Source organism: Ovis aries, chromosome 6, assembly GCF_016772045.2.
Source record: "Ovis aries strain OAR_USU_Benz2616 breed Rambouillet chromosome 6, ARS-UI_Ramb_v3.0, whole genome shotgun sequence".
Classification (NCBI taxonomy): Eukaryota; Metazoa; Chordata; class Mammalia; order Artiodactyla; family Bovidae; genus Ovis; species Ovis aries.
This window is the reverse complement of record NC_056059.1, coordinates 15877456-15938403: the sequence shown is the minus strand read 5'-3', so window position 1 is coordinate 15938403 and position 60948 is coordinate 15877456. Positions and strand designations below refer to the sequence as shown.

At 38.6% G+C, this 60948-nt stretch overlaps 2 protein-coding genes across 2 annotated transcripts; both read left to right on the top strand.

The window, feature by feature from the left end:
* Window positions 1-262: 262 nt before the first annotated feature.
* RRH (retinal pigment epithelium-derived rhodopsin homolog) lies at window positions 263-17031 on the top strand. The gene is made up of 7 exons (XM_004009620.5): window positions 263-476; window positions 5681-5871; window positions 7584-7683; window positions 8223-8376; window positions 9274-9442; window positions 11490-11668; window positions 13101-17031. Exons 1-7 carry the CDS (start codon window positions 347-349, stop codon window positions 13213-13215), a joined length of 1038 nt encoding a protein of 345 aa, XP_004009669.3. The 5' UTR covers window positions 263-346; the 3' UTR covers window positions 13216-17031.
* A 3554-nt stretch (window positions 17032-20585) lies between these two features.
* Window positions 20586-38227, top strand: LRIT3 (leucine rich repeat, Ig-like and transmembrane domains 3). Its single transcript, XM_015096376.4, has 4 exons — window positions 20586-20762; window positions 23424-23896; window positions 33827-34132; window positions 35049-38227. The coding sequence occupies exons 1-4, from the start codon at window positions 20647-20649 to the stop codon at window positions 36149-36151; spliced, it is 1998 nt and encodes a 665-aa protein (XP_014951862.2). The 5' UTR covers window positions 20586-20646; the 3' UTR covers window positions 36152-38227.
* The last annotated feature ends 22721 nt before the right edge of the window (window positions 38228-60948 follow it).

The following is a 60948-nucleotide window of genomic DNA, read 5'->3' as shown; positions in this document are numbered from 1 at the left end:
CCAGCAGAAATCAGTTAATTCAGGTCCTGATCTGATTTTCTGAGTTTGTTTATTGTTTAAATGGGACGTGTACACTTGATAATCTCCTTGGATACAAAGCTGATGCCCAAATTGGTTAAAATGTGTGTTGTTTGGTATTTCTCTTTATTTTGCTGGTAAGCTTTCCCCTTCTTCTGGGGATTAAAATCCTTTCTTCTTTAGCCCAATTAGATTTGTTAAAGGAGGGCCTCTATGAAAAGGCCCTTCTTTGAGGTCTTTAAGTGGAGATGGAAATGATTGGTTCTGAAAATTTTTCTCTCACTGGCTTCTGAAACATTTCGTAGATATTGAAAGCTCATTATGAAGGATGTCTCAATATCTTCACTGCAAAATGCTAAGGAATAATTTAGGCAACAGTTCAGACTGTAAAAATGAAAATGGCTCTGTCTTTTCACAGACTGAACACAACATTGTTGCAGCTTACTTGATTACTGCAGGTATGGATGTTTACTCCATTAACAGTTATTTTGCTTTTGAATGAGTGAAGAAAAGCTGCGGTTTTTAGCATAAGATAGTAGAAGAAGCATGGCTTCAGAGATAGTGTTTCAAGTTCTGTACTGTTGGCCAACCTCAACAAGTCACTTATCCTTTCTCAGTTGTTGTGCTCATGTGATAAATAAGGATAATACTTGCTCTTCTTCCTGGCTGGTGAAAAGGATAAATGGAAACATTGTTAATGGTGGTTAATCTAACAGATTATTTTGAATTTTGATAGGCAGTGAGATGGGGCTGAGAAAAGTTTTCGAGAAAACAAATAATCATCTGTATGTTTGGTTATTTTATTGTCAAATGAATTTTTATTGGGGGAGAATGTGCACTGTAGCAAAAATGTATTTTTATGGCATTTACTGTTCTCATACATACTTTCTGTAGTTTTGTCATCACTGGTGGAATCTAGTTCAGATTGAAAGATCCTGGAAAAAAATTTAGTTGTAAAAAGAGAGAGCAGATTGTATTGAAGACAGAGTTTGATGATTGAGCTCGTTTTTTAATGCTGTCTTGGAAAACTGAAGTTTGGTTTTCATTTTTTAGTCTCTTTGCAGCAGTGAGCAAGTTCCTTTATCTTTTTGTTCTTCCATTTTCATATCTATAAAATGGGGATAAGAATAAGCTACCAGTTGGGATTGTTACGAAAAATAAAAAAAAATAATGCACAAATATACCTAAATGATATATACAGTGTATGTTGGAGCAAATACTAATGAATTTTAGAGGTAACTTATTATTTTTTGGATTGACTTGTGAAAAATTGTAAGTATATTCAAAAGTAGAGTAAAAACATAGCAAATCCTTCTATACTCAGTTTATTCTTTATAATTGCTTAATTTCCCCATTACTCACAATTAGAGTATCACTTCTCTGCTAGAAACTATGGTTCCTCAGTTAATTTTCATAAATTTTAGTGACATGCTAATAACTCTTTCATTTGAATACCTCTGCATGATAGCCCTGGGTGAGTTCTGTTTTCTTTTTGTGTGTGTGTTGCAACAAAAAGGAGAAAACAATATGCTATTTAATGAGATAATCCCCTTATCACAACTACACAGGAGTACTTTGTATACCAACTTTTGGTTGGTTAGTTTTGGTAAATGACCAAGAAAAGCTGTCTTTTTTGATCTGGTTACAAAGGAAGCATGCAAAGAAGATTTCCTGTTAAGAAAATGTTCTCTCTTGTTCTTATTCCTGTAACAACAATAACAGTAATAGTGGTCTTACTGTGACAGTGGGACTCTGCTACTACTGTTGCCACTACTACATCCACCACCATCACCACCACCACTACTAATGTTATTACTTGAACACTTGGTATATACCAAGCACTGCTATAAGCACTTGCCTGTATGGAATAATTCATCCTCAAACTAATTCAGTAAGTAAATTTGTTTTATTTTCTCCATTTATACTGATAAGAGTTTAAGTAACTTTACCAACACACACACATCTACTAAGTAGCTACACCAGTATTGAACTCAGGTTCTTTGGCTCTAGAACCCTCATGTATAATCACAAGGATTAGTTTTAATGTGTATGTGTTGTATTTTTAGCAAGTGAACTGAAGGGAGCTTGTCTCACCTCATTATGCTTTTGTTTAAATGTTTATTGTTCTTTGGGCCCCCAAACCCCCACCTTTAACAAAACTCACTTAAGCCAAAACTATGAGGAAAAAAGTTTAGTCAAAGCACTTATTTCATTTGCTACTGTTACAAAAAGCCTACTTTACATTTTAAATTTCATTTTTAATTTAATAGTTCTCTTTGGATTTTAGCTCTTACAAACTTTTACCAACTTAAGCTCTCCCTTTTTCCAGTTTATTCTGGGGGTAAGAAGGCATGGTGAATTAAGGATCTGAAATAGATTCATTATGGGTGCATTATAGGCTAAAAGATAAGAGATATTAGGCTGAAAGGATGACTGCATACCAGCTAATGAAGGACCTAAGCTGTGCGGGCAGTAGGGGGCCACTAAATGACATGATCCAATTTGCATTTTAGATATATGCTATAGTGGTAGCTAACAGACCAGGTAGGAGGCACCCTAGGTAGGAGGTATGGTAAAGGTTAAGAAGGCTTCTGAGGAGGAAGTAGTGGCAATGGAGATAGAAAGAGCTAGAATTTAGAATCCATGGTGGTTGGATGTGGAGACTTGGGGAGAAGGTGAGGGAGCATCAGAGATGACAAGTAGGTTTCTTTTTTGGGGCCACTGGATAAATGGTGAAGCTGTTGACACCTGGAGAAGAACATGTTTGGGGCAGGAATGAAAATCTGGGTTCAGTTTGAGAGAAGTCTGATAAAAAGCTGGACACATGGTTTTGAATTTTATGAGACTGATCTGGAAAGTATCAGCATATAGCCTTGACTCTGAAATCACTGAGTGTATGTTAAATGTGAAAAGAAGGAGGTCTAGGACGGAAACTTGGACAATGCGTATGTTTAATAAGGTAGAGAAGAAGAAAGAAAGACCAGGAAGTAGATTGAGAAGGATCTCCCAAAGAGATTGGAGAAGAGCCACAGAAGCCAAAGGGAAATTAAGTGAAAGTGTGTTAATTGCTCAGTCGTGTCCGACTGCAACCCCGTGGACTGTAGCCCACCAGGGTGCTCTGTCAATGGAGTTCTCCAGGCAAGAATACTGGTGTGGGTTGCCATGCCCTTCTCCAGGGGATCTTCCCAACCCAGGGATCAAACCCATGTCTCCTGTATTGCAGGCAGATTCTTTACCTCTGAGCCACCAGGGAAGTCCCTAAGTTAAGTGAACTTAGACCTAACTACTAAATAATCTGTCTACTCATTAGAAAACGGGTTTCCATGGTTAATCAGTCAGTAAAGAATCAGCCCGCGGTGCAGGAGATGTGGGTTCGATCCCTGAGTCAGGAAGATTCCCCTGGGGAAGGGAATGTCTACCCACTTCAGTATTCCTGCCTGGAGAATCCCATGGAGAGAGCAGCCTGGTGGGCTATAGTCCATGAGGTCTCAAAGAGTCAGACACAACTGACTAACACTTTCACAGCTAGAAAATAGAGCAGAGTGCTTGAGACAGCTGCAGAGAAAATAAAGAAAAGGACTAAACTGTTTACCTCATTCCCCACATTATATCTAAATCTACCCCATAAGTACAGTTACTCTATTCTAGTTGCATACTTGGTAGGCAACAAATTTACTACACTGTGTTTTTATCTGACTTTTAAAAAATCAACAAATCTGTAACTAACCAGAAAGATTCTTCAGTTCACTAAACTTTGGAGCTACAATACTGGATGCAAAAGAATCATCAAATCTGATATCATTGTGTCTTAATTATGCTTGCAGGAATAATAGATATTAAGCAATATGAGTTTTAATTGTCTATTAAATAAATCTGCTATATGTCACATACTCAACATAGAAGCCATTAGAAGCCTGTAATTTACACAGGAAGATTAGGAATATATGAGTTAAATAATATAGCATCACATAAGATGAAGTATAGTATAGACAAGAACTTAGAAAATTTATTAGTGATGAGAGGATACTATGAGGAAGACAAGCCTTTGAGGGCAGAATCAGGCTTGAACAGAATTTTGAAGGGTGGATAGCATTTGGATAGGTAAAGGAGTAGGGTGTTCCAAGTGGGAGAAATGAGAGCTGAAATTTACCACATGCCTGGTATATCTGATAGATAACTAGATGGAGGGCTTATTTGGTAAGTGTGAACCATCGCTTCAGTCCAGTTCAGTCCCTCAGCCGTGTCCGACTCTTTGTGACTCCAGAACATTTGCTTAGAGAAGGTAAAACATCTCGAAGCAGAGACTGGGGTACCAGGCTGGACATGTGAACTTTTACCCCACAGACATTGGGGAGTATACTGAGAAGGGTCGTGGTTAATTCTATGTTGTGGCATGCTTATTCTGCCAGCAGCATGCAGGAGGGAAAGAACAGGAGCCTGGAAGATTAATATAACGGAATGTTGAACAGAAGTTTTGACCAAGGCGCCAAACATAATAGAAGATCTTCCTTAGTTGATACCTTTGTGTGTTGGTACTTGGAAACCTTCGCTCTCTCTGGCAATAGCTGGGTCTGCTCACCAGAGTTCTCTTCATGATGGCGAACACCTCTATTCCTTCTGTCCTTTACCCCTCCTTTAGCCCCTAGGAGTCTGGTAATGGCTCTACCCTCTCTCAGTTGTTAGGACCTCGTATGGCTTACATCTGGCTGATGGGAAATTTATTCAGCAGATGGGGGTGTTAAGCAGGCTAACATTCACATCCAGTCTACTCAACAGTATTTCTCATTGTAAATTAATACATTGGCATTCAGATTAAGAATTTCAGTCATCAGTCTCCCTGAATCCAGCCAATTCTGGGGCACTGACAGCACTGAGTCTCTGGATCTGTAGCAAGGGCTAAGAGTCAGATCCCAGACTGTGGAAACTTCACTAGGGTGATGTGGCCTGTGAGGTTTCTCAGTGGATCTGAGAGCCAGCTTGACTTCCTGTCTAGCTAGCCAAACCTTGTTGTGTGCATTCTTATTTAGGGATGTACGTGTATGTGTATGTGTAATCAGATTTGAACATGCTAAGTTTTAAGTAATATTGAAATAGTCATATGATGCTTAATACATGTCTAATGGCAATGAGTTGTATGAAAAAGGATGAGGGACTGGAGCGTATTTCAGGAATAGAAAGTGTTAGTGTCCTAACAGAAGTGCTGTTAGGACAGAATGATAGCTGAGGCCTGAGAAACGGAGAAAGAAGAGCCTCCATCTTCAGGAAGGAGGAGAGGAAATTAAGCTGCCAAAGGAGACTATATGGTCACACACACACACACACACACATATAAACATATGTATCCTAAAAATCAGCATTGGTGGTATCATGGGAGTCACTTCAAGGATGGAGTGATCAATAGTGATGTCGTTAAATGCCATCCTTTGGTGCTGGTTTATACAGGTGGTGGATTCTTTGTGTTTTGATTTTTATATTTCTGTTTTCACAAGAGGGCTGTGACAATAGCACAACTAGTTTGAAGAATAGCTGGAGCTCTTGCAGTAAATGAACCAAAACCGATTTGTGAATTTGCTTTGTTTCTGAAGGAATTTAAATATTTAATTTTTATTTTAGTTTTGCACATTCAAATTAAGTGAAATGTCTGATTTGTTTATGTTCTCAGGTGTGATAAGTATCCTCAGCAACATAATTGTTCTAGGCATCTTCATTAAGTTCAAGGAACTTCGGACACCCACAAATGCAATTATCATCAACCTGGCTGTTACTGATATAGGGGTCAGTAGCATTGGCTACCCCATGTCTGCTGCTTCAGATCTGCATGGAAGCTGGAAATTTGGATATGCAGGATGTCAGGTATCAGAGATCCTTAGAATCAAAGCAAAATGAACTAGATTAAGAGCTTGTAAGTTTAAGTGTCTTTACAAAATCAAATAGTTTTATGTAGCATAATAGACATGGTGCTGTTATTGAAAACAGCTTCAGGAGTGACTAGGAAATATATTCTTTAATAAGAGAAATGAAAGCAGTAGCCATCATTATATTTTCAAAATTTCCCCAACCTAAAGGAAAAAATTAAACTAGCAAAAAATTAGAAGAAAAGTGAACATTTGCATATTCAAATAAAAACTTGCGTATTGCAAATTCAAAAAGAAATACTCTGCTTTCCTTTGAAACAATAAAATACTTAATGACTATATCATAATGTCTGAGTAATATAGTTAAACTACATGTTGATTTTTTTTCTGTGGTAAGTTCTTTGTGAGAATTGCTGGTAAACATATCTGCTATAATTTTTACTGACAAGAAAATAAATTAATATAGTTTGCAGTAATGACTTTTGGCCCAATTTTTTAGAACTGTTTGCTGTTTTGAGCTATATAGCTGTAGAGAATAAAATGAAAACAGTAGAGAACAGTGAGTACCCATTTATGCATCAGCAGGTTTTGGCAAATCTTGATGATTTGCAATATGACCTTCAGGTTGTTTGGGGCTTCTTGCTTTTTGTTTTTGGTTGTGCTTCAGGGCTTATGGGATCTTAGTTCCCCAACCAGAGATGGAACCCAGGGCCCTGGCAATGAGAGTGCAGAGTCCTAACCACTGGACTGCCAGGGAATTCTCTGTTCCCAATTTTTAAAAAACACAAATGTTCTCATACATGTCTCTTTCTGCACTGAGAGTTTCTTTAGATACATTGCTAGCAGGGGAATGGTTTGGTGGTAGATAACACAACGTCAGCTTTATCAGGTGTGGCCAAATCATTCTTCAAAATGGTGGTGCCAACTGTGAGAACTTCTGTTGCTCCACATGTTCGCCAGTGCTTGGGACTGTCGGACTTGTAAATTCGTAGTGTTGTGATGGATGTAAAATAGTGTCTTATGATTTGCATTCCTTTCAATATTTAGTGTGATGGTACATCTTATGTCATAGACACCCTGGTTTCCTCTTGTGTGAATAGCCCATTTTTCTGTTTGTCTTTTCCCCTTAGTGAATTGTCTGTTTTCTGAATCCCAGTCTTTTGTTGGTTATATGCACTGCACTTGATTTATGGTTTGTTTTTGCCCTCTTTAGAGTATGTATAGAAGTTTTACTTTAAATCTTAGCTTTTTTTAAAAAGCTTATTTTAATTAATGAAGTCCCAGAATGTTTTCTGTAAGTACCTTTATTAAGCCACTTACAATTTGACAATAGATGATGTATTTTAACATTATTAAAATAGAAAATGGGGCTTCCCTGGTGGCTCAGTGGTAAAGAATCTGCCTACAGTGCAGGAAACGCAGGTGCGACCCCTGGGTTGTGAAGATTCCCTGGAGGAGGAAATGGAACCCACTCTAGTACTCTTGCCTATGAAATCCCAGGACAGAGGAGTCAGGATGCAAAGAGTTGGACACGACTGAGTGACTGAACACACGCACAAAATAGAAGACACTCAATGTATTTATTTACTGTTCAATGTATTTAAAATATATTAAAAAATATATATATATATTTTAGCAATGGGATAAAAGTGTAAATGTCTCTTGGGAAGGTGTGTAGAATGGTGGAATCGTTCCAATTTTGATTTTCAGATTTATGCTGGGTTGAATATATTTTTTGGAATGGCAAGTATTGGATTGCTTACGGTCGTGGCCGTGGATCGATACCTGACCATCTGCCATCCGGATGCAGGTACAGCACCTTTCTCAGCTTTTGCAATAAACCCATTTGCCTAACTTCTGCTTGTCACACTTTCGCTTCAAAATGTATTCATAAATGTAATGACTTGCGACATGGTCAGCCTTCTTTCTCTGATAATCCTTAATTGGAAGTTTCAGTGGTTTTCTATTATACCTAGAATAAAATTCAAATTTCATAACATGGCCCCCAAGACCCTACGTGTTCTGACCCCTGACTACCTTTGCAGCATAGCCTGGGATCTTGTCACTTTGGGGTACTGGTGAAACTCTTTCCCAATTTGGGGTCTTTATAGATGCTATTTCCCTAGTGTTTCTCCCTGCCTATCCTCTGATTCATCATTTTATCATTCAAGTTTCAGCTTAAATGTTATTTTTTTTCCAGAATATGAATTCATAGGTTTTGTGTGAACTAAAGTGCTCTGTAAAGAATCTACTTGGTAATAATTTTGAATAATCAGTTAAAATAAGATGAAGATGTGAAATGATCACATCATTGGGAAATGATTTAATATTCCATCTATTTGTTAATAGGAAGAAGAATGACCACCAACACTTACATCAGCATGATTCTGGGGGCTTGGACCAATGGCCTGTTTTGGGCTTTGATGCCTATCATTGGGTGGGCTAGTTATGCCCCAGATCCTACTGGGGCCACCTGTACCATAAACTGGCGGAAAAATGATGTGTAAGAAATGTATATGCAGTCTATAATTAAATGCTTCTAATGCAGACACGTTTTCACCATTTTAAATTTAACCTCAGATCTAATGTTTCTCATATAGAGTGTGGCAAAGGGTTTCCTTGGTTTAGATGATGTGATTCCAACTAGGGACGAATTGAGAACCGTGAATTATGTTAATTTGCGAGGACAGGGCATCCCTTTGTCTCCCTGCTGTGTTCCCTCCTTCCTGTCCTTTGGCAGCAAAGAGGATACAGAGCCTCCTTTAGCTACACCTTAGAGGTAGGACCTATGGGGGAAAGGACTATTGGTGGAGCTAGACAGTGTGCAGTTCTGGAGAAAGCCCAGGCTTTCTTTTCTGGTGATAAAGCATCTTCTGAGAATTACACAGCAAAAGTACAGTCCCTGCAAGGATTGCTTACTCATCAGTGATGCTCTTCTATGTTTACTAAGGAAAAGAAGGTAATTTAGTTCATTAAAGGAAGTGAAAGATTACTCAGAAAAGTAAACAGAAAATTTCTCTCAAACTAAGTCTAAGTCTAAACATTTTTCTGTACAGGGTCAAAAAATAAATATTTTAGATTTTACAGGCAAGGTTGTCTCCATTGCAACTGTTCATCTCTGCCTGTGGAAGCAGCCATAGACAGTAAGGAAATGACTGTGGTTCCAATAAAATTTTATTTACAAAAACAGGCGACAAGCCGGATTTGCCCACAGGTCATCGTTTGCCAACCTCTAGTCTGAATGAACTAAAAGTCGAATGTACCTCCTAAGCTGTTTACTAACACTAGACAATGCCAGTATTACTTCTGGTAATTATTCTGTTTCCCTTCCCCTATTTAATACATTAGATGAATAGTGATTTAATGTCATGATTTAATTATTTCCTTTTCTTACTTTCAGGTCTTTTGTTTCTTACACGATGATGGTAGTTGCGATAAATTTTATCGTGCCCTTAACAGTGATGTTTTACTGTTATTACCATGTCACTCAATCCATTAAACATCATGGTACTAATAACTGCACTGAGTACCTCAACAGAGATTGGTCAGATCAGGTAGATGTAACAAAGGTAAGGCATTAAAATCCTTAAGAAAGTTCTTTAATCAAGCTTCTACATGGACATGGTTCCTTGGCCCTGTAGTCATCTCTCCCCAACTCCCGATTCTTATTTTATGCCTTTTTTTCTGGTGTTGGCCTCCATATTTCTAAACAATGTACTTATCTACTGTTTCAGGTATTTTTGCTTGCTGCTACTTCTTGATTTCCTACTGTGAATGAAGAGAACTTCTCTTATACCACCATCTTTTCCTTCTCCCCACCAACATCTCTCATCTTGTCAATAAAATGTTAATATTTGGCTAGATGAAGAGTCAATTTTACATTATTGTGATTATCTAAATTTCATTTATTGCAGATCTCTGTAGGGCTGTATGACTTATATTTCTTTTTTTTTTTTTTTTATACAACTATTCCCCCTTTGGAGTTAACAGTTCATTCCTTTTCTTTTTCTTTCTTGTCTTCTGTCCATCTGTCTCCCCTTCTCTTCTTCTCTCCCTCTCTCCTCCCCTTCCACCCCCCATCTCTCTATAGCTTTGTTTCCTGACTGTTCTGTGTGAAAATGAAGTGATTTTGGAAAGTAGAAGCATTAGTCACTCAGTCGTGTCCAACTCTTTGTGACCCCATGGACTGTAGCCTACCAGGCCTCTCTGTCCATGGCATTCTCCAGGCAAGAACACTGGAGTCAGTAACCATTTCCTTCTCCAGGGTGATCTTCTCAACTCAGGGATTGAACCCAGGTCTCCTGCATTGCAGGCAGATTCTTTACTCTATCAGCCACCAGGGGAGCCTGACTGTCCTATGTACCTGTCCCTAATTCATCTCTAAATAATCTATCAGAAGCTTCAGTTTCCTCTTAGTATTTTCATATGCATCAGAGACTAAATTGACTTCATCTTTTTCTTAGTTATCCTCCTGACACCCCCAGATCTCCTGCCCCAGATTACATTGGCTCTTCTTTAAGATGACTACCTAGAAAGTCAGTATCCCCACACCGCCTTTATCACAAACTGAGAATGCCTTTGGCCTGTCTCCTGGATCAGATCACCTGTTTTCTGGATTGCATGTCTTCCTTTTTTTTTTTTTTTTTTGGTTGATTTTCTCACAGTTGGTGGAACACATCCCCTAACAGAGTCCTGAGAACGTTATAGGGAAGTAAAATTTTTAAGATTTGGCATGCCTGAAAATGTCTTAATGCTCCTATTATATTTGATTGATTGTTCATTTGGCATAGAATTCAAAGTAGAAAAATGATTTTCAGAGATGTTTGAAAGCATTACTATATAGTCTCTCAGTTTTAGGTGTTGCTGTTGAGAAGACTGACAGTTTACTTGTGGTCTGTGTTCTCTCTGGAAGCTTGTCATTTTCTCTTTGTCTCCAGTTTTCTCTCTGAAATGTGATGCTGACGTGCCTTGATATAGCTCTTTATTCACCCATGTACGGATACTGGGTGAGTGCTTTCAATGTCAAGACTCAGATCTCCCCTTCTGGGAGCTTCCTTGTATTATTTCTCTCTGGAATTTCACTTCCCTTTTTGTTTTCTCTATTCTCTTTTCCTGGAACTCTTTTTATTTGGGTATTTAATATCCTGGATTTATCTTTTAACTTTCTTAAATATTATTTCCTACACTGTCTCTCTTCGGGGTGTTGTTTGTTTGTCTTGGTTTCTACTTTCTGAGAGATTTCCTCAACCATATCCAGGACTGAGATTGGGTGAGGAGATGCTCAAGCCTGGGTTGTAAAATTTAAGCAAGCACTGAAAAGCTCAGTAACCCCAAAAAGATAAATCCAGCTGTATTCTCCTCAGCTCACCAGCAGAAAGAGGGCATTCTTTACATTCATGAACCAGTTCATCCGTTTCACAAGCTCCAGTTATCATAGCTGACTTTAGGTGTATTAGCGGAGTACAATGAGGGGAAAATTTCAGTGTTTCCTCTATGTCTTCACCATCATAAACTTATTCAAGTTCCAATCCGGATAATTTTTCATGCAGTTTTAGATGTGCTAGCTATTTTGATATTTTAGTTCTTGGGCTTGGTGAATACTGATTTCTTTTACAGATGTCTGTGATAATGATCCTCATGTTTCTGGCGGCGTGGTCCCCTTATTCCATTGTGTGCTTATGGGCATCTCTTGGTGACCCAAAGGAGATTCCTCCCTCAGTGGCCATCATAGCTCCCCTGTTCGCAAAATCTTCTACATTCTACAATCCTTGTATTTATGTGATTGCTAATAAAAAGTAAGTCGTGTCTAAAATGCTTCTCAACTTAAAAAAAAAAAAAGAGTGTATACAGAAAGAATGTTAGAAAGGCAATGGATAATGTTCTAAATTTTGGGGGAGGTAAATGACAGAAACTCGCTTCAGGTGAAATTAGGAGTGATTTGGTTCATGCAACTGCACTGTAGAAGCATTCAGGACCTGAAATGTCTAGGACATTTCTGTGACAGACTCTTTGGGTAATTCAAGACCAAGTTCCACCAGCTAAGCATCCCCAGATGCAAGTTTCATCTTTGATGGCCCTCTGGCAGCAATGACCCTGGAAGGTTTTGCAAAGAAAACCTGTAATCAGTTTTGCAAAGAAAAGAGTGATTCTGTTATTGGAAAGTGGACAAAGCAAGGCCAGTTGGGTTCCCTATGTGGGTAGCATAACTGTATATTTACTAGAAGGAAGACATATCATTCAGATGCAAGAGAAAAATTCATTGTTAACATAACAGGCTTCAGGATTGTGTAGTCACTGAGGATAATGGAGACTCTTCCTTTCCCCCTTTTGTTGAGCCTCTGAGCAAGGATTTCTTTCCTGCCTCCTCAGTGCAGCTTTTGTCCTTTAGTCGCTAAGTCGTGTCTGACCCTTTTGCGACTCCACGAGCTGTTCATGGGATTTCCGGGCAAGAATACTGGAATGGGTTGCCATTTCCTTCTCCAGGGGATCTTCCTGACCCAGGGATCAAACCTGAGGCTCCTGCTGAGCCTCCTGCATTGCAGACAGTTTCTTTACCCTTGAGCCTCCAGGTAGGGCAGCTTAGACTACTTCATTTACTGTTACTGCTTAAAGGTGGATTGAACCAATTTATTGTGCTTAAATATTTGACCAGAAAATCTCAGTAGATGTGAAGTACTGATAATTTGATCCTGGATTGCCAGTGCTGCTTCTATTAAGCTTATATATTTATGCACATGTTTGGGAAAGCGACTTTAGCCATAGGTATATGAAGAAACATAAAAACTTTTAAGATCAAATAGACCACATAAGAAGAATAAAGAACACATCTTAAATTTAGAGTCTATTAGTAGTTCTTTTGGAAAGGTCAGGCATTAAACTGGCCTTTGCTCATTAGAATAAATGTCTGAAATACCCATCCTTAGTTCAAGTAAATGATTCCTTGCAACTGACATTGTCATCTTAGACATGGTGTCATCTTAAACCTAGTTATTTATTTTTATTAAATGTCTTCGATGTTTACAATCAGTGGGGCAAAATTGATCTTTAATTGTACTGTATACTTTATAATACATTTATAAAGGTCTCAATAGGATATATTAAAGTTGAAAGCAGAAATTTATGTGGAGATGCTAATTGGCAGTAGTGGCATCTTAGTCATATTTGAAAGTTCTTTAAACATTCCAAGTCATCATGGGATAATGCCAGATTTTCCCTTTTTTGTTATAGGTTTCGAAGGGCGATGGTGGCCATGTTCAAATGTCAGACTACCCAAGCAATGCCTGTGACGAGTATTTTACCAATGGATGTACCTCAAAACCCTCTGACTTCTGGAAAAGTCTGAAATAAGAGGAACTCACACATTTATCAAAACATTTTCTTTACTTTTTTTTTTTGTAGTGGTTTAATTTCATTTTAAATGTGAGCTCATTTCAATCAAATAGAGACAAAGAATATTGTCTTAATAGACTATAAATTTCTCAAGTGTAGTTTATAGTTCTGTTTGTGGACTGGCGAACATTGGGAATGTTTCACTATTTCCTTACATGTAAACATACTGCTCATCTAGTTTGATGAATAGAGGCACATGAGATTAAGGCCTCTTCTCTTTCTCCCTATCATGGTGTGTATTACAGTGTATCAATGACCTGGTGTCTTGCCTGGTTCCTCCACTAGATTAGAAGCAACTGCTATTTTAATGTTCAGTTCTGTTGCTCAGTTGTATCTGACTCTTTGTGACCCCATGAACTGCAGCACGCCAGGCCTCCCTGTAATTTTAATGTTAGAATAAATTAATAGTAATAATAGTTATTATCATCAAAAAAGCAAGAGAGTTCCAGAAAAACATCTATTTCTGCTTTATTTTACTATGCCAAAGCTTTTGACTAGGTAGATCACAATAAACTGTGGAAAACTCTGAAAGAGATGGGAATACCAGACCACCTGACCTTCCTCTTGAGAAACCTGTATGTAGGTCAGGAAGCAACAGTTAGAACTGGACATGGAACAACGGACTGGTTACAAATAGGAAAAGGAGTATGCCAAGGCTGTATATTGTCACCCTGCTTATTTAACTTCTATGCAGAGTACATCATGAGAAACACTGGGCTGGAAGAAGCACAAGCTGGAATCAAGATTGCTGGGAGAAATATTAATAACCTCAGATATGCAGATGACACCACCCTTATGGCAGAAAGTGAAGAGGAACTCAAAAGTCTCTTGATGAAAGTGAAAGAGGAGAGTGAAAAATTTGGCTTAAAGCTCAACATTCAGAAAACGAAGATCATGGCATCCAGTCCCATCACTTCATGGCAAATAGATGGGCAAACAGTGGAAACAGTGGCTGACTTTATTTTTGGGGGCTCCAAAATCACTACAGATGGTGACTGCAGCCATGAAATTAAAAGACGCTTACTCCTTGGAAGAAAAGTTATGACCAACCTAGATAGCATATTGAAAAGCAGAGACATTACTTTGTCAACAAAGGTCCGTCTAGTCAAGGCTATGGTTTTTCCAGTAGTCATGTATGGATGTGAGAGTTGGACTATAAAGAAAGATGTGCACCAAAGAATTGATGCTTTTGAACTGTGGTGTTGGAGTAGACTCTTGAGAGTCCCTTGGACTGCAAGGAGATCCAACCAATCCATCCTAAAGGAGACCAGTCCTGGGTGTTCATTGGAAGGATTGATGTTGAAGCTGAAACTCCAATACTTTGGCCGCCTCATGTGAAGAGCTGACTCATTGGAAAAGACCCTGATGCTGGGAAAGATTGAGGGCAGGAGGAGAAGGGGATGACAGAGGATGAGGTGGTTGGATGGCATCACCGACTCAATGGAGATGAGTTTGAGTAAACGTTGGGAGTTGGTGATGGACAGGGAGGCTGGCGTGCTGCAGTTCATGGGGTTGCAAGGAGTTGGACATGACTGAGCAACTGAACTGAACTGAACTGAGTAATAGTTAATGGGCTTCACTAGTGGCTAAATGGTAAAGAATCTGCTTGCCAATGCAGGAGTTATGGGTTCAATCCCTGGGTCAGGAAGATCCCCTGGAAAAGGAAATGTCAACTCACTCCAGTATTCTAGGGAATTCCACTAACAGAGGAGCCTCGGGGTATAGTCCATGGGATCACCAAAGAGTTGGACATGACTTAGCAACTAAAAAGCACAACAACAAATAATGGTTAATAGTCTTTAATAAATAATTACTGAAATAAGTTGTTGGAATTTATTTCTAGCTAGAATGGGAAACTGTCAGCATTTCATAATTTTCAAATTTTTTTTTTTTTTTTGCATTTTTAATATTCTCTTAAAGAGTTTATTATAAACTAGTGTCACAGGCCACAAGGAAGTAAAAGGACTATGTACAGCCTTACAGGTAACAGGCAGGGAGCTGAGGAGGGCCAAGATGAGCCTAGGGCCTTGGTATGTAAGGGAAACCAGACAATCCGGTGAGACTCCGCGAACAACGGCTTAACAAACAAACTCTGTGGCATAATTTTCAAATTTTAATGCAATTTTTCACTTACTATTTAACAAAAATAATCAAATGAATATTAAGCACTATTGTTTTTAAATACATGGCAGTCAATGCCATATATATTTTATGCAACACTATAACCTGTGCATATTAATATGTGTTACACTTTTTTAATTACTATTTTTATATGTATGTATTTCCATATATTTGACATTAGAATTAAGTTTAATCAGAGTGGGGGTTTCTGTATCTTTGTTCTCTTTTTCCTATCTTGTTTTGTTGATGAAAAAATTAATCAATAGTCAGTGTAAGAAAGGAATAGGAAGTTTTATTTGAGCTAGCCTCAAGATTATAACCCAAGAGACAGTCTTTCAGAAAGCTCTGAGGACTGTTCCAGAAAGGTGAATGGGAAGGCTGGTATATATGTGCAATGAAGAACATATCTTGGTAAAAAGTTACTGCTTTTTCAAGGAACAGGTATCTTAGCTAATATTTTTAGTGCTCTTTTATGTATGGAAAGATGCAAGAAACTGGGTTCATAAAATTTTCTCCTTAAAATCCATAACCATCTGACGGGTCAGTTCTGCTGGTTTCCCCAGAGCAATAGTGCCTCATCCTGACCTTCACGCTGAATTCCTTTCAGGATGTACTGTAGGTCAGTGACTACTGTGGCTAATGACTTGATTCTTGTAGAACTGGATAGTGGGCACCATTGTTTATTTTATAACGCTCTAATTTGGATAATAATTTCGACCAAGGTTAGAGAAGGATTTTGTGACTCATTTGTCCCTCAGTGCTAGGAATGCTCATTCCCAGGTCAGGTGGGGATTTTGTTGATAGGCCACTCCATTTGCTGTTCCTGGACTAGGCCCAGTTAACAGCAACCAAAAGCCTCTGGACTGCCTGTCTTACCAGTCTGTTATGGTCCAGGAACTGTTCCCTCTTGTTGATTATCCCCGTATATAGACTTCCACTGTTAGAATCCTTGATCTTATTATAGAACTATATATTTGGTCAATTGTTTTAAGTTCTCTAGTCATTATTACTTTTATCTGAGGCTCAGTCATGCATCTGGTAATGCAGACTGAATACAAATAATATAGCTGCTGCTGCTAGTAATATTAATAAGGTCATAAGCAAGTATTTAAGATAAGAATTTCCATCACGTGTGGCCCAGTATATCCCCAGCTCATCTCTCCCAGTCTGTTCTGTACTAATTGTGGACCAATAATGGATATTTAAATTGCTAAAATATTCCCGGTGGTTCATCAACGCAATTCTTAGAGTTGTGGATGAACCACTGGGAATATTTTAGTACAAATACTTTTTGTGTGGGGAAGGCAAGGAGAAATTACTCTATCTGAGTGTTTCCTCAGATTAGAATTACTGGATAAAAATATAGAAACAGTATTATTGTTGTGAGCTTGTGCTCTTGAAAGACTGAACTAATTTACGTGGCCACTGGCAGTGAAGAATTCACTTTCCCATTATAGTCCTGCTAATAGTGCTGTATTTCTTTAAAACTAAAAGCTATATACTTTAACAAATTCATTTCATTTCACGTTTCTTTAACTGCTAGTGAGGCTGTGTATCTTTGGATATTGTGTTTTCTTATGTATTTATTTTTGTAGGCTGTTTCTTTAGCACCTTTGACTGCAAATAAAGGAAAGTTCAGTTCAGTTCAGTTCAGTCGCTCAGTTGTGTCCGACTCTTTGCGACCCCATGAATCGCAGCACGCCAGGCCTCCCTGTCTATCACCAACTCCCGGAGTTCACTCAGACTCACGTCTATCGAGTCAGTGATGCCATCCAGCCATCTCATCCTCTGTCGTCCCCTTCTTCTCCTGCCCTCAATCCCTCCCAGCATCAGAGTCTTTTCCAATGAGTCAACACTTCGCATGAGGTGGCCAAAGTACTGGAGTTTCAGCTTTAGCATCATTCCTTCCAAAGAACACCCAGGGCTGATCTCCTTCAGAATAGACTGGTTGGATCTCCTTGCAGTCCAAGGGACTCTCAAGAGTCTTCTCCAACACCACACTTCAAAAGCATCAATTCTTTGGCGCTCAGCCTTCTTCACAGTCCAACTCTCACATCCATACATGACCACAGGAAAAACCATAGCCTTGACTAGACGGACCTTAGTCGGCAAAGTAAGGTCTCTGCTTTTGAATATGCTATCTAGGTTGGTCATAACTTTTCTCCCAAGGAGTAAGTGTCTTTTAATTTCATGGCTGCAGTCACCATCTGCAGTGATTTTGGAGCCCCCCAAAATAAAGTCTGACACTGTTTCCACTGTTTCCTCATCTATTTCCCATGAAGTGATGGGACCGGATGCCATGATCTTCGTTTTCTGAATGTTGAGCTTTAAGCCAACATTTTCACTCTCCTCTTTCACTTTCATCAAGAGGCTTTTGAGTTCCTCTTCACTTTCTGCCATAAGGGTGGTGTCATCTGCATATCTGAGGTGATTGATATTTCTCCCAGCAATCTTGATTTCAGCTTGTGTTTCTTCCAGTCCAGTGTTTCTCATGATGTACTCTGCATATAAGTTAAATAAGCAGGGTGACAATATACAGCCTTGACGTACTCCTTTTCCTATTTGGAAACAGTCTGTTGTTCCATGTCCAGTTCTAACTGTTGCTTCCTGGCCTGCATATAGATTTCTCAAGAGGAAGGTCAGGTGGTCTGGTATTCCCATCTCTTTCAGAATTGTCCACAGTTTATTGTGATTTACACAGTCAAAGGCTTTGGCATAGTCAATAAAGCAGAAATAGATGTTTTTTCTGGAACTCTCTTGCTTTTTCCATGATCCAGTGGATGTTGGCAATTTGATCTCTGGTTCCTCTGTCTTTTCTAAAACCAGGACACTAATCCAAATATATACAACTATCCATATGTTTGTACTGGTAAACTGCTATAATAATCTGCTAATTTATTTCTCCATCCTCTGCCTTTTCCCCACTGTAATCAATATATCAGCTTTATAACTGGAATACTCTTCTTTTAAAAATAAAATTCCCTTCCCCAAAATCTTCAGCTCAGAAAACCTTCAGTCAGTACTTCCCTGGTAGTCCAATGTCTAAGACTCTGAGCCCCCAGGACAGGAGGCCTGGGTTTAGCCCCTAGTCAGGGAACTAGATCCCACATGCCATAACCAGGAGTTCTCGTGCTGCAGCTAAAAAGATCCACATGCCACAACTAAAGATCCTGCGTGGACAACAAAGACTGACGATCCCAAGTGCTACAGCTAAGACCCAGCACTACCAAAAAAATAAATATCTTAAATAAAAGTAATTTCTCCTTTTTTTTAAAAAAATGCACACATCTTAACCAAAAAAATCAATCATCTGCCAGGTAACTATAAGTCTGTCAGTTGGACCCTCATGACCCTTTTCAACATGGTCCCACGGGAACTTTTCAGCTTTTTGTCTTGTTTTCTCCTGCTCCTGTGTGTGTGTATCGTACATACAACCTGAAATGCTTATATTTTTCTAAGAACTACACTCTTTCTTGTTTCCTCCTTTGGTTCCTGCTGTTCTGCTTGCCTTTTTCAGATTTTCCACTTAATACATTGGTGTGCCTCATAGGGGCATTTCAGGTACCACTTGCTCTAGGAAGCCTTTCCCCACCAATACTGTTGGGTCTGCTGATCTCTTGTGCTTCTTCCAAGTGTATTCTGTGCCTCTCTTTATCATGTGATTCCTTTTGTGTAGTGATCATGTCTTATCCATCTTTCTACCCCTCAGTTCAATTCAATCACTCAGTTGTGTCTGACTGTTTGCAACCACATGGACTGCAGCATACCAGGCTTCCCTGTCCATCACCAACTCCTGGAGTTTATTCAAACTCATGTCCATTGAGTTGGTGATGCCATCCAACCATCTCATCCTCTGTCGTCCCTTTCTCCTCTCACTTTCAATCTTTCCCAGCCTCAGGGTCTTTTCAGATAAGTTGGTTCTTTGCATCAGGTGGCCAAAGTATTGGAGTTTCAGCTTCAGCATCAGTCCTTCCAATGAATATTCAGGACTGATTTACTTTAGGATGGACTGGTTGGATCTCCTTACAGTCCAAGGGACTCTCAAGAATCTTCTCCAACACCACAGTTCAAAAGCATCAGTTCTACCCTTAGGACTTAGTTTAGTGCTTGTACATAGTACAAAGCACTGAATTCTTTAAATGCTCAGTAAATACTGAATGAGCAAATGAATTGTGCAGATTCTGAATCTTTGCAGTATTTTATTTTGAGAAAATTCATTTGATGCTGCTGTTTCTGTATGTATATTATTAGTTTTAAATAGTGTTTTCCATAATCTTATTTTTATGAAATTAATTTTCTTAAAAAAATTTTTTTTTGATTTAAAGATGATGAATAGAACCATGTCAAAAGAAAATTAAGTGCCTTATATATTTATTACCTAAATCCTTGACTGACCATTCCATTCCATGTTATGGGTATGGAATTAGTTTTTTAAATATTTAATTTTTTTTAGACAGAGCCTAACATATGCTAGCAGACAGGAGAATTGAGCTTCAGATAATGTTTGATTGCTCATAACTTGGGAAGTTAGCTTGGAGCAAAATATGTTCTAGAATAAAGATAATAACCTTCACTGAAAAATGTGTTGATCATGAGCCTGCACTGCATAGTGAGGACCTGGGAGCATCGCAGGATGCTCTCTTACCAGAGTCTCAGTGCTGCTGTGACAGTGGTGAATTCAAGCATTTTGCCTAAAATACTCTAGGTACTGGACTTTGTTTAGTTTGCTTTTGGGGGCTAAGCAGAATGTGGCAATATTGATTAAATCAATTTTATGTCATGCATTTCTATCTTTAAAGCTAAATTTTATAAAACTGAATATTATGCATGCTGGTAGAAAGCAAAAAGTAAAATTTATAATGTTTAACATGCAAGTAATCTACAGTGTTTTCTAACATCTGATAAGACACTGAAGTATTTTGAACATTATGTTTTTCTTCAAGGTATAGTAGCAATACATCTAAGGAAAAGGGATTTTATAGGCATTTCCTGGCAAATTTAAATATGAGAAACTATTGAAATTTTCTTGACACTTGTTTGATTTTTCCTTCTCTTAGAATGTGTTATTTTGCTGAAACCAGTTTCAAAGTCTAGGCAGATTGATCCCCTGCAAGCTGCACTTGAAGGTTAAGTAACTACAGATCTCAGCTAATCCTGTGTAATCTGCTGTTACTAAATGGCCATTTGTATTCCTGGCGCCCTAGTTTCTGAATGCTTAGGATTTGGTTTTTACCTTTTGTCCAAATAACCTCTAAAAGGAGCCATGCATCTCTTTGCAAGTCTGTGTATTGCACTTAGCTTATTGGAGAGAGTGAGCTGTTTATGTCCTTCACAGTGCACCTGTGATTATCACGGCAGAAATGATGGCCTGGGATCAAGGTATGCTTCTCTCCTTGCTACTCAGTGTTCGGATTCGGAGAAAAAGGACTCAAACCAGATGGCTTTGTTTTGAAAGCAGTTGACTGCTCAGAAATCAGAGAGGAGGCTTAATTTAGATAAGCTTTAATGTAATTGTGTTAATCCTGGTTGCCTACTCCATTGTTTTCACTTCGATCAGTTTAACTCCTTCAAAGCCCCTCAAATTGTTTGAAACTCTCAAACACAGTGTGTTACTAAAATATTCATTGCACTTGTATTCACACAGTGAACCTGGCAGGAGGTCAAACCACTGAAATTTGTGTGGCCAGTTCAACCTGTTTATAGAAAGCAAAAGTGGGCAGGTCTGATCAGAACGTGTGTGACATGCCCAGATCATTTGCTTCCAGGGTTTTCCCTTTCATTTTGAGGATTATTTATGCCAACTGAATAGACTTTAGGAAGTAAGAAGGACGATCACATGAGTGAAATTAGAGATGTTCATAATCAGAATTTTTCATTTTAAGATGTTAGAATTTGAAAGAAATGGGTCGACCTTTTGTGTTGGACAGTGGGACCTTGCAGAAGTTCCTTAACTTCTGTGTTTCTTTAATATATGCTTGTGAAGTGAGAACAAGTGTTTATTTATAATATGCATGAGTCCTTTCAGATAGAAGTTAAATACAAAACAGAACTCTTATTGGCTAAATACAGTAAACTTTTTTTGAGAGAGAATTTTTAGTAACAAAGTCAGATTTTTTGTGTGACTCAGTTGAAGTGAACAGTGAGCCTCAAAGTAATTTGTTAAAAGAATCACTCAATTTATGTCTTACAAATTTATACAAATAATTAAAAATTAACATATTTTTGTATAATTTTTCATGTTATTGTATAAAATTTACTAACTCCTGGTATCTGAGATAATCACTCAAGGTGGTTAAAGACAGTGAGAATAATGTAACAATTTAAGACCTACTCGGCAAAAGATATACTGCAGTTATGACTCAGATCAGACTACCTTTCAGAAATCAGTCACAGAAGTGTTTCCGTCTTCATGGTGGCCCCATTATTGATGTATTTTATAAAAATCACAGCATGTTATACCTGACAAGAACTCCAGAAATAATCGTTTGACCACTGTAATCTTTTAAATGAATAAATCATATAGAGGCGAAATGGCTTGTCCCAGATCACAGCGTTGAATTGTTGCAGTGACTGGCTGACAAAGAGACTAGGTCTTTTAGCTTCCAATTAAGGCTTTATCCAATACAATGCACTGGAATGGTAACTTAATGAGGAGAAGCTGGATCATTCTGGTATAAAGCACGCTGAAATTTGTGATTCAGAATAGAGATGAAGAGGTACGCCTAGAGAATTCTAATGATGCATAGGCACTTCCCCTAAAGAGAGAAGATGAGGTAGCCAGCACATTGCTTATGCTGCTTCCTTCTCTTTACATCATGGCCTGGCTTTAAAAATTCACTGATTTAATGTGATGTGTTTTACTGAATGGCTGTTTTATTGACTGTTTACTACATGTGTAATGTATCATAATTCAGATGATGCTTTATGTTAATCATTTTCAGCAATCTGGTAGAGCTGAATATATAATGGAAGATAAATAGGTCTTTTTTTCAGGTTTAAATGAATCTAAATTTTCTGATTTTTCATACTTTACACCCACACATGGACAGGCTTGTTTCCCTATGCCTGTTTTTCTACATGCCACAAACAAGATCATGATGTCATTTGCGCAAGGTCACTTAAATTGTGAGCGGTAAAAAAAAAAAAAGCTTGCAGTTAGTTGGTTTATTTCTTAGGCTGAAAACAATGCATTGGTCGCACTGTTAAAACAGAGCTTAATTTTGGTCATCCAATATGAACACTTGCCTTTTCTTTCCTCCCTTCCCTCCTTTCTTTCTTCCTTTCTCTTGTGCTCATCTTCATAAGGATCAATTTATAACTTCAATAGGGGATTCTTTTAAAATGGGGCATTTCCTAAAGAAGTTTAGAGTGTACACTTTGGAGCTGGACAGATGTGGGTTTGAAAGATGGTTATGTAAACCACTAGCTCTGTGACTCTGGGAAGTTACCTAATGTTGATGGGCCTCAGTTATTTTATCTATAAAAATGAGATTGATGATAATAATAGCAAACACCTATTGAGTGCTTGTTAGCAAACACCTACTGAGTGCCAAGAAGGTGTCAACTTTTCCATCCATTTCAGTTAGTCACCATAAGAGTACCATGTGGGAAGATGAGTTGAGACTGGTGAAGTGGCTTCCCATGGCCACGATGTTAGAGCTTAGAGTCAAACCAAGACCAGACTGATTCTAGAGCTGGTACCTATTCCCTAATATCAGTTCATAGGGCTGTTGTGATGATTAAAAAGGGGTACAATGTGATGTATATTGCACATGCCTGACACATAAAAGGCTCAGGTTGAGTCACATGAAATTAATGATATTTGATGGTTTTGAATGTGCAAAAATGGCCATTTCATATGGTTCAACCTAGAAGAAGGTGACGAGGATGACAAATTATTACTGAGCATTAAGCTAGGCTGAATGGATACTTCGTGCAAACCAGTAGGGAATGAAAAATTCAATGCATATTTCAAATAAGTATTACTTTTTTCAAATGCATCTCAGAAAACAGATTCATTCCATTGCTTTGTGACACTAGGGCGGTGCTATGTAATGACCTTGATATGAATGAAGTACCTACAAACTTTCCCGTGGACACTGTGAAACTTCGCATAGAAAAGACCGTTATCCGTAGGATCCCCGCTGAGGCCTTCTACTACCTGGTGGAGCTCCAGTACCTCTGGCTGACTTACAATTCTGTGGCCAGCCTTGACATCAGCAGCTTTTACAACTTAAAGCATCTACATGAGTTGCGCTTAGATGGAAATTCTCTGACGGCTTTCCCTTGGACATCTCTGAGGGACATGCCCCGTCTGAGGACCCTGGATTTGCACAATAACAGAATGACCAGTGTGCCAAAGGAGGCAGTCAGCTACCTGAAGAACCTCACCTACTTGGATTTATCAAGCAACAGATTAACCACACTGCCACCAGATTTCCTGGAAAGCTGGTCCCACTTAGTGACAGCATCATCCAGAAGCCTGGACCTTCCACCAAGAAGAATTATTCTCGGTAAGCTCACAGCCTCTGGGCTTTTCAGGTCCAGTTTGCTCTGTGTACCTTCTTCAGTTGTCCAGTATTTTTGCATCTATTGGATCTGGTGTTTTACTCTGTACTTGCACTTTTGATGGAGTAGTACCTTTATCATTTGACCGAGGTCAGTTTACCGGCCCTCCCTGTGTAAGGTATAATGACTCTTTTTGTGTCTGTGTACGTGCACACCCTGTGTGCATGCGTATGAGCACGAATGCATCCATGTTTGTGGAATGAGGGCAGCAGGTGTCTGTGTGTGCATGTGAGGGGAGGGAAGGAAACTTGCCTCATAAACTGAGAGGCAAATGCTGCTCTTAGAGAACCTGGAAAAGAATGACAAAATCTATCAACCCGCTCTGATTCTCACGAGCACATCAGTGCTCCATACTCTGCCACAACTGACGTTTTGCTCTGGTCTCTTTTCAGCCCTTTATCAGGGTCTTCAGGAGGGAGGGAAGAGCATCTGCATCTTTATTAAGTAGCAGTGGTTTAGTTGGTTAGGAAGTATAGCTTCCAGATGTGTGTGTATATATGTGAGTCACTCAGTCGTGTCCAACTTGTTGTGACCCCATGGACTGTAGCCCACCAGGCTCCTTTGTCCATGGGATTCTCCAGGCAAGAATACTGAGTGGGTATCCATTCCCTTCCCAGGGGATCTTCCCGACCCTGGGTTCGAACCCAGGTCTCCTGCATTGCAGGCAGGTTGTTTACCATCTGAGCAAACAGGAAAGCCCTGTAGCCTCCATATATTCTTAATTAAAAAACAAATAAACAAACTAGTCTAAACACCAGTTATTTTACTGCCCCTAGATGGGTCTCCTAATGGATTTAATCTGTTAGTTTAGCTATGTTTAATCTTGTGTATTTTGATCCTGAATTTGTTTACATTCTATGGATATTTATCTTGGATTCTTATCACGTAAGCTCCTTCTAGCAAGCTCTTCTCTTCTTTTTGTTTGTCTTCCTACAGTGCTTTGCACAATGCTCTCCTGAATGCCCAGTAAATGTGACTGCCCAGTTGAAGTCAGTGAAATGAGACCCTTCTCAACAGTATCTGTGGGCAGTGAGGCCTTTTCCCACTTTTGTATGAGACACAGACCTGAAGTTTGACAAAGCAATTTGATTTGCTAAAGTGTCTGCCTGCAGTGCAGGAGACCCAGGTTCGATCACTGGGTCAGGAAGATCCCCTGGAGAAGGAAATGGCAACCCACTCCAGTACTCTTGCCTGGAAAATCCCATGGTCGGAGGAGCCTCATAGGCTACAATCCATGGGGTCACAAAGAGTCGGACATGACTGAGCAATGACACGTTTTGTTCATCCCATAAGGCTTTTTTGAATTGTACAAGATATGTTCATCATGGCTACAGAAGAAGTTTTAATTCTCAGAAAAATGAAAGAAAATTTAAATGTTTGGTCATTGAAATGACTTATAAGACTTTGGAATGAGAAGCAACTGGGTGCTAAGAAATTGTGCCAGAAATTTCTACTGACCAAAATCACTTGCTAAATATTTTCTGAAATAAAGTATAAATGAAAGACAAATTTGATATTTTTTATAGAAAGGAAAGTACTATGTATTTTATAATAATTGTAAATGGAGTATAACCTTAAAATTTTTGAATCACTATATCATATACCTATATCATATATTGTATCTCAACTACACTTCAATAAAAAGTGTTTTAATTGGAAAAAAATATTGTTACAGCACTTAAATGGCTTAGCATTACTTTTGTTGAAATGTATATGCATTTTAGTGCTTATGAAACTAAAAATATTTTCTCCATAAGAACCAAAGAGAGAAAAAGTCACAAAATTTTTCTTGCACAGCTGTTTCATGTTTTGACCACTATCTATCCTTCAGACATTTTTGTTTATATAATAAGAGAAGCATTTTAGGGTGGTTAGAGAAAAAAAATTAGTTTAATTTAGCAATAGTTGTGGAGTCCTTAAATATTAATAAATATACTGTGATAGGAGCCATGCAAAACCATACTGTAGTACTTAATTACTTTATTCTAGTGATTAATTTGATTCTTATGAGTAACACTAACGGCGAGAAATTTTCATAACTTAAAATTCCATAGCGTAGGAGTTTTATTTTGCTATGTATTTTTAAAAGTTTCTTTGAATCCAGTTCCTAATTCTAATAATATTACTCAATGGAGATATAGACTAGAAAATAAAATCAAATTACTAAATGGCTACTAATAGCTCTCTAATGATTAGTTGCTAATATTAATATGAAAAAATAATTTTATAGAATATTAATATTTTCCTTTTGCTTTCCTTGCCTTTTGAGTCGGATCCACAAAACATCACTTAGACCAAAGTCAGTGAGGTTATCATCTATATTTTCTTCTAGAAATTGTATGGTTTGAAGTCTTATATTCAAGTCTTTAATCCATTTTGAGTTAATTTTTGTGTATAGTGTAAGATAGTGGTCTGCTGCTGCTGCTGCTGCTGCTGCTGCTGCTGCTGCTGCTGCTGCTTCTGCTGCTGCTAAGTCTCTTCAGTCGTGTCCGACTCTGTGCGACTCCATAGACGGCAGCCCACCAGGCTCCCCCGTCCCTGGGATTCTCCAGGCAAGAACACTGGAGTGGGTTGCCATTTCCTTCTCCAATGCATGAAAGTGAAAAGTGAAAGTGAAGTCGCTCAGTCGTGTCCGACTCCTAGCGACCCCATGGACTGCAGCCCACCAGGCTCCTCCATCCATGGGATTTTCCAGGCAAGAGTACTGGAGTGGGGTGCCATTGCCTTCTCCGAGGTAGTGGTCTAGTTTCGTTCTTTTTCATGTGGCTGTCCAGCTTTCCCCACACCACTTATTGAACACTGCCCTTTCTCCTTTTCATGTTCTTTATTCCTTTGTTGGAAACTGTCCACACCTGTGTGGATTTGTTTCTAGGCTCTCAGTTCTATTCCACTGATCTGTGTGCCTGTTTTTGTACTAGTACTATACTCTTTGATTTTTACAGCTTTGTACTATAATTTGAAGTCAGGAACCATAGTATCTCCAGCTTTTTTCTTTCTCAAGATTATTCTGGCTATTTGGGATCCTCTGCGGTCCAATACAAATTTTAAAATTGTTTGTTGTAGTTCTGTGAACTATGCCATTGAAATTTTGATTAGATAGCATTGAATATATTGATCACTTTGGGTAATATAGTTATTTTGAAAATATTAATTCTTTCAATCTATGAGCACAGTATATCATTCCATTTATTTTCATCATCCTCAATTTCTTTCATTAGTGTCTTATAGTTTTTAGTGTACAGATTTTCATTTTCTTAGTTAAATTTATTTCCAGGTATTTTATTCTTTTTGTTGCAATTATAAATGGGATTGTTTTCTTAATTTTTCTTTCTGATTGCTGTTGTTAGTGTATAGAAATGCCACAGATTTCTGTATATTGATTTAGTATCATGTGAGTTTATTGAATTCATGGTTCTTTTTTTGGTGGTTTTTTAGTGTTTTCTATATATAGTTTCATGTCATCTGCAAATAGTGATAGTTTTGCTTTTTCCTTTTTAGATACAAGTGCCTTTTATTTCTTTTCTCTCTTTTTTTTTTTTTTTTGGCTAGTACTTCCAATATAGTGTTGAATCAAAGTGGTGAGACTAAGCATCCTTATGTTGTTTCTAATCTTACTCAGCTTTCCATCCTTGAGTATGGTGTTAACTATGAGTTTATCATATATGGCTTTTACCATGTTGAGGTACATTCCCTCTATACCCATTTTGTTGAGAGTTTTTTTTTAAATCATAAATGGATTTTTAATTTTGTCAGATGCTTTTTCTGTATCTACTGAGAGGATCATGTGTTTCATCCTTCAATTTGCTAAATGATATGTTACACTGATTAAATTGTGGATGTTAAACCATCCTTGCATCCTTGGAATAAATTCCACTTGGTTATGGTATATGATCCTTTACTGTATTCTGGGATTTGGTTTGCTAATATTTTATTGAGGAACAGTTCAGATTATTTAAAAACTTACACAAGAATACTTTTAGTATAACATTAAATTTATGTAATTTTACATGATCATGCAATAATGTATGATCATGAGTATTTTACAATTTGCAAAGAAAAAGACTAAAAGTTATACTAATTGATTAACTGTTCTCTTTGACATCTTTCTGCTTTTCTGTATCTTTAAAATGTTCTGCAGTAATCATGCATTACTTTTTATAATCATAATAATAAGCAACAAAAGATATTTTGAAACATGTCCAGCCACGTGTGGCAGCTGACCAAAGCAAAGTCATGACTGCTGCATAACAAAATGGGGAAAGAAGTGCTACCCTCTGCAAAGAAGACTTGTTCATGTGTGTGCATCACACACAGAAAACTCAGTTTTCACATCCGGAAAATGGAGATAACAGGATTTACTCCATCTTGCTAATAGAAATGTAATGAGAATGCAGTTTATGTTACAGTCTTTTAGAATATAAATCGGACAGTTTCTCCTGTCTCATCAGTCTTCCCCCACCCCAGAGAACTACTACTTTTATTTCTATGACCATAAATTAATTTTGCCTATTCTATAATTTCATTTGAGGTGCTTTTGTGCTTGGCTTCTTTCACTCAACATTATATAATTTTTTGAGATTCAACCATGTCATTGCGCATGTTGGTAGTTTCTTATTGCTCACTCTGTTCAACTGTATAAGTGTACCAGTTATTCATCTTTGGTCCTGTTGTTGGACAGATGGACTGTTTCCAGTTTTTAGCTTTATTATGAATTAAGCTGCTATTAACGTTTTTTGTGCAAAGTTTTTGTGGCTATGTTCTCATTTCTCTAGGATAAATCCCTAGGATTGAAATTGTTAAGTCACAGGATAAGCTTTATTATGAATTAAGCTACTATTAACATTTCTGTGCAAAGTTTTTGTGGCTATGTTCTCATTTCTCTAGGATAAACTCCTAGGATTGAAATTGTTAAATCATAGGATGGCTAGATATATAACTTTTTAAGAAAGAAAATGCCAGTTTTCCAGAGGTTGTACTGTTCTATACCTCCATTAGCACGGTCTGTTTGTTCCACATCCTCAGCAGCACTTGACATTGTCAGTCTTTATTATTTTTGTTATTCTTGGGAATGGTTATGTCAGGGGAGTGGTATTATATTGTCATTTTAGTTTGCATTTCCCTGATGAGTAATGATATTGACCATTTACATTTACTTATTGACCATTGGTATATTTATAATTTTTAATGTTCATCTTTTTATTACTGAGTATAAGTCTTCATTAATTATATGTATTGTGAATATTTTCTCAAGTCTGTGACTTGTCTATTGATTTTCTTCATGATGTCTTTTTTTAAAAAAATTTTCTTCATGATGTCTTTTGTAAGAAAGCTTAAAATTTTGATGACATCTGATTTATCAGTTTTTCCTTTTATTGTTAGTGATGTCTGTGTACCATCTAAGAAATATTTGCATACCTACAGGTCAGAGGAAGCCCCCTTGTGGCTCAGATGGTAAAGAGTCTGCCTGCAATGCAGCAGACCCAGGTTCGATCCCTGGGTTAGGAAGATTCCCTGGAGAAGGAAATGGCAACCCACTCCAGTAATCTTGCCTGGAAAATCCCATGGATAGAGGAGCCTGGCAGGTACAGTCCATGGGGTCACAAAGAGTTGGAGACGACTAAGGACTTCACTTTCACTTTCACAGGTCATAGAGATAGACTTTCTTTGTAGTTTTAACTTTTATATTCAGTTTTTAGCTTTATATTCTTAGTTTTTATGCTTATGACTATGACCCAGCTCAAGACAGTTTTTGAGTATAGTGTGAGGTAGGGGTTAAGGTCTATTTGTTCCCAAATAGATGTCCAGGAGTTCTAGCACCATTTGTTAAAAAGGCTTTACGTTTTGAATTGTTAGGGAAAACTGCCTCCACAAAGTTGACTAAGGCATGGTTTTGCCTTCAAGAGCTTATAGTCTATAGAATAGCTTTTGTACTGGAATTTATTGCTGACTTTTCATAAAGAATAGCGTATCCAACTACTGTGATGCACAAAAAGCATTATCCTTTGAGAAATGGAACAAGGCAAAGTTCATTTACCCCTATCCAAGAGTAGTTTAAAATTAATTAATGCAAATTACTGGTTGTGGTTGGTGCTTTGCCAAGGAATGCAGTATAAGTAATAGTTTAACTTTCAGTGAGTTCTTGTAGCTTTGTCCCCAGAAGAAAAAAACATTGAATGTGTTCAGCTCTAGATTACTATTATTATTAAAGCTTTAAAAGTTGTACCCTTAACTTTAGATGTTCATAGCATGAATAAATATTTTACTTTTGAGGGATTTAAAAATAAACACATAGCTTTTAGATGTAATCCTTTGGATTAATTTTTACAGAATTTTGTTTTACCATTAACACTTTTTTTTTTTTAACAGTTTCAAAGTATAAATGAAACTCTTAATTTTATAGCTCTTGATCTTTCCCTATATAGACAGTTATGCTGCAAACATTGCTGTTTTAACACTTGTTATTTGTAGATGACAGCACTTACAGCTGCCACCCATACTCTAGATGCTTTTAGGTGGCAAAGAGATAAGTGAGTTATGGTGGAAGAAGCATTAGACTAGGAGGCTCAAACACCTAGGACTTGGGACTCTAAGTGAAAGTGAAAGTGAAGTCACTCGGTCATGTCCGACTCTTTGCGACCCCATAGCCTGTAGCTTACCAGGTTTCTCGGTCCATGGGATTTTCCAGGCAAGAATACCGGAGCGGGTTATCATTTCCTTCTCCAGGAGATATTCCCCAGCCAGTGATTGAACCCGGGTCTCCCGCATTGTAGGCAGACGCTTTACCGTCTGAGCCACCAGGGGGACTCTAAGCTACTTACAATGTTAAGGCAATAATTTCTTTGTGCCTTAATGTCTTCTGGTATAAAATAGGAAGAATCATACTAGCTTCCTGAGGTCAGGATAAGACATATATACGGTTGTTAAGAATGAGAACTTTAAGATCAGGATAGTGAAAGTGAAAGTTGTTCACTGACTGTTTGTGACCCCGTGGCCTATACAGTCCATGGCATTCTCCAAGCCAGAATACTGGAGTGGGTAGCCATACCCTTCTCCAGGGGATCTTCCCCACCGAGGGATCCAACGCAGGTCTCTTGCATTGCAGGCAGATTCTTTACCAGCTAAGCCACCAGGGAAGCTCAAGAGTACTGGAGTGGGTAGCCTATCCCTTCTCCAGTGGATCTTCCTGACCCAGGAATCAAACCAGGGTCTCCTGCATGGCAGGTGGATTCTTTACCAGCTGAGCTACCAGGTTACCCTAAAGCAGGGTAAAATGTAGACCCTTTACAATTTTTGATAAGTGCAGTATTTGTCTCATAGGAAGCAGCCAATAACTGCTGTTTTGTGTTGTTATTATTTTAATTTTAACTTTTATTAAAGTATAACTGACTTACAATGTGTTTAATTTCTGCTGTATAGGAAAGTGACTCAGTTATACATGTATCTATTCTTTTCCATATGGTTTACCACAGGATATTAAAGTAGTTTCCTGTACTGTACAGTAGTACCTTGTTTTCTATCCATCCTATATGTAATAGTTTGTATCTGCTAATCCCAAACTCCCAGTCTTTCCCTCCCCTCCTCCACTCCCCCCTTGACAACCACAAACCTGTTCTCTATATCTGTAAGTCTGTTTTTGTTATTATTTTATAAAGAAAAAATCTGGCATACAAAGTCAAAGTCTTTTGAAAATATGAGTATTCTACACATATTATATTATATGACAGAATGAATTTGATATTTATTGGCAGGTTGAGTAGAATTTAAATCAGTATTAGAGAACTGATTATAGATTCATGGGACTAAATGTGAGAAGAAGGTTAAGGTAATTCATCCATGAAAGAAAAGAAATTTCTAATATAGAAGATACTAGAAATAGTCAGCTTTACCAACACTGGCAGAGAAATATGAACCACTCACAAAGTGCTGTTATAATAAAAATAGGCATAGAGAGAAATCCGGAATTTATGAATGGTTAAGTCTTCCACCATGGTTAGACTTTTTTAAACTTGTGATTCTATTTTTTCTTCTTAAAAATCAATACAAATCCACTCCACAACCACAAATCTCTTTGAGATAAATCTTTTCTAACCCTGGGCTTTTTTTGTAAGGCTGGTATGGGACATCACCCTTAAGATCCTTAAGATTTCTGTCTGACTGAATGCTCTGAAGGCACCATCTTAGATCTTTCTGAGATCCTAGCAACTAATTGTATAGGACCACCCACCTGAATTTGACTTTTGCTCTGAGACCCTTTCTTAATTTGAGAATTTTGGAGAGGGTGGTGTAAGAAGCAGTTTTATTGGGTTTAGCTTCTTTGCATTTACCGATTCTTCCTTTAGCTGTTGTCTCTTCTTATATTTTACTATGAGCAGCAAGAAGACACCAGGCAGCAGTGTCAATACCACATGGAAATATCCTTAGCTGCTGCTGCTGCTGCTAAGTCACTTCAGTCGTGTCCGACTCTGTGTGACCCCATAGACGGCAGCCCACCAGGCTCCCCCATCCTTGGGATTCTCCAGGCAAGAACACTGGAGTGGGTTGCCATTCTCTTCTCCAATGCATGAAAGTGAAAAGTGAAAGTGAAGTCGTATCCGATTCTTAGCAACCCCATGGACTGCAGCCTACCAGGCTCCTCCATCCATGGGATTCTCTAGGCAGGAGTACTGGAGTGGGGTGCCATTGCTTTCTCCATCCTTAGCTAGAACATTCATTTCATTGAGTACATTTTCTACTTTCTGTGTTAACCATGGTGATAGTGTTGCCAAGCTTTCTGCTGCTTCATAACAAGGGTGTGCCCTTTTGTCTACTTTCCAATAATATTTTTCTCACTTTTCTTTACGCTTTCACTGACAGCCTCTTTGAAGGGTACAACACTTTGGCTAACAGTCCTGAAAGCCAAGGCAGATCCTGAAGGCGCTTGCACCTGGAGGCTGTCAGCTAACTGTATTTCCTGCAGCTGATTCTCTCTTGAAGGGGGATTTGCGCAGTGTACCTCCATGGCCACCACATGGGACGTTCATGCTGAGCCATGTTCCACCACTTTTCTCCAATCTTGTCACCTAACTTTGCCTATGTCTCACTCTCTGCTTTCGTTACACAGAAGTTGTACTACCTCAAAGTCACACAAAATACTGACATATTTCAGGTTGAGCTAGGTGCCTCTCAGCACCCTATAATAATATTTATAATAATATGAATACTTTCTGGCACTCTAGAAGCTGTCACCATATTTATGACATTCTGTGATACTTGACTTCAGATCTTGACTTTGATACTAATCAGCTACATGACCTTGGTCAAGTTATTTGGTTTCTCTGTGAATCAGCTTCTTCATTTTTAAAATGGGGGAAACAATATTCTTTTCATAGAACTGTAGGGATTAAATCAAATAATAACAGGTAAGTGCTTGGAACAGAGTCTAGTATATAATAAATGTTCAATAACTATTAGCTATGATCATTAAAGGATTTCCAGGTGGCTCAATGGTAAAGAGTCTGCCTGCAATGCAGGAAACCCAAGTTTGATCCCTGGGTTGGGAAGATCCCCTGGAGAAGGAAATGGCAACCCACTCCAGTATTCTTGCGAGAAAGTCTGATGGACAGAGGAGGCTGGCGAGTGACAAGTCGGTGGGGTCACAGAGGTGGACACAACTGAGTATGCACGCACACACCCATGATTGTTGATGATTTGAACTGACAGGACACGTTGAATTTGGTGGCTGGAGTGCAGGGTAAAACTGACAGAGAGGTGACTCTGACCCCTCAAAGTACTTATGGTTTCAGGGCCAGAGTGCAGAAATGCCATCCCACAAGGCTGTGAGTAGACAGATGTCATCAGGAAAAACTTTATCAACCTTTTCCTCCTTTCTGGTCTAGGTCTGCAGGACAACCCATGGTTCTGTGACTGTCACATTTCCAAAATAATGTCATTGTCAAAAGTCGCTGACCCTGCAGTAGTACTTCTTGATCCGATGATGGTGTGTAGTGAACCGGAACGCCTCTCGGGGATCTTGTTTCAGCGGGCTGAGCTGGAGCAGTGTCTGAAGCCATCAGTGATGACCTCGGCTACCCAGATCACATCTGCTCTGGGCAGCAATGTCCTGCTGCGGTGTGATGCCACTGGCTACCCCACCCCGCAGCTCACGTGGACCAGACCAGATAGTTCACCAGTCAATTATACAGGTATCTTCTTAATTCAGGCCTTTGAAATAAGGTGTTTACAAATGTCTGAACTTAATCTGGTGTTTTTGTATGGTTTGAGATTGGCTGGCTATTTCTAATAAAATATTGCTAAGAGTGTTGAATGGAAAAATTTTGGAAGGTACACTTTACTGATTAATATTTTCCTTTGTTTATCTGATTAACCACATAGATGAAATTAGACAATCTGATTTTTTTTTTCTTAGATGGAAAACAATGTGATTCAGCATCTGGGTGGTTGCAGATAGGCCTCTGTCTTTAACTTTCCTCCATCAGAGGAAAATTTTTAAAAAAACCAACATACTCATGGTTTACCAGGTTATCTAAATGAAATATACTGTGAAAGAAAGGAACAGAAGTTATGACTCCTCCATGCTAGAAAATGATCCATCATGCCTTCTGACCGTGTGGATGGTTGGCATTTTATTACAATGAAAAAATATTTTGAGAAATATTTAAATAATATCTTGTGATAAACATTTTATAGAATCACAGTAGGTTGAGATTGGAAGGGATATCTGAGATCACTTTGTCTTATCCCCTTATTTAAAAAGTGTGGAAACAGAGGTCCAAAAACTGATAGCTTGTCTAGAATCACATACTATTTAGTGACAAAAGTTTACTACTCAGGCCAAAGTTTCTTAATTCTCAGCCCCATGTATTTTTAAAATACTATTTCCCATACAAACCTCATGTCACCTGGCATGTCCTAGATTTCCATATAAACCATTTACAGAACCATCACCTGCCTTCAGAGACTTGCAGTGTGCCGCTTCTCTCTTCGCTTATGTGAGAGGGATGCGTGTAGGACCAGAAATTGTTTACTTTTCAGTTAGCAGGTTGCTCGAGTCTTTTCTTTCCTTTTTTCTCACAGAGTATGCATTTTTCTTTATTCCAGTAATTCAGGAATCTCCAGGGGAGGGAGTCAGATGGTCCATAATAAGCTTGACGGGCATTTCTTACATGGATGCTGGGGATTACAAATGTAAGGCCAAAAACTTGGCTGGGATGTCAGAAGCTGTGGTCACTGTGACAGTGGCCGGTGATGTCACAGCCACCGTCTCATCAGATGATTCTGAAAGAAGAACTGGGGATCACCCTGAACAAGAGGTCCAGCCGGGATCTAGAGGCCCTGCACCTCTGCCTGGCTCACCATCGTCTCCCTGGCCTTATTCCTTCTCTTCCACTTTTCCTCCTACTTCAGCTTCATCTCCTCCCTCCACTGCTTCCTCCTCCTTGTCTCCTTTCTTCTCCTCCACTGCTTCTTCAGCTACAGCTCCAAGCACTAAAATATCCACAAGCACCACCATGGCTAGCCGACAGTCGCTCAGCCCAGATGGGAAGAGAAGTGCTAAGGCGGAGATGGGTGGCGGGAAGCTTCCCCCAGCGAGTGCAAGTAGAAGAGAAGAGTTGGCACTGTTGGATCGAGCCCTGCGGAGGGAAGCGAATGCCACAATAGAAAACCTCCAGGTCGTCAGCGAAACAGAAGAAAGTGTGATTTTGACATGGGACACCGTTAACACCACCCAGAACTCGGAAGTGACCGTGTTTTATTCCAAATATGGTGAGAAGGACCTGCTGCTGCTTAATGTGAACTCCAGCAAGAACCGAGTCACCATAAATGGCTTGCTGCCTGGTTGGCAGTATATAGCATGTGTCTGTCCAAAGGGAATGCCTCCCCAGAAAGACCAGTGTATCACCTTTTCTACTGACAGAGCTGAAGAAGGAGATTCTCAAGAGTCTCTCCTGATGGTGGTGAGTGGTGCTGCCTGCGTTGCTGTCTTGCCGTTGATTTTTTTCCTGTTGTACAAAGTTTGCAAACTTCAGTGTAAGCCAGACTCCCTCTGGGAAGACGATTTGGCAAAAGAGACTTATATCCAGTTTGAAACGCTGTCCCCCAGGTCTCAAAGTGTAGGGGAACTGTGGACGCGAAGGCCCAGAGCCGAATCAGAAAAACTGCTGCTTTGCTCTAGGTCAAGTGTGGAGTCTCCTGACTATTAAAAGTGAGGATTCTGGATCGGAGTATTATTGCTAAGGTTTTACAGCTCAGGCACATGTGAGCTCCACAGAATTTCTTTCACAAAATTAAGGATATAGGGGTATAGTTGACCCTCTGTTTGGATGACTTTTGGACGCTTTTCACATCCTTTATGAAAAAAATCACAGATGGAGTGCTTTTAAGTGTGTTTAAAAAAATCATGAGACTTCTGAACTGAAAAGACAAATAATTTTGATTTTTTTTTTCTGTAGAAAATGTCCATAAAAATCATTTTTAGGGTAGTGCTAAGTCAGTTAATAATATGTTTTAGGATAATGCTTTAGTTCTTAAAAATAAATTCATGTGAGAATAGTCATAAAAAGTAAACTCTGAATTTTAAAAAGATAGCTTTTGGGGGCAGTGAAGAAAGATTTGTACAACCAGTTAAGCCTTGATGTTCCTTCTTGTTCAAAGTGCTCTATGGCTCTAAGCACTGGTTCAAAGTGCTTGCTGGGCACGTTTGCTGCCATTGCCTGGTAGAGTGGAATAGTACATAATTTTGCTTTCACTATGGTTAAATGCAACCCAGTGGCTGGGGAGGGCTCCAGCTCTTAGTACCAATTATGCATTATAATATAGTATAGTGGTATTCATATTGAAAGTATGAAAAAAACTTCCCTTGTCCTTAGAAACATGGGTACTAGCAAAAATAAGTTAAGAGGATCATGGCAAATAGTAAGACCATCTTGAGAAGATAGTAACTGTTGCATTCTAATACATCTGCTAACAGACTGTATGGGGTCTTTAAAAAAAAAGTGCTCATTTTAAAACAATCTCTTTAATAGTTTTATATTTACTCTTCTTTGCCCCTTCCCTCTTTTCTTCTCTCCCTCCCCTCCCCCTACTTCCTTCACTTTTTTTTTTACCTTCTGCTTTGTCAGAAAATAATCATGCGGCCAAAGGATAATGGCTAAAGAGTTTGTCTTTTGCCATGTTATATTTTGATTACCTGGATAAAGGAATGATCTTTGAAAGTCTTTTAGATCCAAAAAGGATGTCTTAGGATTTTGAAAGAGCAAATTCAGTGGACTGATTTAGTCAAACTCAAGGTTAAAAACATCATGGAAATTTGATTGAAGTGGGCCACATGATTAGATAGGAAAGGGAATTGATAAATAAAATTTAGCTTTTCTAAAAAGTTTTTTTAAAATTTTACTAAATATTTATAAAATATTTACTAAATATTATATTCTCTACATTGAAGATTTTAGAGTATGGAACAGATTTATAAAGGTGTGTCAGGAGTCATGAAATATACTGAGAGGCAAGTTCTAAGAAAATATTATATTTTACATAAGAAACAAATAGGCTTGAATGTAACACATTGTGGAAATCATAATATAAGCAGCCAGGGGATGAAAAACTTCTCATTCCAAATGGCTTTTAATTAAAAAGAAAAAGAGAAATCTAGTTTCACTGTAATCTGTATTAGAAGATTAGCACGGATGGATGTCCTGCTCAGGACTCCCAAACCTCACCTTCTTATCCTCTTTCCTGTCCTTTCCAACCTGTTTGACCTCGGTGCTTTCATCACTATGTGCATTGTCTAATAACCTAACAGTTTTAAATTCAGTATTCATTTTTTGGATTTTTAAAAAACAAATACCTTTTAAAGACAGTTTTGTGTTCAACTTATGTTAGATGATTTATTTTAAATTTAATGACTGCAAAAACGTGCATTTCTTTACTCTAAAAGCATCATGGAATTTCATTGCCATATTTAAAAAGTTCATATAAACCAACTGCCAAAATACTACCACCTTAGAAATAATATAGCTGTGGGCAAATGTTACGGACTGCTGAGGCAAAAGTCACCCAAACTGTACAAAGGCAGGCTATTCGTCAAGAAAGGATACTTGGATCATCCTGATGAAATGAATTACTGACTGCTCTCATAAGTAAAATCAAGTGCAGCCTGGACTTAATTTTGCCCAGCAAGGAAAAGCTAATTGGTGGTGGAGAAGGGATAAGAATGGCAGGAGAAAGCACCTTTGTCATCCTCAACTTGGACTTGGCACATGAGGTGAGTCACAAGTAACTTGTTACTGATAATAAGAGCAAATTGTAAATCATCTAGTTTCTAAAAATACATACGTTTGAACATAGGGTTATCCTGATGATATCATTGCTCTTATGTTCTTACAAGTATGTGCTTCCTTGAGTGGGAGGGGAAGGCTGATATTATAGCAAGCAGCATGGAATTCCACACAAGCAGCAGCCTGTTTTTCACTATCACTATGTGCTGGTGGCTCAGATGGTAAACGGAGAAGGCAATGGCACCCCACTCCAGTACTCTTGCCTGGAAAATCCCATGGATGTAGGAGCCTGGTAGGCTGCAGTCCATGGGATCACTAAGAGTCGGACACAACTGAGCGACTTCACTTTCATTTTTCACTTTCATGCATTGGAGAAGGAAATGGCAACCCACTCCAGTGTTCTTGCCTGGAGAATCCCAGGGACAGGCAAGCCTGGTGGGCTGCCGTCTATGAGGTTGCGCAGAGTAGGACACCACTGAAGCGACTTAGCAGCAGTAGCAGCAGCAGATGGTAAAGAGTCTGCCTGCAATGCAGGAGACCAGGGTTTGATCTCTGGGTTGGGAAGATCCCCTGGAGAAGAGCATGGCAACCCACTCCAGTATTCTTACCTGGAAAATTCCATGGACAGAGGAGCCTGGCAGGCTACAGTCCATGGGGTCGCAAACAGTCAGATACAACTGAGCAACTGACATATATGCATTGTGAAGAGCAGTCATAAATGATAAATAGTAATATATCTGGTAATTAAATATGATTACAATATGTTACTTTCAGACAAAATACATTTGAAGTTGTAAAACTCGGGATATATGGTGAGGGAGTGTCACATGTGAGGCTATCATCAGTGATGTGCTATGACGTAAAAAATATTGAGAACACCAAGCAGATTGTTCACAGTGTCCGGAAAAGCAAACCTTGAAGAGAGAGCGGTGCCTCGGGAAATTTTGCAAAAAGTTCAAAGAAGAAACTTTTGACCCGGGGACTTGAATCCAAAAAGGGATTATGGCTAACAAAGAGAGATTTTAAACACACACACACACAGATATAAAGAAGAAAGAGTAGCTAAGATAACTGTAGAAATTAGGAAATCTATTATAAAAATGTTGTAAATTAAGCCCCTTAAGGTTAAGGGACAGAGACCTGTGACTTTCTGTTAGAGACCATTTCATGCTATTGAAGGCATTTGTGAAGAAACAGGTGAAGAAACCAAATCTTGAAAAGTATCTTAATAAGATGGCATACTGAAGCTAACAGGGATAAATGTGAAATTTTATGTTTTAATTAGCATAAATATGGGTGTTCAAGTAAAAAGCAAAATTCATGACCAGTTGATTACAATCATTCAGTGAACAGATAGAGTTATGTTTGCATGTGTGTGCTAAGTCCTGCCTGACTCTTTTGCGACCCCATGGACTGTGGCCTGCCAGGCTTCTCTGTCCATGGAAGTTTCCAGGCAAGAAAACTGGAAAAGCGAAAGTGAAAGTCACTCAGTCGTGTCCGACTGTTTATGATCCCATGGACTTTGCAACCCCATGGACAGTTCATGGAATTCTCCAGGCCCCAGAATACCGGAGTGGGTAGCCTTTCCCTTCTCCAGGGTATCTTCCTGACCTGTGAATCGAACCGGGGTCTTCTGCATTGCAGGCAGATTCTTTACCAACTGAGCTATCAGGGAAGCTCAAGAACGCTGGAGTGGGTTGGCATTTCCTACTCCAGGGAATCTTCCTGACCCAGGGATGGGACCTGCGTCTCCTGCACTGGCAGGTGGATTCTTTACTACTGCACCACCTGGGCTTCCCCAAGTTATGTGTGGTAACTGCTAAAAATGCTAGCATTAGGTTACTCTAGTGTAGGTAACTGGAGAGACAATGGTACCCCACTCCAGTACTCTTGCCTGGAAAATCCCATAGACAGAAGAGCCTGGTGGGCTGCCATCTGTGGGGTCGCACAGAGCTGGACATGACTGAAGCGACTTAGCAGCAGCAGTGTAGGTAACAGATCAAAGAAGGCAAGTGGTCTGTTATCCTCTGCATTAATAGATCATTTCTACAGGATCAGGTTTAATTTGGGGTGCCAGATTTAAATAATTATGAACCTTGATTACAACTATGGGCTATCCATTAGAAAGCAACTAAGATCACCAAGCATTTGGAAACTTTATCATGCATGAAAGGGTTAAGGATCTGGGGCACAGACTGTGGGGAGACCAGACTAACTTAGTGCAGCACAAGGTGCTAACTCTTCCCTGGAGGACTATGTTTAGGCCCATCTGCTTGGGTTGTTAAAATGGAGGCTACTAGGTTCTACAAATATGAATTCAGCAGCCTGGGGTCTTGGAAACTGCAGTTTGATACTCAACCCAGGGGAATGATGAAGGTGATGTAATGACTTTGAGAAACACTGTTTTGTGCGATGGATATAGAAGCAATGTTGGGATAACAAAGAAGCAGAACTACTCCACATTAAAAACAAACTTTTTTTTTTTTGCTAACAGTCAGAAAACAGTGGAGTAAGCCATATTGCTATAATATTACTCAGGACTTTCATAGATATTCCTTATATCAGGAATGATGAAAGATACCCTAAAGGACATTGTAGGCTTAAAAAGTTCAATCATTTGGACTGTAGCAGAAAGAAAGGAATATCAATAAAATTGTATCCTTTGGTTTCAGTGGAAGAGAATGCTAATATCTATATTAAGTAGCCTCTTGTTTAATTATAATACAACTTATTTCATGTGTAAACATCTGAGTCTTAATTTGTTTGAACAGTGGAAAAATTAGGCTACAAACTATTGGGTAGGTTTGTGTTGTCCTCTTTTTATGCAATTAATTTCAACTAAGTGGTTGGACGCAGCAGCAGCTAAGTCGCTTCAGTCGTGTCCGACTCTCTGCGACCCCAGAGACGGCAGCCCACCAGGCTCCCCTGTCCCTGGGATTCTCCAGGCAAGAACACTGGAGTGGGTTGCCGTCTCCTTCTCCAATGCACGAAAGTGAAAAGTGAAAGTGAAGTTGCTCAGTCGTTTCCGACTCTTCATGACCCCATAGACTGTAGCCCACCAGGCTCCTCCGTCCATGGGATTCTCCAGGCAAGAGGACTGGAGTGGGGTGCCATTTCCTTCTCCAAAGTGGTTGGATGAGAGTCACTGTAATTTTTCTTTTCCTTGATATAGGTTATAACACAGACAACTCATTCCTTAACTATTCAGAAAAAAAGCCCAATGTTTTTATGAATTAATTTGATATAATTTATAAACACAGTTAAGTTTATATCAAAGCAGCAATTTTCTGATCATTGTCATTATTTTAATATACCATTTATTAAGTGTGCTAGTTGTTTTTATCTTAAGGAATTTCCAAAGTATTTAACACTGTGACAATAGTAAGGAGTTAAATTCTTGAACTAATTACATAGATAAGCGTTGATGCTGGGTTTCTTATCATATTCTCTGTGATTCCTAGGAACTAAGAAAGAATGGTAAAAGCATAGAAGAATTTTGAAAGAAAGCATCTCAGAACACGAGATAGCAATCTGGAGGATAATGGTAGCCACCTGAATCCTATTATTTTCATGCATTTGCCTCTCAAAAGAATCTATTAGTTTAAAAATTCAAAACCCCTTCATATGACCACATTTTTAGCATTAATAGGAGATGGAGAATACCATGAACTTCGCAGTGCTTGTAAGAGAAATAAACATCAAATTCCAAAGATGTCTTGCCATTGCTGCAAGCCTGGAGAGCGAGAGAAGGAAGAGAAGGAAGGTGAGAGTCAAACGACACCATTTAAGAATTATAGATCAGATGTGTGTTTGCTCAGTCACTTCAGTTGCGTCTGACTCTTTGCGACCCTACAGACTGTAGCCCTCCAGGCTCCGCCATGCATGGGATTCTCCAGGAAGAATACTGGAATGGGTTCTCCAGGGGACCTTTCTGACCCAGGGATCAAATGTCTCTTGTCTCCTACATTGGCAGGTGGGTTCTTTACCACTAACACCACTTGGAAAGCCTATAGATCACATAGTAAAATGTTAAGTGGTGGTGGGTGGGGTGGGGGTGGGGATTTAAAGGCATTTTTTAAAAAACTTATATCCTAATTGTGCTCTTTATTATTATTTTTTTTAACTTTACAATACTGTATTGGTTTTGCCATACATTGACATGAATCCCCCATGAGTGTACATGAGTTCCCAATCCTGATCCCCCCTCTCACCACCCTCCCCATATCATCTCTCTGGGTCATCCCAGTGATAAAAGACTCTTTAAAGCAACAAAAACAAAATGCATGCCTTCCTTAAAAAACAAGGGAAATTAAGACAAACAAACAAAAAAGGCAAGCAAGCCACCAAGTGCAGAAAGATTAAAACCATTACTCTTTAAAGACAACGAAAAACATCCTCAGGGCCTCCAAGCAAAAAAAAAAAAACCAAAAAAACAAAATCAAATTAGTTATAAGGTTAAGGAAATTAAGCTGCCATTGGACTTCTAAAAAGCCACATATAAAACAAACTACAGCAGAGCTGTATTTTCAGAAAATTCAAGGAAAGAAGATGCAGTCTACTACTATAACACCCTGAATGTGCCCGATCTCATCTAATCTCAAATGCTAAGCAGGGTCGAGCCTGGTTAGTACTTAGACCAGAGAAAATGCAAGCCAAAAATTCTTCTATACAGCTATGCTACCTTTTAAGACTAGAAGAGATAAAAAACGGTTTTCTCTATTTCCTAAGAGGCTTAAACTGTGTGACTTGAAATTCAGTGGTTTAAAACATTATCTTTTGCACATGATTTTGTGGGTGAGGAATTTGGAAAAGCTCTACTGCTTGGTTAATTTCTGATCCTATGGTGTCAGCTGGGATAGCTTGGTTGGATGATACACTTCAAAGATGGCTTCTCCAAGCATGTCTGGTGCCTTGGTGGGAATGAGGCATGGAAGTCTGAGTCCCTTCCCTTCTCTGTGGTTTCAGGGCTCTGCACATGGTCTGTTGCGGTCAGACTCCTATGTGGTGGTACGTCATATCAATGGTATTTGACATTTCCTAATCTGTGATCTGTGGTATCAGAATATTGTAGATAAAGGCAGTATTCACCAGTTTTTATTTTTCTCAATGTTTTTATTAGAAATAAATGTTGAAAAATTTCAGAGGCTTTTCCAGAACAATCAATGCATTAATATATTTGAATTAAAGAATCATCTTTGCATTTCTTTATAAACCCTTCTCATTTTGAGATGATTATAGATTTACATGTAGTTGTAATTGGGGAAGTGTGGGGATATCTCTTTTCAGCCCAGAAAGGATGAAAATCCAGGGTCCCCAGTTGGTCTTTGCTGGCATGGGGTGGGGGTGGGACCCAGGTTTTTCTGTGATATTTTATTGGAGGAGGGCACTTATTATCCAAATGATTTCCATCTTGCTAGGCTATGATTTCTAGTTCTTTAGCTAAGAGAGCCAGTTTTTGTTCTTATTGTGTTTATCTATGCCTATTGAAGTTTCTAGATTGCCAGCTTCTTCAGTTCCAAGTGTGGGATACAGAAGGCAAAAAGAAAACCCAGGGAACTCACCATCATGTCATTCCTTGGGTCTTCTCTCCACCTTTCAGTTTTCTTATGTTTGATATATATATAAAGTCCAGGGTTTTTAATTGTACTGAACAGAAGAAATAAAGATAAGCATATTTACCCTATCTTTCTAGAAGTGAAATTTCCCCTCAAATATCTTTTGAATGTAGCCCTTTATGTATACTCTGTCTAGGGGGAGAAAATGACCCACAAATGAATCTTGAATTCTTTTTTTTTTCAGATGTGCTTTTCAGAGTATTATCGTAGTGGCAATTCTAAAATTATTTCTTATGAGTTGTAGGAATAAGTAGATGAATGAATGGATTCATTTTCTTGGAAACCAAGATTTTTACTGTGCAGGAAGATACAAATACAGGATAGGGAAAGGCAAGAAACAACCTTGTGAGGTGGAATGAAATTTGAAATTGAAGGTATGAACTGATTATTTCACATCTATCTATCAACATCATCTATCTACGTATATATGTTTTTCCTCTCTTAGCACTATCTTTTGAACAGCTAGAAGCAATTACACTCCAGCAATAATGAGCACACCCAGCACCAAAGTCTTGTCTTCTAATATTATGCCGCACTAAGAGAAACCCGTGTTTCCTTGGAGAAATAGCTGATTTCAAGACCGTGATGGGGAAAATAACATCTTTTTGTGCCGGAATATAAGTAAGTAAGTGTTAGTCGCTCAGTCGTGCCCGACTCTTTGTGACCCCATGGACTGCAGCCCACCGGGCTCCTCTGTCCATGAGATTTTCCAGGCAAGGATACTGGAGTCGGTTGCATAAGGAGGTACTCAAATGATAGGACAATAAATCTAGCTTGAAGGCTCTCCTGGTTAAAACTGGAAAAATTTAAGCATAAACAGAAATAAAGACAGTGATAGTTTATAAGCCACTGAATAAAATGGAAATCCATGAGTCATTACTGATAGTTTATCGTAGACAGTAGATAGATAGATAGATAGGTAGACAGAGATGGGAAGTGAAAGCTCTTATAGCAGAAAGCTGACTGATAAATCAGGAGTCAAATTAGGATATTTTCATGGTCTCTAAATGCCTCCCCTCAGCTTGCTCACTGCTGCAATGGGAAAAAATAGTTACTATGCAGTGGAAGAGCAGAATCCTTTGACTGAATAGCAAAATGAATGTCCACTGATGGGAGACACCAGACATACCCTGCCCCTATGTATTATTTCATGAGAAGGACACAATATCCTTGTGTAGTGTTTCTGGATGGGGGTACAATAGACTGAATCTAATCATGAGAAAATAGCAGAAAAACCCCAGTTGATGAACATTCTCAAAAATAATAAGAATTATTCCAGGTTAAAGGAGAACAAAGACTGAATAACAACTAAATGCAATACATTATCCTGGACTGGATCCTGGACTCTGAAGAGTAAAAGTATATAGGACATTATTGAGATAATTGATGAAACTGGGATAAGGATGATTGATTAGGTAAAAGCAATATATTAATATTAAATTCTCTGAATTTAATAGCTATACTAAGGTTATAAAAGAGAAAAAAGTTAATATTTGTGTTCCTTGTTTAGTAACTAAGAAATTACTAAATTTCTTAGTAATTTAGAGACCCCATGGACTGTAGCCCACCAGGCTCCTCTGTCCATGGGATTTTCCAGGCAAGAGTACTAGAGTAGATTGCCTTTACCTTCTCCAGGGGATCTTCCCAACCCAGGGATTGAACTCGGGTCTCCTGCATTGGCAGGCGTATCTTTACCACTGAGTACTTAGAAAGCCCATTTGTGTTCTTAGGAGAAGATGCACATATGTAGTATTGAAGAGTAAAGGAGTGTGCTGTGTTATGATTTATGCAACCCAAACTTCAACATATGTTTGCAGGAAACAAGAGATTGGTAGTGCAAATGTGGCAAAATGCCAGCAACTGGTGAGTATGGATAAAGGATCTTTTGGAGTTCATTTGCAACCTTTTTGTGAGTTTGAAATTGTTTCCAAAAATAAGAAAAATTATTTTTTAAAAAAGGAAGGAAAGAAATACAGGATAGTGATCAAAGATTAGAATGAAATAGGAAATAGAAACCCAGCTAAAGCTTCACCTCTGAATTACAGACAGAAATCTGTTATGAAACTATTTTCTTCAGCTTGGCAGAGCTTATGATTATAATTTTTCACACTTTCAACCTGAGCTAGAAAATACTCCAGAGCTTAAATGAATGTAGGCGATTAGATCAGGTTCCTAAGCTTAAGGATACTACTTTGCCAACAAAGGTCAGTCTAGTCAAGGCTTTGGTTTTTCCAGGGGTCATGTATGGATGTGAGAGTTGGACTGTGAAGGTTGAGCACTGAAGAATTGATGCTTTTGAACTGTGGTGTTGGAGAAAACTCTTGAGAGTCCCTTGGACTGCAAGGAGATCCAACCAGTCAATCCTAAAGGAGATCAGTCCTGGGTGTTCATTGGAAGGACTGATGCTGAAGCTGAAACTCCAATACTTTGGCCACCTCATATGAAGAGTTGACTCAATGGAAGAGACTCTGATACTGGGAGGGATTGGGGGCAGGAGGAGAAGGGGACGACAGAGGATGAGATGGCTGGATGGCATCACCCACTCGATGGACATGAGTTTGAGTGAACTCCGGCAGTTGGTGATGGACAGAGAGGCCTGGTGTGCTGCGATTCATGGGGTCTCAAAGAGTCGGACACAACTGAGCGACTGAACTGAACTGAACTGAAGCTTAAGGAAAGATGAACATTTAAGGAAAAGTGAAAATTGACTCTGATATTAGTGCAATTAAGGTGAATCATTAAAATTCAATGGTACATATATATTATCAGAATATGACTGCTTTAGGCAGTCATTTTTGGTATTTGTTTTAATATGATCTTTGCTGTATGTTAGGGTCCAAACACAGCAACTGATTCTCTTTCTTCTGGACAAATGGAGTACTTTCCTTATCCCAAGGAAATACTTACAAATTCAACATTCATTGAATTCTTTTTCCTTAGGACTCCTTCACCTCCCTTCTCAAGTACCCCTGCCAATACTGATATCTTTTTACTTTTAGCAGAATCTTATTTCACTTTAGCAATTTGCACATTTGTAAAATTGGATACCTAGGGTTTTAGTGTTCAAAACATTGCTGAAGCAGTGTATCCCAGCTTCTTGACTTAAATATGTATGTGCATCTGTGTGTTCATGCTTATGTGCATACATGACAGTCTGCTCCTAGATAAACTGGGCCTGCACTACTCTCTTGGAATTCAAATAAAGTTCTTGATGTATAGCTACAAGTTTCTTCATTGTGGTCATGTTTTAGAGGTCAAACTCTCAGAAGGAAACAACCATGTCTGTCCATTTGCCAGGTGTTTAATGAATGTTATGATGACCAACAAAATTCTTCTGGAGAATAGTTTTGTGATTCTGATATCCACTAATATATTTACTAAGTATGAGCTAGATTATTATCTTTTTCTCAGTGGCAGTAAACAAAATCCTTACAAAGGATGATAAAGATGTAAATTTGTAGATAGCAAATTCCCATTGGCTATCTATTTTACATATGGTAATGTATGTTTCCATGTTACCCTCTCCTCCTACCCTCTACTTCCTCCCCCAACTTTGAGTTTTTAATTTCTAGACAATTTTAATGTATGTATGATATGAAGTAGAGAACAGATATAATACAAATTATCAGTGAATTCATATTAATTTAGTTTTGACTGTAAGGAGATCGACCCAGTCCATCCTAAAGCAGATCAGTCCTGGGTGTTCATTGGAAGGACTGATGTTGAAGCTGAAACTCCAATATTTTGGCCACCTGATGCAAAGAGCTGACTCATTTGAAAAGACCCTGATGTTGGGAAAGATTGAAGGCAGGAGGAGAAGGGGACGACAGAGGATGAGATGGTTAGATGGCATCACCGACTCAATGGACATGAGTTTGGGTAAACTCCGGGAGTTGGTGATGGACAGGGAGGCCTGGTGTGCTGCGATTCAGGGGGTTGCAAAGAGTTAGACACGACTGAGCGACTGAACTGAACTAGTTTTGAAATTTTAAAAATACTCCTTGTAAGTTTATAATAAGAGAATCAGGCTATATATGTTTGAAATATAATACATTTATAATAAAAATTAGGAGGGAAAAATAATTGGAAAACCAAGAAATGCACTTCATCTCTGTTTATCTCTAATCTACTCCATGGGACAAGTGTGCAACATATTTTGCCATTTAGATGAAAGACATTCTATACATTTCTAAGCACTACTGGGGATAAAGGTGCAATGTTTTTTCCCTTCAGCAGTGTTCCCAACCTTGAATGTACATTTTTTCCCTCTTCTTGTTTTTGTTTTTCTATTTTCCAAGTTTTCTACCATAATCATATATTACTTCTATACGGGGAAAATAATATTTATTTAAACTAATTAAACTCATAATGGACCCATATAAATTTGAATCAGCTGCTTTTAAATGTGCTGCTACCAGACCCCAGAGATTTTTATTCACTGGACTGGGCCTACCTATCTGAGATTTTAAAAGCTTCCTGGGTAATTTTATAATGCACAGCTGAGGTTGAGGCCACTGCCTTCAGTTCAGTTCAGTTCAGTCACTCAGTCGTGTCTGACTCTTTGCGACCCCATGAATCACAGCATGCCAGGCCTCCCTGTCCATCACCAACTCCCAGAGTTCACCAAAACTCATGTCCATTGAGTCAGTGATGCCATCCAGCCATTTCATCCTCTGTCGTCCCCTTCTCCTTCTGCCCCCAATCCCTCCCAGCATCAGAGTCTTTTCCAATGAGTCAATTCTTCGCATGAGGTGGCCAAAGTATTGGAGTTTCAGCTTCAGCATCAGTCCTTCCAAAGAACACCCAGGACTGATCTCCTTCAGAATGGACTGGTTGGATCTCCTTGCAGTCCAAGGGACTCTCAAGAGTCTTCTCCAACACCACACTTCAAAAACATCAATTCTTTGGCGCTCAGCTTTCTTCACAGTCAAACTTTCACATCCATACATGCCCACTGGAAAAACCATAGCCTTGACTAGATGGACCTTTTTTGGCAAAGTAATGTCTCTGCTTTTCAATATGCTATCTAGGTTGGTCATAATTTTCCTTTCAAGGAGTAAGCGTCTTTTAATTTCATGGCTGCAATCACCATCTGCAGTGATTTTGGACCCCCCCCCCCAAAATAAAGTATGCCACTGTTTTCACTGTTTCCCCATCTATTTCCCATGAAGTGATGGGACCAGATGCCATGATCTTAGTTTTCTGAATGTTGAGCTTTAAGCCAACTTTTTCGACTCTCCTCTTTCACTTTCCTCAAGAGGCTTTTTAGTTCCTCTTCACTTTCTGCCATAAGGGTGGTATCATCTGCATATCTGAGGTGATTGAAATTTCTCCCAGCAATCTTGATTCCAGCTTGTGTTTCTTCCAGTCCAATGTTTCTCATGATGTACTCTGCATAGAAGTTAAATAAGCAGGGTGACAATATACAACCTTGACATACTCTTTTTCCTATTTGGAACCAGTCTGTTGTTCCATGTCCAGTTCTAACTGTTGCTTCCTGACCTGCATATAGGTTTCTCAAGAGGCAAGTCAGGTGGTCTGATATTCCCATCTCTTCCAGAATTTTCCACAGTTGATTGTGATCCACACAGTCAAAGGCTTTGGCATAGTCAATTAAGCAGAAATAGATGTCTTTCTGGAACTCTCTTGCTTTTTCGATGATTCAGCGGATGTTGGCAATTTGATCTCTGGTTCCTCTGCCTTTTCTAAAACCAGGTTGAACATCTGGAAGTTCACAGTTCTCTGCCTTGGAGCTGCTTAATGATGCCTAAGTGGTATTATTTGCTAAACACTTAGCCATGATTTAACTAAAGTTGTGTCTTTCAATTTTAGTTTAAAGCCCTGCATCTCTGGGTTTTAATCTGTTCAGATTATATAATAAGTTCGGATTACAGCCCAGAGAAACCACTAGAACTTGTTATTGGGTTGAATATAATCTTCATTGATTTCTAGGTGTATCATGTAGACAATGAGTATAAGACATTTGAAAGAGTGATGTGCTAAAAAGTTTTCAGAATAATTTCCCACAAAAGAGAGAATTTAGAAGCTATAAATTTACCTTAGAAGTATAACTATAGAAGCTCATCTTAGAACTATAACCTTCTACTACTACTTTCTTTTCAGATTCAAAATCAGAGACATTTGTGAGAACTTTGTAAAGTAAAACTTTGGCACAGATGTGGTCATTTTTCATTTTCCTTTTTATAAAGTACTATGCTAATTGTGGCTTTTAGAGTGATTTGGGGGGCTTCCCTGGTAGCTCAGTGGTAAAAAATCCATCTGCAATGCAGGAGACACAGCAGACACAGGTTCGATCCCTGGATCAGGAAGATCCCCTGGAGAAGGGCATGGCAACCCACTTCAGTATTCTTGCTTGCCGAATCCTGTGGACAGAGGAGTCTGGAGGGCTACAGTATATGGGGTTGCAGAGTCGGACACAACTGAAGTGATAGAGCACACACGCAGAGTGATTTTTATTTTCTATATTTGTCAAGAAGTTTTTTTTAATAATGAATACATATTTTATCATCAAAAATATGCATGTTATTTTTAAGTTAAAATTTGCATTTATATCATATGATTACAACTCTAAAAAAATATTCAGAAAGAATGCATTTGTTAGAAGTTATTGTCTCCAGATGATTAGGACCTTAGGCAACTAATTTTTTCCTTCTTGCTGTTGTTTTTCTATTTTCCAAGATTTCTAGCATAATCATGTATTACTTCTATAGGAGGAAAATAATATATAAGCTAACTAAAAATTCATAATGGACTTCTGTAAATCAGCCGAATATTCTTAATAACTTATTTTGTAAAGCCAATATGGCCATTTAAGTAGTATTCTACTAAAAAAGATTTTATTTTAAACATTTTATTTGATTTAAATTCTTCACAATAATGGTCTCTCAAGTGGAGAAAAAATATTTTTCCATGTTGATATTTTCATGCAAAGAGCTATAAAAATGAGCTCTTTTGTTGTTTTTTTCCTTTGTATTTTGTATTTCCCTCTAAGCCTTTTCTTCAAAGGAAGAGGGGCTGCTAATATGACTGGTGAAAGTCAGGCATCAACTGGTCCTGGTCTCCAGCAGCAGCTTCACAAACCTGAGCCCCACACCCCTTCTCCTGTACAGCCAACCTTGTGGATGGGTTGGGACCATACACCTTGCATGGTATCTGGCCTCCTGTGGTGGTCATATCCAGGCTGGGATGGAAGACAGGTCTACTTGTCTGCGCTGTGGGTGCCTGGGTGGCTGCTGAGCTAGCTTGTGGCCTCCCTCTAGCTCTTTCTCTTTGTGGATCCAGTTCTTTGTCTGGGGGCTTCCAAGACTAGAAGAGGGGAAGCATAAAGCCTCTTTTTGGCTTGAGTCCACTTGGGGTTTGCTAATCCACCTATGCCAGGGCACCCTGTATGCTGAGATTTATTTAGCTTTGAATAATAAGACTCACTGTGATCTCCAGGTGAGACTTCCCAGGTGGCGCTAGTGGTAACTTTCTGATGGTTGCTCCTAACTGATGGCAAGTAAAGATAGCTAATGTTTGAAGGTAAAAAGAAACACATGATTTTGTTCACATTTTAAATTTTTCCTCCAGTATTATGAGTAAAACATTAGGGTTTGGACTCAATGAAAAAACTACTCATGTATGAAATGTTTAGTATGGTAATAGGACCAAGTCCATATATAAAATTCAGTTTTATCTCTATAAATATAAAGGAGCAACAAACAACTAGAAAATAAAATGAAAAAACTATTCCTTTTTAAGAGCATTCAAAAACATATAATACAAATAAATTTAACAAAAGATTTGTAAAACATTACATTGAAAAGTTAAAAACATTGATGAGAGAAATTAAAGAAAACCTAAATAAATGGAGAAATATGTAATATTCTTAGATTGGGAGGCTTAATATTGTTAAAATGTCAATCCGTTCCCAGTTGATATCTATGCAGTGAATATAGATGTAGAGAAAAATAAACTTCAACCTCATATAATATACAAACAATAATAAAAATGAATCACAAACCCCAACATAAAAGCTAAAACCCTGAAAGTGCCTCGAAGAAAATAGGAGACTATATTGAGAGCTTGGAGTAGGCAATAATTGATAACACAGACAAAAATATAACCATAAAGAAAAAAATGATGAACTGGACTTCATCAAAAGTAAAATTTTTTGCTCATCAAAAGACACTGTTAATCACTAAATTGTGTCCAACTCTTCTGTGACCCCATGGATTATAGCCCACCAGGCTCCTCTGTCCATGGGATTCTCCAGGTAAGAATACTGGAGTGGGTTGGGATGTCTAGTTCTTGTAACAAAAAACAGTTGGACCATCAAAAAAATTACTGTTAATTAAAGAAAAACAGACACAACTTAGTGACTGAACAACAACAAATAATAACAAATTGTCAGCTTGGTGTGTAATCTTCCAAAATTTTTTAAAGTGAGAGATGCTTAACTGTACAATACTATACACAAACACTCACTCCTAAAATTGCCTTTTCATTCTTATTTTGGAGAACTTTCTATATCGCCAGGGATACATTTTCCTCATTCTTATTTTTATTGCACTGAATTTTTTTATATTTTCAGCTGTTATTGCTTTTAATGTTGAACAGAGTAACAGTCTTATGAAATACAGTCGGAGACGTGATTGGGGCCTTATTTTAAAAAGACTTAGCAGATTGGTGATGTAATTATGTAAACACAAGCATGATTGAAGGTGTTTGATCTGGATTATGGAAAGATGAATGTTTTAAGATTAAAAAAAGATACTGTTAAGAAAATGAACAGATAAGACATGGACTGGGATGAAATATGTGTAATTCAAAGGTCTGACATACATATTTACATATATGTGATACATAGATCAGATTTGCATCCAGAATATGTGTAAAGAACTTCTACAAATCAATAAAAAAATTAAAATACAATAACGATGGGCAAAAGATTTAAATAGACATCTCACAAAAGAAGATACATAATCATCAGTTGACATCTGAAAAGATGGTCAACATCAGGGAAGGGCAAATTAAAATTGCAATGTGATACTATGTTACACCTACTAAAATGTTTAATATTAAAAAGTCTGCCAATACCAAGTGCGAGTGAGGCTGTGGAACAACTAGAACTCACATGCATTGTTTATGAGAATATAAAATGGAGTAGTCACTTTGGAAACATGTTTGGCAGCTTCTTATGAAGTTAAACATATACTTAACCTGTGCCGTGCTCAGTCACTTCAGTTGTGTCCGATTCTGCATGACCCCATGGACTGTAGCCCGCCAGGCTCCTCTGTCCATTGGATTCTCCAGGCAAGAATACTGGAATGGGTTGCCATTCCCTTCTCCAGGGGAACTTCCCAACCCAGGGATCAAACCTGAGTCTCTTACATCATCTGCATTGGCAGGCAGGTTCTTTACCACTAGCATCACCTGGGAAGCCCCAGTATAATTACCCTATGAACCAATCATTAGGAATTAACTGAAAAGAAAACATTCATTCAGCCAAACCTGGAAACAATCCAAATGTCCATCAACAGGAGAATGGATAGACAAATTTTGATCTATTCATACAAAAGAACAGTTCCTGGAGATTTAGAAAAAAAAAAAGAATGAACACACAACAACATGGATGAATACCAAAAGCATTATGGTGAACAAAAGTCAGGCATAAAAGCAAACCTAAGTTCATGAACAGACAAAACTAACGTGTGATGATAGAAATCAGAACAATGGCTGTGTGTGGATATGGGTGGGATTGACTGGAGAGAGCACAAGGGAAACTTTGGCAGTAGCGGAAACATTTTATCTTGGTTGAGGTGTTGGTTTACTGTGTATATATATTTACCAAAACTCATAAGAGTTTATACTTAAAATCTGTTCACTTTTTATAAATTTTACTTCAGTAAAAATAAAAAGTGAATACATCGCTGTGGGGAGTCAGGCTGGGTAAACCAAATGAAAGCAACTTTATTTTGTTTCTCTGGTATTTGAAAATTTTAAAATACATCATTTACTTAGATATTTTCTCTCCATCATCCATTTTGCACATCCTTCCAATTTTAAGTTGTAAACCATGATGATTTTTATACTAATAATTTCTGTCTGAAGGTAAAAAGAAAAGGATCGAAGATATTACTTCACAGTTTAATAAACATTTATATTTATTATATAATTTATATTTATTTATATAATAAAATATATTTATTATATATAGATAATATAATATATAATTTATATTATATTTATTTATACTTTTATTTATATAATACTTATATTTATATATATAATATTTTGGCCACCTGATGCAAAGATCTGACTCATTTGAAAAGACCCTGATGCTGGGAAAGATTGAAGGCAGGAGAAGGGGATGACAGAGGATGAGATGGCTGGATGGCATCACTGACTCAATGGATATGAGTTTGAGTAAACTCTGGGAGTCGGTGATGGACAGGGAGGCCTGGCGTGCTGCAGTCCATGGGGTCACAAAGAGTCAGACACAACTGAGCGACTGAACTGAACTGAACAGATAAAAACGTAGGAAGAGCCACAAACTATGGTTTGCATTTTCAATAGTTCCCAGAAAGTAGTTTTAATTATGTGAAATTATATGTAATTTATAGCATCTCTAGTAATGTTGTCAAGTCATCAAATGCAATGGTGCTCTCTATAGATCAGCAGAACTGAAGGTCAAAGGAAAAATTCTACAGTTGACCCCTCATATCTGTGGATTCCACATCTGTGTATTCAACCAATCCTGCATGGAAAATATTTTGAAAAAAATTTCAGAATGTTTCAAGAAGCCAAACTTGAACTTGCCTCATGAAAGCAACTGTTTACATTGTATTAGGTATTAGAAATAATCTAGATATGATTTAAAGTATAGAGGAGAATGTGTGTAGGTTACATGCAAATATGATGCCATTTTATATAAGGGACTGGGGAGCATCCTTGAGTTTTGGTATCTTGGGGGTCCTAGAACCAATCCCTTTCAGATACCTAGGGATGCAGAACTGTGGGTGATAGAAGAGTTCTTTCCATTAACCTTTGACATTTTTAGAAGTTAAAATACCTGAGAGCAATGAAGGAGGGATTGTTGAAGGAGGTCATCAGGAGGTTGTGACCACCAGTTGACCAGAGGCTCTTCAACCCCTCCCCTGCCCTTGGAATGTTATGTTCTGCCCGCCGTTCTCACAGCTGGATCCATTTCAAGGACACAGCCTTGAGAGAACAATGTGCTATTTAGATCATTTGGATGGAATATGTGACTGAACTCAGTTAAGGCCTCTATATAAACTTTTAAGATTCTATGGGGTAGGTGTGAAGATTTACTCATTTTGTGGACATCCAAGACAAACCTCATAACGAAGTTCCCTTATTAAATCTGCCACCTACCAGTTAGGAGTGGTCTGCCTCTTAGGCTTCTTCCTGTCCTCTGTGTTCAGAGGCCAGTTTTCAAGTTTCTCCCAGGGAACTTCCAAGGCTGCAAACCAACAGGCATTCTGAGATTATGTAATTATGCAATCCAAAAGGATATTTCTTTTTTTAAATTAAATTTTGTTGCAGCTTCATTGAATTAGGAATCATATATTCTGGATTGTTAAGGCTTCAGCAATACGTAAACTGTGAACTTCCTGATGTTCAAGCTGGTTTTAGAAAAGGCAGAGGAACCAGAGATCAAATTGCCAACATCCAGTGGATCATGGAAAAAGCAAGAGAGTTCCAGAAAAACATCTATTTCTTCTTTCTTGACTATGCCAAAGCCTTTGACTGTGTGGATCACAATCAACTGTGGAAAATTCTGGAAGAGATGGGAATACCAGACCACCTGACCTGCCTCTTGAGAAATCTGTATGCAGGCCAGGAAGCAACAGTTAGGACTGGACATGGAACAACAGACTGGTTCCAAATAGGAAAAGGAGTACGTCAAGGCTGTATATTGTCACCCTGCTTATTTCACTTCTATGCAGAGTACATCATGAGAAACGCTGGACTGGAAGAAACACAAGCCGGAATCAAGATTGCCGGGACATATATCAATAACCTCAGATATGCAGATGACACCACCCTTATGGCAGAAAGTGAAGAGGAACTCAAAAGCCTCTTGATGAAAGTGAAAGAGGAGAGTGAAAAAGTTGGCTTAAAGCTCAACATTCAGAAAACGAAGATCATGGCATCCGGTCCCATCACTTCATGGGAAATAGATGGGGAAACAGTGGAAACAGTGTCAGACTTTATTATTTTGGGCTCCAAAATCACTGCAGATGGTGACTGCAGCCATGACATTAAAAGACGCTTACTCCTTGGAAGAAAAGTTATGACCAACCTAGATAGTATATTCAAAACCAGAGATATTACTTTGCTGACTAAGGTCCGTCTAGTCAAGGTTGTGGTTTTTCCAGTAGTCATGTATGGATGGGAGAGTTGGACTGTGAAGAAAGCTGAGTGCTGAAGAATTGATGCTTTTGAAGTGTGGTGTTGGAGAAGACTCTTGAGAGTCCCTTGGACTGCAAGGAGATCCAACCAATCCATTCTGAAGGAGATCAGCCCTGGGATTTCTTTGGAGGGAATGAGGCTAAAGCTGAAACTCCAGTACTTTGGCCACCTCATGCGAAGAGTTGACTCATTGGAAAAGACTTTGATGCTGGGAGGGGTTGGGGGCAGGAGGAGAAGGGGATGACAGAGGATGAGATGGCTGGATGGCATCACTGACTCGACGGACATGAATCTGAGTGAACTCTGGGAGTTGGTGATGGACAGGGAGGCCTGGCGTGCTGTGATTCATGGGGTCGCAAAGATTCGAACATGACTGAGCGACTGAACTGAACTGAAAAGGATGTTACTTTTTTAAATTTAAATTTTGTTGCGACTTCATAGAATTAGGAATTATATATTGTGGATTGTTAACGCTGTTTTAAAAATAAATACCCAGTTTTGAACAGCCAACTCATTGGAAAAGACCCTGATGCTGGGAAAGATTGAAGGCAAAAGGAGAAGAGGGTGGCAGAGGATGACAGTTGGATAGCATCACTGACTCAATGAACATAGATTTGGGCAAACTCCAGGAGATAATGAGAAACAAGGAGACCTGGAGTGCTGCAGTCCATGGGGCTGCAAAAAGTCGGATACGACTGAGCGACTGAACAACAACAACAACAACAACAACAACAACAACAACCTAGTTTCTGGGGGCCCATTTCTTCCTCTTGGTCAGAGGAACCGTTCTTGGTGACTGGAGGTAACTTAGCTGAAAGACAGAACATGGGTAGGACTTATCTTTTACTTCTTGTTTGCCAAGTACTTTTAAAAATCTGATTTCATTTGTTTGAAGCATGGAACTACTTAACCTGTGCATTAAGCATAGGTTTACTTAATTGGATAGTGAGTCCCCTTCTTTTAAAAAAAAAATTAATAGACATTTTCTTAGAAGCAGGTTAAGATGTATTAAAAAGTTGTACAGAGTACAGAGAATGCCCACATATTGCGTTCCCTCCTCTTCCCTCAAGTTTCCCTTATTATTAATACTTTAATGTAGTCCATTTGCTACAATTAATGAGCCAATATTGATGCATTATTATTATCAACTAAAGTCCACAGTTTACAACTCTTGTTGTTGTACATTTTGTGGGTTGCAGTAAAGGTGTAATGACATGTATCCAATATTATCATATCATACAGAATAGTTTCACTGCCCTAAAAATCCTTTGTGCTCCCCCTATTCATCTCTCCTTCATCCCAACCCTGGAAATCACTGATCTTTTTATTATCTCCATGTTGTTTTTGTTCAGTCACTAAGTCATGTCCGACTCTTTGTGACCCCATGGATTGCAGCATGCCAAGTTCCCCTGTCCTTCAATATCTCCCCAAATTTGCTGAAATTCATGTTCACTGAGTCAGTGATGCTATCTAACCTTCTCATCCTGCCTATCTAACCTTCTCATCCTGCCACCCCTTGTCCTTTTGCCTTCAATCTTTCCCAGCATCAGGGTCTTTTCCAGTGAATTGGCACTTTGCATCAGGTGGCCAAAGTATTGGAGTGTCAGCTTCGGCATCAGTCCTTCCAATGAGTATTCAGGGTTGATTTCCTTCTGGATTGACCGGCTTGAACTTCTTGCAGTTCAAGGGACCATCAAGAGTTTTCTCCAGCACCACAATTTGAAAGCACCACAACTTGTAAGTTCTTTAGTTCTTAGCCTTCTTTATAGTCCAGCTTTCACACCCACTCATGACTACTGAAAATACCATATCTTTGACTATACATTTGTTGGCAAAGTAATGTCTCTGCTTTTTAATACACTGTCTAGGTTTGTCATAGCTTTTCTTCTGAAGAGCAAGCATCTTCATGGCTACAGTCAGTCTGCAGTGATTTTAAAGCCCAAGAAAATAAAGTCTGTCACTGTTTCCACTGTTCCCATGAAGTGATGGGGCCAGATGCCATGATCTTAGTTTTTTGAAAGTCGAGTTTTAAGCCAACTTTCTCACTCTCTTCTTTCACCCTCATTGAGAGACTTTTTAGTTCTTCTTCACTTTCTGCCATTAGAATGATTTCTGCATATCTCAGGTTATTGATATTTCTCCTGGCAATCTTGATTCCAGCTTGTAGGTCATCCAGGGTGGCATTTTACATAATGTATTCTGCATAGAAGTTAAATAAGCAGGGTGACAATATACAGCTTGGATGTACTCCTTTCCCAATTTTGAACCAATCCATTGTTCCATGTCCAGTTCTAACTGTTGCTTCTTGACCTGTATACAGGTTTCTCAGGAGTCAGGTAAAGTGGTCTGGTATTCCCATGTCTTTAAGAATTTTCCACAGTTTGTTGTGATCCACAGAGTCAAAGGCTGTAGTGCAGTCAATGAAGCAGAAGTAGTTTTCTGGGAATTCCCTTGCTTTTCCTATGATCCAGTGGATGTTGGCAATTTGATCTCTGGTTCCTCTGTCTTTTTAAAATCCAGCTTGAATATCTGGAAATTCTCAGTTCACATACTGTTGAAGGCTAGCTTGAGGACTTTGAACACAATGTTGCTAGTGTGTGAAATGAGTAAAATTGTATGGTAGTTTGAACCTTCTTTGGCATTGCCCTTCTTTGGGATTGGAATGAAAACTGACCTTTTCCAGTCCTGTGGTCACAGCTGTTGTCCAAATTTGCTGGATATTGAGTGTAGCACTTTAGCTGCATCATCTTTTAGGATTTGAAATAGCTCACTGAAATTTCATCACCTCCACTAACTTTGTTCATTGTAATGCTTCCTCAAGCATTGCCTTTTCCAGAATGCCATATGGTTAAATTCATACAATATTTAGCCTTTCAGATTGGCTTCTTTCACTTAGCAAATGCAGTTATGGTTCCCTCATGCCTTTAGTGGCTTGATGTTCATTTCATGTTATTCCTGAATGATATTTCATTGTATGCATTTACCACAATTTTTTTAATCCATGCATCTATTGAAGGTCATCTTCCAAATTTTGGAAATTATGAATAAAGCTGTAGTTCAACTTATATTTTGGTAAAAACCCAGGAGCACAACTGACCTCCTTTTTCAGCACAATTTTTATATCTGTTATTTATATCTTGATAAATTGTAATTTGTCCCCTTGTAGCTCAGTCAGTAAAGAATCCGCCTGCAATACAGGAGACCTGGGTTTGATTCCTGGGTTCAGAAGATCCCCGGAGAAGGAAATGGCAACCCACTCCAGTATTCTTGTTTAGAAGATCCCATGGACAAAGGAGCCTGGTGGGCTACAGTCCAGGGGGTTGCAAGAATTGGACATGACTTAGCGATTAAACCACTCTTCACAGCTAACTCCTGTGCCTGAGGTCCTCCTTTCTTTCCCTTAATACTATTCCAGTTTTTGGCATGTATGTATTGTTAAGAGTGCAACACATGTCAACAGTTTTCTTTCTGAAAAATAAGGGAATGTTTTCAAATCTTGTAGGAACTGTCCTGATGCAATTGACCCTTATTAATAGAAATAGCCTGTGTATTCTTTCTGTATTTAACAGTCATGCCTAACAAAACACATTATCTTGTCACTTCTGGTTCTGACAGTCATATACATATTTCTTTTGAAGAGGTCCTAGCCTGATCATTCTGATCAAAAACACCATGTAATGAGAGATTCATGATTTCAGAATTCATATTCTTCATAAACGTGTAATTTATGAAGGAAAATTCTCAGCCTTTCTGGTCTTCAGTGTCCTCACTTGTGAAATGGGGCAATAACATCCATCTTGCAAGGTGGTGTTGAGGAATGCAAGTGATGTGAATAAAGCATCTGCGCTTCCTCTATGCCTGACACACTGGAAGCAATCTGTTGATGGGGTGGTGATGGCAATGATTAATAACAGTTGTGTGTATGGCCAATATATATTCCAGGAGAATTAAGTGCTTTTAGCTTCAATAGAGAAATTTTATCTGAAGAGTTAGAATGATGACCGGCACACTCTCATAGCCTTCTTTCACCTATTGATGCCCACTCACATTTTAAAACATTCAGAACTGTCCACTTGTCATTAACATCTGATTCTCTCAGGACCTGCCCGCAGAGTTTCCTCTTATCCGGCTGGGTCACCTCAGGATCTATGGATCTAATAAATAAGCCATTATTGACCTTGTCCTGTCCCAGGCCTGTTTTCAGCATGGCCTTCCTCCTTTTCCATGCCTGTCTGAGGCTTTTGATTACTCCAGGAAACTTTGCTGCATGTTCTGGTCCACAGAATTTGTGAAGTTCCCTTTCTTTCCTGACACCCCCAGAATACTTAGTGACTGGCCATTCATTAGCTCATTACTCATAAACTCTTCTTTTTGTAATGGTTAATCAATCTCAGCAAAGTCTTGAACTTAGGGAACATGACTTCCATTTCTTGTGTTCCATGCAGCACCCTGTCACATAGAGCTCTTTAATTATCACTGAATTAGTTAATTTGATTCAATTGCAGAAACTAAAAGGTGTTAGGCAGCTCAAACGATAAAGCTTATATAGCTTTCTAGGCAACTGTAACAGGACATGAATTTGTCCCGGAGAGATTCAGTTTTACTTAGAAGGAAGAATGTGGATTTATCAAGTATCTCTGGACATCCTTTCTAGGTGGATTGCTCTGTCCT

What these genes read in the sequence shown, in the direction of transcription:
- RRH (XM_004009620.5), top strand. Translation starts at nt 347, where the DNA reads ATGTCTCAATATCTTCACTGCAAAATGCTAAGGAATAATTTAGGCAAC. An exon ending in TTGGATATGCAGGATGTCAG is followed by an intron (nt 5,872 to 7,583) that starts GTATCAGAGATC and finishes TTTGATTTTCAG; the next exon opens with ATTTATGCTGGGTTGAATAT. An exon ending in AACTGGCGGAAAAATGATGT is followed by an intron (nt 8,377 to 9,273) that starts GTAAGAAATGTA and finishes TCTTACTTTCAG; the next exon opens with GTCTTTTGTTTCTTACACGA.
- LRIT3 (XM_015096376.4), top strand. Translation starts at nt 20,647, where the DNA reads ATGCATCTCTTTGCAAGTCTGTGTATTGCACTTAGCTTATTGGAGAGA. An exon ending in ACCAAGAAGAATTATTCTCG is followed by an intron (nt 23,897 to 33,826) that starts GTAAGCTCACAG and finishes TTTCTGGTCTAG; the next exon opens with GTCTGCAGGACAACCCATGG. An exon ending in TTCACCAGTCAATTATACAG is followed by an intron (nt 34,133 to 35,048) that starts GTATCTTCTTAA and finishes TCTTTATTCCAG; the next exon opens with TAATTCAGGAATCTCCAGGG.